Here is a 72,089-nt window from a genome sequence, read left to right as displayed (position 1 = left end):
AGGGTGCACCTTCTACATCAGGGGTGCATCCGCAGCCTGAGCATGCAACACCTTCTCACCCTACCATTCCATCTTCTACCTCTATTCCTCCTGCTGATCCTTCATCAAAGACTCCCTCTAGAAACTCCACTGAGGAGAACTCTACTTCCGATGATTCCACGGATGGCACTGAGTAGTCATAGGATTTGATGCTTCATACTTAATTTCTGTACCTATGAACTACAAAGATTAATCACATCTTCATTTTTCAATAAAAATGACTTTGCTTACTCTATGCTTCAGATTATTGTGCTTGATGCTTTAGATTCACAATTGGTTATTTGAATGATAATCTTTTATTTGAAAACAGAACTGTATGAGATTTAGAACCAGGACCGGGACTACTTAGGGTGCTTTATTTCTATTCATTTGTTTGGATGGCATACAAAACATGGTGAAATGATTAGCTAATTGCCCAAATTCTCAAATTAAGTGGAGATTTGTTACCAAAGTAAGTGTTAGAGCTTCATAACATTTTATTCTGAGTGAAATAACACCTATTCATGTAATAAAATATTTTGTTGATTCTCTTATCTTTCAATAGCTTCAAAGCAACATTTTGCCTTGAGTGTCTTTAATGATCGCGGCTAATTTTAACTGACTCTAAGCTTGAAACCAGTTGAATGAATAGCACTGATTTATGGAACGTCATGGAGGGATCATTTTCGTAGTACTTGAGCCAATCAACCTATTGTTTTGATCAACTTCCACTTATAGCCCATTGAAACTCTTCATGACCATTTGCATCATTCCCTCCGTCCAAGTCATAGCCTTGAAATTTTTATTATCCATTGATCAGGTCTCGGGAATTACTCAGTAGTTTATTCAAAAAAAAAAATTTTTTGGGGAATTTGACGTTAAAAGACCACTTTACCATTTAAGATAAATGGTTGTCTCTAGGTCTGGGACATTAAAAACACCCCCCGTAGCCATTGAGGGTGAAGCAATGGAAGCTTGCTCATTATTAGTTGGAATAGCAGTTAGATTCAGGTTCGGATACGACCAACTGAATTTAGATGCCCTGATATGATTTCAGCTATTGATGCATGAATGCATCTCATGTGCATTTTATTCTTCTCTTATTCAAAAAAAAAAAAAAATCTTTAGTTTTTAGTGGAAAATTCCCGAGACCTAAGAATTCTTTTGATTTTTATCATCCCCTTTGCTGTACCACATCACCATTTGGCCCCATTTCTTCCCAGAAAGATCCCTCTTAGTTCTATCAATCATGCAATTTCAAGATATAATTTCAAGAGTAAGAAGACTTGGTTAATTTTAAATGTTATTCATTGAGATGCTATTCTAATCATGAAGCTATGTCAGGTCGTTTCCTTCCTTAATAGCATTTTTTTTTTATGATTGATGATACCTCTTCGAACTTGATTTGCATCCACTCCAAATTGAGGTACATCCTTGAGGGCAACTTTGAGTGAACATTTTATTGAAGAGAAACATATCCAGTAAAGTTTGCAATCAAAGCTTAGAGAATTGAATGTAATATGCTGATTGATTCAACTTAATATGCCCGAGACAAAAGTTCAAATAATAAACATTCCTTTGATTGTCCGAAGTCCCTATGCTACTGACCATACATTTTTGCTTCACATACGAGATTTACACTATCAATGAATTTGTGAATGTTGAAGTATTCGTGCATGTAATTTGATTGCTAAGGGACTAGCAATGTTTAAGTTGGGGGGTGTGATTGATGTTAAAAAAATGCAAAATTTGTTATGTTTTTATTACCGCCTAATCCATTTGATCGACTTAAAATCTCCAGAATTGCTTGTTGCAGACCAAAAGAAGGAAAAGAGATGAAAGAATGACTCATACTCTCCAAAGGCACGATTGAAAGAGGAAGAAAAAGCTAAGAAATGAAGGTGTTCTAATAAAAGTCAAAGCCATTCGAATGAGTCTTCAAAGATATTCAAATATGGAGCAAATCAGAAGAAAGCTGCTCAATCATTCGAATAGATCATTCTTACATTCGAATATGCAAGATATCGGGTATGTATTCGGATAAGCTTGGCCTAATTCGAATAAGAAGTAACAAAAATCAAGATCTCCAGGTAAGATTGTGCATATTCGAATACTTCCAAAGTCATTCGAATGAGCCGAGCATGAGAAGAAATTCGGATAAGCACATCGTTTGGAAGCAGTGAAGATATATCCGAATAAAGTCCAAGTCATTCGAATATAATTGAAAAAGAAAGGAAATCTATTTGAATGAAGGCTGAGTAATTCGAATAAGAAGCAACTCAAGGAATTCCAGATTCGAATACTTCCCAAGTCATCCGAATGCAATGAAGAAGTCAAGAGAAAAATTAGAAATTCATTCAAATAAAAGTACTATTGCATTCGAATGACTAAGAAAATTGCCGTGTAAGGAACAGTAAAGCGTGAAATTCATTCGAATAGGATTAAAATTCATTTGAATGACCCGAGCAGCCAAAAGAAACTCAGTGCACATTTGAATATCTCTGCTAACATATTCGAATGAGCATCCGAACAAAAATCTGACATGCACAAATAAACGCGGTGGCTCTGAGGTAAATTCAACCAACTTTTTGAACAACTTTTCAACAAGTGGTCCCCACTTCCATGCGCCGTAAGCTTAAAAAGGAACCAATATTCTTTGGAATCAGAGGTTGGTGAGAGCAGAGGATACTAAGAAAAACAACACAAAAAAGACGAAGATCATTGGAAAGTGGAGAGTTTTTTTTTTTCTTTTGTCTGTTTCTCTCATTTTTGTTCTTGTCTGTATTTTTTTGCGAATAGCACTTCAGTTACTCTAGTTGTTCTTGCTAGTTCTGAGCTTTGTATTACAAGTCCATCTTAATTTCTGTTTCAATTTGTAGTTCGTTTCAGTAATGAATACAGCAGTAGTTTATTCAATTCTTATCGTTTGTCTCAATTTATTTTCTTTGCGAATCTCGTATTCATCCGTTGAGATTAGTTTTAGTCATACACTTCCTATGAAGATGTGTGGCTAATTCGATTCTTGGGTTAAGGCAAAGACGGTGCCCAAAGCCACTGATGAATCAATATAGCAGAACTCCATATGTCAAAGCAACCAAAGCAAAAGTAGTTTGGGAAATGTTATTAACCAAAATCTCAGGCTTGGATTGGTTCGTACGCCTAACTTAGAGTTCCCATGCCATGTATGGGGGTTGCTTGACCTGAAAACGTTCTCATACCCAAGCCCCGAGCAATTATTTGTCAAAACGTTATTTATACACTGATTTATGATAGCTGCTTACCATAGAGTCTCCATGCCATGTATGGAGGTTGTTTGAACAAAGAGTTATCATCATCTCAGTAGTACATTTAATGGTTGAAAACCCGAGCTATTTGAGCTGCTAGTTACATCACAGAAAGCTATATGGAAAATCAGTTGGGTTTGGTACCAGATCTGTCTTGACCCAAGACCTCTCCATTTCCAGATTACTGTCATATCACATTTAGTTGGATCTCATTTTATTATTCCATTAATTAAAAGAACTGGTGTGGTTATCTCCTTCCATGAGTAATCTCCCTGTGAGTCGACTCGGTCTTGCCCGGAAAAATTACATATAAATTTTCTGCTACAATCACACTCGTGCACTGGCGAGTCTAAACGCCTTATCCTATTTGTGAACATAATTAGTTGCTAAATCAGCTGAATTAGTGAAAGAAAAATACAAAAAGTGATAAATGCAGGGTGAGCGATGCAGCATCCACCATTAAATAAATTAAGATTATTAGCTTTTAAGAGAATAAATCATGTCATGAAAAAGAAAGGGGTGAAGATTTACCACATAAAATATAGTGGGTAAGAAGTTACCTCTAGAAGTAAAAGGGAAAGAAAACTTACCTGAGATAACACCCTTTATATTGCTAAAATTATTCAAAGGGAAAGAAAACTTACCTGAAATAACACCCGTTATACTGTTAAAATTATTCAAAAAGCCAACATCACAGCTGCAAGCCCCTAACACTAGCTGTGAGATTTTCACTCACTTTCTGCCTTAATTTTTCCTTCCCTGCATTGCTAGCGTCATTCCCAACCCTTTTAACTATGCTTGCCTTTTCCTTATTTATATCCAATTTTTTCCCATCATCAATTTCAACTATAATTTTTAATCTCATTTCTCGGGATGCGCACTAGGAATTAATGCTATGTGACCCACTTGGGACGAGGCTGAGATGGACTTCACCCTAAAGTACTCAAGTGGCGGGGCTGAGAGTGGACACCACCCCGGTTGTTAGCTCAAGTGGCGGGGCTGAGAGTGGACGCCGCCCTAGGTTCCTTTGAGCAATAACATTGATACCGAGGTGTCGTTGATTCCGGGGATAGTGCTGATGTGATACTCTTGGGGCTAGGGTTGTGTTGGGTTTTGGAATGCTTTTAAGTGGGAGCGTAATGCCTAACAATGACAGTGGGGTGATTCCCAGGTTCATATGTCAAGGTTGTCCCTCTTAAGCAAGATTGTGATTGCCAATGAGTTGATGTGGTCATGTCACCTTTAGAGAGATTGCATTTTCCTCGGTTAGGGTTAAGTGCTGTGTGGGATTCTCTTAGGCTGGGGCATGTTAGGATTTTTTCGATTTTATATATGATTTTACATATCTGCATGAAAATGTTTTTGAACTCTCACTTAAATGATTCAGTATCTAATTTGGACTATGTCCTTGGAATATTCAAGCGTTACAGGTGAAAGCAGTGGCACCAAGGAAAAGGATGTCGTCGAGATGTAGCTGTTATGTTTAGTTTTCGTAGGTCTTTGTCTATGATTACGATGTTCAGAGGTTATGTAATATTTTGATATTTTCATGTGAAATATCGATTTGGTTATTGTAAAAGAAATTGTCGGATTAATATCATTGAGGTTTCGATCTTACTTCCGCTGATGTGATTGATAATACCTGTCTTAGTCTATTATTTTTTATGCAGAGAAGGTATAATTGGGATTGTTGGGAAATGATTATGATGAAAGTATATATTTTGAGAGGCTTATGTTATGTGTGTGATGTTGGAAAATATATATATATATATTCCTGAAATCTCGAGGTAGTGCACGTTCTGGGAAGACGAGGCGTTACAGACCCGATCGAGGCAGAAGAGGAAGACGATGTACCCGTACTCTGGGTCGAGAATAACCCTCTTGTGTTCGACGACATTGACTCCGAGGATGAGGAAGAAATTGAGGAGGTTAGGGATGATCTCGAGGGTCCACCGTATGAGTCTGAGGACGAGAAAAACACCTGGATATGGAAGTCGTCTGGACCAAAGTAGATATAGCTAGAAATTGCTCCAACTATCTTCATGACTTATGTAGTGTGCTACCTATAACATTTTGTAGTCGGATGTATAATATTTATAAAAATTAATGAAGGTTAAACTTTGACAATTGGTAAGACTCCGTGAGCTAATCAAGAATGTTATTTTCTTCTAGATGGTGAACACTCAAAGGGAGATAACGGTAGGACCTATGACACCCAATCAACGAGCTGGCAATACGAAGGGAAACACACATGACAACTTGGAAGGTGACTCTAGCCAAGAGAATGGGAGCAGTCGACTTGACCAAATGGAGCGAATAATGGGAAGCATGATAGGATTTATGCAAGGAACTCACTCCTGGGACGGCCATGCAGTCAACATGCTCGACCTTTACCGTAGACATAATCCTCTCGTCTTTCAAGGGAAACTTGGCGCGGACCCTAGAGAAGGGGAATTCTAGATTGAACAAACGGAAAAGCTGCTAGACCACTTACACTGTGGAGAAGAGGAGAAAATCAACTGTGCCACCTTCATGCTTCAAGACGAGGTAGACAGATGGTGGAAGGGAGTTAAGCGAGCAATGACTCCTCAAGCTAGAGCACCATATGTCACTTGGGAGCGATTCAAAGAACTCTTCGGCGAGAAGTACTTTCCTTTAAGTCTGAGAGTGAAGAAGGAGAGAGAATTTATGGAGTTAAGGCAAATGAGGGATATGATCGTACCTAGTATGAAGATGCTTTCAACCGATTGATCAGGTATATGCCCATTTATGAAAGAGATGAAAGGATCAAAGCCCAAAAGTTCTTGGGGGGACTAAATCTAAGGCTTCAGCAGGCCCTGAGCAGCGTAAGTACTCAGTCCTATGCAGAGACAGTACTACAAGCTGTCACAACTGAGGTTAATTTGAACCGGATTGAAGCCATTCAGGTAGAAAGTCAGCAAGCAAGTAATCATAGAGCAGGCAAGAAGCTGGATCTCAAGAGGCCTAAGTTCAAGACTAGTAATCCATGCACAAGATGCTAGAAGCAACACCCCAGAAAGCCGTGCCGGCTAGGAACGAAAGGTTGCTATAACTACAAAGAAGAAGGACATGTCAATCTAAACTGCCCTAAGAAAGGAATCACTTGTTTTAACTGCCAGCAGACATGACATTTTGCAAGGGATTTCCCCAAGTTGCTGCAGATGAGTCAACCTCATGGGTCGTCAGGAAATGTCAGGGTGCAGCAGAGAAGAGTATTTCATCTAACTCGGCAAGATACGACAGAAGACCCAGCCGTAATCGAAGGTACCATGTCTACATCTGGTATTCCTATGCATGTTTTGATAGATTCAGGAGCAAGTCATTCATTCATTTCGCATGCATTGTTGAAGTACTAAGGAAAAAATCGAAAAACTTGAACTGTTGTATGATCGTGGCAACCTCCATAGGGAAGTCTCTAGAAACCTCATCAGGATATAAAAATAAAAAAATTCAAATAGGAGAAGTTGAATTCCTAGTGGATCTAATCCTTCTGGAATTTCAAGATTTTGACGTGATTCTAGGAATGGACTTCCTACCCAAATACAATGCTACATTGGATTGTAAAGCTAAAACAGTCAGTCTCAAGATCGGAGACTCGAATGTCAAGTTTCGAGGGCAAAAGAGGGCAAGTGAAAAGAAGTGGATCTTGGCTCTAAAGGCTGAGAAACTATTACGACAAGGGGTACAGGGATACTTGGCTTGTGTTCAAGGGAAAAGCGAGGAACCATTGAAAATCGATGAAGTACGAATCGTTAGAGAGTTCGGGGATGTGTTTCTCGAAGAATTGCCTGGATTTCCACCCTATAGAGAGATCGAGTTTTCGATAGAAATTGTACTAGGGTCAAGTCCAGTTTCCATACCCCCGTAGAAAATGGCCCCCGCATAATTAAGAGAATTAAAGGCCCAACTTTAAGAGCTGTTAGACAAGGGCTTCATCAGGCCAAGCATGTCACCATGGGGCGCACCAGTGCTCTTTGTTAAGAAAAAATATGGGAGTTTGAGGATGTGTATAGATTATCAGCAGCTGAACAAGATAATTGTCAAGAATAAGTACCCACTCCCTGTTAGTGTAGGTGCTCTAGACCCAATCAGATTGGGCATGTTGTACACTGACAATTGTAATCATGTTATTATTTGAATAAGGAGTTAGTCAAATTCACAAGAAGTTATTCTATTAGTTTCTTGTTATTATTGTAATAACCGAATGAAACTAGATAGAAGTCCATATGATGTATACTGTGATTAATCTGTAAAGATGTGAGATGATGCATCACAGTTTCTAGACATCATTAAACGTCCCAAGTCGTAGCAATGTCAAGAATGGACATTGAAAATTGCGGTAAGACTTGTATGTGCTATGTTTTTGCTATGTGATAGCAATGGGGGTCTCACACCCATAGGCATGGGGATGCCTAGACAAGTACATAGGTGACCAATGTTGGAGAACATGTCACTGGACATGACTCGCCATAAGAATCCATTTTGGTTATATGTTGATGGTATTCTCAAACAAGATGGGTGTAACTAATCCTTGGACCTGAGGTTTTCACGGTCATCTCATAAGAAGACCGGTATGCTTTGACATTGTAACACCCCCTCTCCTAGAACTGCCCGAGAAGAGGTGTTACTGGGGATAATAAAACAAACTGACTGATAACTGAATTCTGATACCAATACTGTATATATCAATTAACTGAATAAAACTCTGAGTCAACAAAAACTGAAATCATAATTGCATCTAAGGGAAATTCCCTAAACTGGAAATTAAAATGAATCTAAACTGATCAAACACTAACTAACAACTAATAACTAATAACTAATAACTAATAACTCCCAGACATCTTTGGTCTTGAGCGGCTCCACGTACACACACTACTGGACACTGCTGCTAGGCCCCACGTCTGGTACTCCCCCACTAGGACCTGGAATGGTGAAGAGTACAAGGTGAGCTACAAAGCTCAGCAAGTAATAAACTAGAAAGAATAATTGAAGCTGAATCGAAGAATATCGATACTGATAAAAATACTTACTGAACTTGTACTGAGAGATATAATAATCACTGGATGGCATTATAAGATGTAATGCACATAAACTGTAAACTAAATGCAGGTATGCAACTTTGGCACGTAGGCCCACATAACTGTAACACATACCTGACTGATCTGAGTCCTGCAAACATAAAAACTGTAAGCACATACTTTGGGCAATATGCCCCTAGCTCCCTGGTCGACATCAGGCGAGCAACTCATAACTGAGATATAATTGTACTGATACTAGTGGGATCCCCGTGGACAAGCCGCCTGGCGCGCATAATGCAATGCTCATATAAATGCTAGCACACGATATGTATTGCTCCACATAAGTCATGCTCAATGCTCATACAATGTGTATGCACATAATCTCACAAAATAATGTTGACCATGTCATAATGAACTGCTAAACATGGTATATGATTTTTACTAGAAATGTTGAGATTCAAATATTCTGAAATTTCTGAGTATAGGCATGGCATATTGGATTTTGTCATATCTTGGCATAAAAATTCAATATCTGAATAATTGAATATTTATATTAAATTTAATACTTGAATCAAGAATTTATTGGAAGCTATTTGGATGCCATTAGATACTATTTGGATGATTGAGAAAGTCTAAGGAAGCAATTTGAATGAAAAACAGCTCATTCGAATGAAAAAAATGGATTTCAGCAAGCTCATTCGAATGGCAGAAAACTCATTCGAATGATAGAGACTCATTCGAATGACAGAAGGCTCATTCGAATGACTGATGATTTTCAAAGGCTATTCGGATCTGATCTGGGACTCATTCGAATGACTCTCAAATTCATTCGAATGAATTTTGGAAAATTTCAACTTTTGAACTGGCAAAATGCGACTCATTCGAATGCAACAGTAACCTTATTCGAATCAATTTGAAGATCATTCGAATGACAAGAAGACTCATTCGAATGACAGACTATACAAAGCAACAACTTACTCACGTCTTCAAGGGCTCATTCGAATGACAACAAGGCTCATTCGAATGACAGTCAAAAAACCTCAAAAATTCATACGAATGATACGATAACACATGACTCATTCGAATGACCAAGAATTCATTCGAATGACTGGAATATTATAAGGGAAAAGCTTACGATAACACTGAAACTTATTCGAATGCTTTGAAATTCATTCGAATGATACAAGACTTATTCGAATGACTGGAATCTTATCAACTATAAAACTTACGATAACAGAGATCGTATCTTGAATCAAAACTTAACTTCACTACACCATTCCAAAAGAAATCTTGGGAGAACAATCCCAATTGATATATTAACAACTTGAGGGATGATTTACTGATCATAACTCATATAAACATTGCAAGGAATATACATGAACTAGCTGGTACTCACTGTACGCATGAAAATACATAAATAAACATGCACTAAACTGATATAACTCACTGTAACGCACATATATGAATATACATGCACTGGAATTGATTCAATTATGGAAATCTGATATCCAACTCAATCAAGACCTGTAAGAAAGGATTACAGGGGAAGGATACTTGCCTTATGATCTTCTTGATCGACTTAATGATCTCACGAGAGCCTCCTATGCAAGACTTGAACTCACTGCTCGTGCCTATATATATATATATATACACTGACTGTAACATAAATCTGAAACTTAAACGAAGAACTGCTGGAACTGATGATCGAATGCTAATATACGATCTCGTAAGAAAAGTTTACAGGGAGAATAACTTGCCTTTCAAACTCTCTGATCGATCCAATGATCTAACAGAAGCCTCCAACGCAAAGCCTTTAATTCACTGTTGAAGCTTCTTCTTCTCTCTGTTGTTCTTCACACGGCGAAGACAACATGGCTAACGACTATTATATATATACATATGCTTAAGAGAAACCCTAATGTCATCTCTCTCTCCTAATATAACTAGGAGTCTTTCAAACCGAATCCTTCTCACGGCTGGGTTAATTAATCCCTTAATCACACTAATTCTGTTTAACAATTAAACTCTAATATCAAATCCTTAAATGACCAACACGTCCTTGCATTTAATCTTCACAATAATTAAATATAATTAAATGCTATTTTCTCAATTAAATCTCTAAATTGCCACATTAAATAATTAAATGGCAAATCCTCTTAATTAATCGCTTCAATAATTAATTAACTAATTCTAAATAAATACTAGGCCCTCTAACGGGTCGTTACAGACATTGTTTCGATGGGCCTAAACAAAGGCTGCACGTGGGCGATCGTTGGGTATATCGTGAGGCTTATGAAGATGGGTGCATAGCCAAGATGGGACTCGTCTATCCCTTGATAGAGGATGATGTATCTAAGGCGCCTTCGGTGGATATTCACTTTAAATCCATGGCCATGGTGAAAGAGATCAATAAGGAGTTATTGATTTACTTTCTAATTAAGTGAAGATATTCAAAAGACCGAAGAAAACTCATGTGATCGTTATCAAGCAACACATCGCCATACTTGAGATCACATAAGATACATTGACGAGAGGATCAAATTACACGGTAACCATACTCGTGAAAGGTTATTTGCGGATTATGAATCCTTCTGAATAATTGGGTAGGCATGATGCCTTACTGGAGGCCAATCTTGTCTTATGTGTTCGTACTGATACATTGCCAACATATTCGGAAGCCTAATGAGTCATACACAATAGGCACGGTCCCTAGCTTAAACTAGGAGAGTAGACGTATGGTTAAGTGGGACACTTCGGTAAGAAGTTATGACGTCGTAGGTTCTCACGGAAAAAGAACAAATAGACGTAATGACGTCGATATGACGAGGAGTTATCATAATGGAAAGAGTTTCCTAAAATGGCAATTGATTAAATTAGGAAAGAGTTTCTAATTTAATAATTTTCTATTTGTTGGAGTGGCAAATAGGAAATAAAATATTTTTGGGCTTAAGTTAATATTTGGACTAAATTAGATTTGGGCCAAATATTAAATTAAATATTATATTTGGACTAAATTGGATTTAGGCCAAATATTAAAATAAATATTATATTTGGACTAAATTAGATTTGGGCCAAATATTAAATATTATATTTGGACCAAATTAGATTTGGGCTAAATATTAAATATTATATTTGGGCTTGAATTAGATTTGGATCAAAATATTTTATTTAAACCTATAAAAGGATTTGGGCCATTTAATTATATTTCTAGTTGGACTAGAATAAGCCCACTCAATATTTTAATTAAATTAGAATTAATGGGCTAGCCCAATCCATTAGGGTTTTAGAAACCCTAGGATATTTCACTATAAATATCCTTTTATAGGTTGCCCATAATTGAAGAGATTTTTGGTGTTGTTTTCCAAGAGTTGAAAAATGTATCGCCGTTCACTCTTCTTCGTTTCTTTTGGCATCAATACGAAATGAGAGCATTCTTTTACCGTCCATACACAAGCCGCGCAAAGGAGAAGGAGCTAGCACTCCTATTCCTCTCTCCTTGCCAACGGACGCGTGCCGCGTATCATGAGTTAGAGGCTGGATGCTTGGACGGCTCGAATCCGCGAATGACTCGATAATCTAAAGGTTAGATTTATTTATTTGTTTGTGAATGATTTAATTTCGACGTTGATCCAATCGCCGGGATCGGGGTAAGTTCAAAAATTTTGAACTATGCTGGTTGCCCCGTAGCGATCTTGCTTTACTTTCACTCCCCATAATAGAGGAGTTGTTTGACCAATTATAAGGAGCTAAAGTCTTCTCGAAGATTGATCTAAGATCAGGGTACTACCAATTAAGGATCAAGGCAGAGGACGTGCCTAAGACAGCTTTTCGTTCTCGATATGGGCACTACGAATTTATGGTGATGTCGTTTGGGTTAACCAATGCCCTAGCAGCTTTGATGGATGCCGTGAACCAACCTTTCAGACCATTTTTTGACCAGTTCGTGATCATGTTTATAGATGACATACTGATATACTCTCCCTCGAAAGAGGAGCACGAGTCACATTTAAGAGTGGTATTGCAAACGTTGCAAAAACATAAGCTATATGCCAAATTCTCGAAATTTGAATTTTGGTTATACCAAGTGGCATTTTTAGGGCATGTTATATAGGCCAAAGGAATATCGGTCGACCCAGCAAAGATAGTGGCTGTGAAAAATTGGAAGCAACCTCAGTCTGTCACAGAAGTCAAGAGTTTCTTGGGATTAGCTGGGTATTATAGAAAATTCGTGGAAGGATTTTCCACGATTGCAATGCCCCTCACCAAGTTAACCTAGAAGGGGGTGAAGTTCGATTGGAACGGGCAGTGCGAAGAAAGTTTTCAGATGCTTAAGGATAAACTCACAACTGCTCAAGTACTGGCTATGCCAAACAGTTTGGGATGTGTGCTGATGCAGCACGGTAAGGTCATTGCCTATGGGTCATGACAGTTTAAGAACCACGAGCGAAATTACCCGACTCATGATTTGGAGTTGGCCGCGGTGGTGTTCGCCTTAAAGATTTGGAGACATTATTTATATAGCGAGAAGTTCAAAATTTTTACTGATCACAAGAGTCTACAATACGTATTCTCACAGAAAGAATTGAACATAAGGCAACAGAGATGGATGGAGCTGTTAAAAGATTATGACTGCACTATCTAATACCATCCAGGTAAAGCTAACGTTGTGGCTGATGCCCTAAGTAGAAAAGAAACCACTTATGTGGCTGGAATGATGGTATTTGAGTAGAAGCTAGTTGAGGCTTTTAGTTTGATGACAATGTGATAGAGCGCATATTTTCATATTATTTAGCCCTCATATTTAGTCTTTTTGCACGTTAGTTGTGTCATTTTATTCATCTTGATTTTATTTTATTTTATTTTATAGGAATTGGGCTTCACACTATTTTATTTTATTTTGGATAGATTAGGGCTTCCTGGGTCATAAGGAATTTTGATGGCAAGAAGGGAAACAAGGAGATTGGAGACAAAGAAGCAAAAGTGTGCTGACAGATTTGACCTTCTGTGCTTCTTTCAAATTTTTGGCCAAGTTATAATCCCATAACGTGAATGATTTCTTCATATATATTGTATAGGACTTCTTAGGATTTCTGGAATGGTATGTTTTTTCCAAATCCGAGTTCATTTGGGCCTCCAAACATCGCTTCAAAGTCGGGACCAGATAGCTGGGTTAAATTAGGAAAGCTACACTGAACACTGATGTTTAAAAGGCCATAACTTGGGCGTCCGATATCCAAATCAAGTGATTAAAAAGCCTAAATTCATCTACTCTTCCTGATCTACAATTTTTATGAAGGGTCCGAAGCCCAGAACGCACGTTATCCTATTAGAAATCGGCTGTGAAGTTGTAGTAACCTAGGGTTTTCTCCTTAAGCTCTATCTAAGCACCTTAGGAGGCCATTAGGTGGAGATATATATATTTTTTTGTCTCATGAACAGTAGCCATTTTCTCTCTATTTTTGTTTTCTTCTCCATGCAGGGTTAAACACTTGTAATCAGTTGCAAATCTGAACTTATTCCATGGTTTGAATCCCGAAAGCTTCTACGAAATCTGGTTTGAATTTCAATTATATTTGTTTTAAGTTTTCTTTACTTCTTTTCCGCTTATTCTAGTGCATGTTCAAGACGGTTGTGTGAACATATACGGGGTGGATTTCTCTTTTCTATATTGTGGTTTTAATGTTATAGTCGGTTGATACAACACACGAAAGAAAGAAGCAGAAACAAATAACTTGGTATGGATGGTTATGGATACTAGGTTCTGGAATCTGTGTGAATGAAGATTAAAATTGGTAGACTGATTGAATGAGGTTTTCTTTGATTTTTATATCAGCTTTGATTTGATCTCTAGACGGTTGTTGGAGATTTATTTATGCAGATTTTGGGTGTTGAAACTCGGCTAGATCTAATCTATAAGAAGGGATGATGAAAACCTGGTTTAAGGGAAAGATTTGTAACTGGTTGCGTTTGGATCCATAGACAGTTTCATTTTTATATTTTTACTCAATCTTCATACTTTCTTTTTCATCAAAAAACCTCCCTCGTTCAGTTCTTATCATGACATATTTGTATTGAGGTTCCTTTGAGAGACGACTTTGGGGTCGCACCCTTGCTGCAGATCCGAAATATATTTTTTTACAATCATCGAGGTTCGACAGTCTCGATCACAGTGGGAGTAGTTTCCCGTGGTAACTCTGCCTACGCAGCTAGTCTCACTTTGAAACCAAAATTAATAGATCAAATACGATAGGCTTATTCAGAAGATTCCCGAATTAAGTTATGGATTGATGAGCACGGATGAGCAAAGAGACTAGAATTTGAGGTAAGAGAAAACATCCTTCGATTTCAAGGAAGGATACCTCGTGTGAGGGAATTACGACAGGTAATTTTGGGAGAAGCCCATCGATCCAGATACTCGATACACCCTAATGCCACTAAGATGTACAAAGATTTGAAGGCTGTGTATTAGTGGCTAGGAATGAAGAAAAGCGTGACGAGGTACGTTAGTCAATGTGAGACGTGCCAAAGAATCAAGATTGAGCATCAAAAATTGGGTAGAAGTTTGCAGCCATTAGAAATCCCGAAATGAAAATGGGAACATATTACGATGGATTTTATGATAGGGTAACCAAGAAGTCCTAAAGGGAACGATGTCATTTGGGTGATTGTTGACAAATTGTCTAAGTCTGCTCACTTTCTGGCTATGAAAGTAGGCCAACCAATCAGCAAGTTAGCCCAGTAGTATCTTAACAAGATTGTCAAATTGCATGGAGTACCTGTAAGTATTGTGTCAGACCGCGACCCAAGGTTCACTTCTAGGTTTTAGGGAAGCCTGCAAAAGTGTTTAAGTACTCAGCTTAGGTTAAGTACAGCCTATCATCCCCAGACAGATGGTCAATCAGAGAGGACCATTCAAACCTTAGAAGACATGTTGCAAGCCTATGCTATTGACTTTCCAGGAAGTTGGGAGAAACATTTACTGTTGGTAGAGTTCACTTACAACAACAGCTACCACAACAGCATTGGAATGGCTCCATATGAAGCTTTATACGGATGAAAATGTAGGTCCCTGATATGCTGGACTGAGGTAGGTGAACGCCAAATCTTGGGACCTGAGATAGTTCAGGAGACGTCAGAAAAGATAAAGCTCATTCGAGAGAGAATCAAGGAAGCTCAGAATCGCTAAAAGTCCTACGCGGATACTAGAAGAAGGAATTTAAAGTTCCAAGTTGGTGACAAAGTGTATCTAAAGATATCTCCACTAAGAATGGTAACTCGAAGCAACAAGAAAAAGGGCAAGTTAAGTCCTAGGTATATAGGTCCGTATGATATAGTAGAAAGAATTGGACCAGTCGCTTATCGACTCGCTCTACCCATGGTCCTATCAAACCTCCATGATGTATTTCATGTATCGCAACTCCGTAAGCATGAGCCAGATCCCTCTCAAGTAATGCTGACCAAAGCTGTCAAGGTTCAAGAAAATCTTTTGTACTTTGAAAAGCCAGTCAAAATTTTGGATCATAGGGATCAAGTTCTGAGGAACAAGTCAATTCTCCTTGTGCAAGTTCTGTGGAGAAACCCGATAAGTGAAGAGATGACTTGGGAGCGAGAAGAAGACATGAAGATTAATTTTCCATACCTATTTGGAGACCCTATAGTCAGAATGAGCGAAGAATGATCAAATTTCGAGGACGAAATTTTTGTAAGGAGGGGAGAATATAATCCCTAAGACATCGTAAATAATAATTGTAATTTTGGTATTTCAGACCCTAGTAAAATTATTAGAATTTTAGTGTTTATCTAATGAAGTTAGGCATGTATAAATTTATATATAAACATAAGTTATTGAAAAAAATACCATAGATTATATAGATATTATGTATTAAATTGGGCCTTTCTTGCAAATAATACTACCCGTATATGTATGTATATAGGTATATGTATATGTATGTATATATGTATATTAAAAAAAAGAATAAAAAAAATCAGAGCAAGCACGATGGCCATGCTCTAGCCACGCTTGCAACAAGCTACCAGAGGTGAGGGAGGCCTTTAATGCTTCAATGGACATCAGGATGGCTTCTAGGACGCATGGCTCCCACGATGGGACAGCTCGCGACGGGTTTTGGTTATAAATAGCCGCGTTCGAGCAGCCCCATTTCATAGAAATTTTTACTTCAAAGATTGGGAGATTGAGGCAGTGTTTGAGAGTTTGGTGAGTGAGATTTTGGTCCATGAGTCGCGGGCAAGAAATCTGGTGAGTACGCCAATGGAGCAGAGGAGAAGGAGAATCGAGGCTTGCCGGAAAAGTCGCGCATCGCTGGAGCCGAGGCTTCAAATGGTAAATCGAGGTATTTTCAATTATTTTTTCAAAATTTTAAAGCCATTTTCGGGTTCGGGGGGTTGGATTTAGGGGGGAGAGAAGGCTTTTTCGAAGCTTGGAGAAGCTGGAGGGTCGCCGGCAACGAGGCAGCCACCGTAGAAGACGAACCAAGTTAGGCGCATGGTTGCACACACCTGTGCCTGGGGAGGCGGCGCATGGCTTGCAAGCGCATGCCAAGTGGAAAAGAAAAGAAAAGAAAAGAAAAGAAGAAAAAATAAAAGAAAATAGGAAAAGTTTTGCAAAAATTTTGAAAAAATTCCAAAAAATCTAGAATTTCGTTTATGCCTTATTTTGGGAAACTTTTTCTGGAAAATACTAAATTAATTATTTATTTAAGTGATTTTGTTATTATGGAAATAAGGAAAAAATAGAAATGTTATTTTGAGAATATTAGTGAAGAAAAATTAGGTCAAATGAGGGTTTAGATATTTATCATGAATTTTTGAGGAAATAAGACTTACAAATAAGGAGAAATTGTGAGAAAAATAGTGAATTGATATTCTGGAATAAATTTAATGTTTTAGGAATCCTTGGGGACCGAGGATTGGGAGATAGCTCGTTTGACACGTTTAATGAGGTCGTCACGCTTATCGAGGCAACTTAATTGAGAAAAGTAAGTATACTGTTACAAGTTTAGTATGGTTATAAATGTTTATATTTAAACCCAATCTTCGGGAATGCTTTCATCATATTGACATGCTCTAATCTGTATCCATCATGTAGACTGCACACATGACATGCTATGAAATGCATATATACACGATAATATCATTGATCACACGCATTATGTCCATAGGGAGTACGAACTAGCACCGCTACTTTACCAAGGGTGCCCCCATACACCCCGGCTTCGAAAAAGGTGGCCATAAAAATGGTAGGTAGCATGAAGGGTGAAGTTGACACCTACGATGAGTAAGACATTGCATACACACATGATAAAACATTTTGTACCCTTACTTAGATGGTTCATCATCTAATTTGGGTTTTTCCCCTGGAATATTCAATGTTCCAGTTAGGACTTGCAGTGATGGTACGGAAGTCGAAGAAGTGTAACAACGTGAGTCGTCGAGGAATGAGCAAGTGTACCATGTTATGTTGTAGCACGAATATTTCAAGTATTATGTACGTTTTAAATTATCTTTAGAAGCTTATGTATCGCAAGAACTTTGTAATAAGTGCTATGTTCGGTTATCTATGTCTGAAATGCTATGATCAGGTTCGATTTCAGCTTCCACTTTATAAGATTATATTTATATCTAGATAATAAATTATTTCACCGAGCACTAGATAGGTAGAAGGGAATTTCGGGAATGATGTAATTTGGAAAAAAAAAATGTGTTCCTAAATTCCCTAAGACATAAAATGCCCTGAGTAGGGTGGGTGTTACAAATGACATCTGCAGCATAAACATGATGTCAAGGCCCCTATAAATCGAGCATCAGGCCATGTTACGTTCACATAAGCACACACACAGGTGAAATGCTCTAAATGCATATAATCACCTAAGGTAGCCTAATTGGCTCTCAGACCAACCGGGTCATGCAAATACTCACACAATCCACACACAAAGTATGTCCCCCCAATGAATGCAACCCAATCCCCATGCAACACATAATATCATGATATGCACACAATCAAGGCGGGAATCTGGCAATACCAACTCTTTTGGCCCGTTGATCTATTTCTTATCATAACAGCTGATAACTGGTGCCCATACATCCAGCCATCGACTACCATGACTCACGGTCGACAGTCAGTGGCTTTGCACCCCATACCCTTAGACACAACGTTAAACTTACATTCCTTAGACTTAACATTTCATAACCTTTCGTTATTACTTTTCATGCACTTGATAACATTAACATCAACATATTATCCTTGTTCTCGTCTCTTATCATGCATAAGAACCTGACTTGACATACTTATTACTAAACATTACTCTTTCCTCATTAAGACTCTTAACATAACCCCATAATTTTGACCATAACCATCTTTTTAAGAACCTATCCCCAACAGGTTCGACATCATTCTCAAAGAAAGTGGAGCGGGACAAAGCCCTGTGACGAATGTAAGCAACGACACTACGGAACCATTTATTTAACTTATTCCATCATTAATAGACCCAATAATAAAGCGCTAGCCATAGGATACCATGCAAATTTACATTATTAATGCGTAGAACCAAGTCATGGTAAGGGAAGGAATAAGATATGAAAAGCAATGAAGACTTGCATAGAAACTTAAGAACATAAGAAGAAGGTTAGGAGCTTTCCTCGAGAGAAGCTTTCTTCCATTTTGTTCCATTCTTCTTATTACTTAGCCCCTTCTTTCTCTTCCCAGGCTTCTCCTCCAATCTTCCTCGCATGGCCGAGCCTTCATCTTTCATTTATAGGCATCTTCATGCCTTGGCAACCAAGATTCCCCCATTTCCCAAGGCCATACCCTTAATTAATTACCTAGGGCCATACCTTCATAATTAACCTTAAAGCCATACCACACCATACCTTAATTAATTAGTTTTACTAACTCACCATACCTAACCACACCTCAACTCACCATACCTCATCATAGCTCACATCACTTCACCATACCTCACTATACCTCATACCTCTAATTAATTTATTAGTTTTACTAACTCACCCCCTATGGCTCCATGCTTAATTTGGATCGAGGAAAGGATTAACCGACTCAAACCATAACCAAAGTATGGGATATTATATATCAAATCTAAACCCTCAAAGTCTAGTTTATTATGCTTCAAACAGATCTCAATTCAAACATTTATATCAAAAGTTATGGACAAAATAGTGCAAGGTGCATAGTGATTCCGTTGTAAAAGTTTTGAAATATAGGGTGTATGTTTCGAAATAAAGTTTTTGTTTTGCATGTTTCAAAATATAGGTTTCTGTTTGGCTATTTTGAAATTTTTAACTTGAAGAGTAAACTAAACTCACACAAAATCGAAAATTTATGAATGATAAACTCCCAAACACCCACGACATTCCTTTAAAGCCCATATGAGACCACCTTGTTCTCTATCTTGAAAACTCGGGTCATTACATGTTTACTTGCTCCATTCTGGGTAAAGGTGAGGCCAGTTGATGGCGAACTAGGCGAAACTTGTGGCGGGGGTTTAGACATGTACAGAGCGGTCCCAACTAAAAGGTCCTGGTGGTGACGCTTTCCTATGGATATTTTGTAATAAAGAATTATATGTTAGCTTGTGTTGCTTGATGAATGCTTAAGAATGTAATAAATGATGTATGTAGTGGTAATAAAGCTCTATTATTAGAAATGGGTGTGCCAATTGTGATGTTTTCATTGAGACTCTAGAAGGAGCCAATCATTCTGACATTTCCCCTTGAATTCCTCGGCTAGGGTTTGCAAGGAAAAGGTAGCCATGAGTTTTTGGTGGTTGTGCTAGCTTCAGGTCCCAAAAAAAAAATAAAAATCTTAATTATAAAATGGGGACGTTACAATTTGGTATCAGAGCAAGGTTGGGACAAGAGTCTCTGTACACATAGGCTGGTCGGGTAAAACTAGATTCTATGTCCTCAATTATCGCAGACTTATAATGATGAGACTTAAGCTTAGAGTTGAGCGTAGTCTTGGAATTGAATTTTTGGGATGTGCAGGAAAGATGAGTTTTCGAAGAGAAAGGCCACCAACTCGCAGACAAGGTCAAGGATTAGTTGCATCTGCGCGCAAGGCCCCAGGGGAGCCTAACAGGGATTAGCGCTAGGAGATGGCAGATGTGCATGGTACTTTGGCGAGAATGATGACAACGATGGAAATACTGGTGGTGAATTAGGTGAGGCAAGAACTAGCAAGTCAGGGGGTCGGGGGAAATCTCATTGGCAATAATAAAAGACGGAATCCTGACCCCGAGGTTCAAGGGAGAGGTGTTGATGCTAGTGCTAATGGCCAGCTACTCAAGAATTGAATGACAAATGACCCTCTTGAGTTTTGTGGTGGTGTCTATGCAAATGCGGTCAAAAATTAGATGATGGCTATGGAGAAGCATCTCCGGATCATTGGATATATGGATATGTAGAAGGTACAATTAGCTACATTCCTCTTGAGAGGAGATGCTGAACGTTGGTGGGAAGTGGCCCGTCAGCAGTTCAAGAATCGAGAACCCCTGTGACCAGAGTTTCAAACAGCCTTCAACAAACGTTTCTTTCTCGATTAGGTACGGGAACAAAAGACAGACAAGTTCATCGAACTGCAAGGGGATAATACAGTAGCTCAGTATGAGGTCGGTTCACCTTTTTAGCTTGGTTCACTCTAGGATTGGTATCCTTAGAGGACATGAACGCGACAAAATTTCAACGAGGCCTTCGAGTGGAAATTAGATATGCTTTGGCTGGAGTAAGGATACAGATTTCTCAACTGTTGTGCAATAGGCCTATGCCATAGAAAGGATCAAAATGAATTCAATACCAGTCAGGCTTCTCGAAAGGGGATAGAGCTCTTTTAAGGACCCAACAGAAGCAAGAAAAGAAAAGGGGAAGCGCGAGCGAATAGAAACGTGGCAAGTTTTCCAGCGTGCAACACTTGCAGGAAGAAACATGGAGGAACCTATCACTTTTGTAGTAATGAATGTTACTTGTTCGGTCAGGTGGGGCATCAGCGACAAGATTGCCCTCAGTGTCGAGGGGCGACGAGCTTGACAAGGGATGCAGGTATAACATGCTTTCAATTTGGGTAGAAAAGGCATCAAAAGGGTAGCTTCCAACAACCTGGGTTTGGTATACAAGGATCGAGGTTTGACTAAAGACCTCCTGCACTTGGACCGTATGGAAGAGTCGACCGACAGATAATGACGCCACTAGCACTGCAGCAGGCAGCTTTTGATAGGCCCTGAGCTCAAGGATGAGTGTTTACCCTCACAGCCCCCAATGTCGAACAAGGGAAAGAAAAAGAAACCATGTAAAAGGATGAATGGTAAGGTATGACATGTATAGACTTCCTCATCTTAGTTAATTTTGGCATTGCTCGTTGTGTGTGTATGAAGGTATGTCGGGCATAGTATATGTAAAGTAGGTGAACATGAATGATAAAGATTAGTTTGTGTCTCAGCTAGACTTGTGGAGAATAAGGCCACATAGCTAGGCCAGGCTCAACTTGTGGCTCAGCTAGATGGAAGAAGCCAAAATTGGTCAAGTAAAAAAGCACTGACTGACAAAGAATAGTTTGTGAGCAAATTGAAGTATTGGATATTACGCGATCAACATTATCATCTAGGATACTGATGATGCTAGATAAGAGAAAATAATCTATAGCACCAAATAAGAAAACATTCAAATCATGAAAAAAAAGATATCTCAGTCTCAACTTCTACAAGCTATAGGAGACCTTACTACTACAGACACAATAATTCAAAGGTATGAAAAAAATATATTTACTTCTTTCATTTTCTTCATTATTATTTTAAAGAATATATTTTCTAACTTGGGTGTTTGGCTTGACTTGAATTTTTGTCAAATAGAGCTTATAAGTTCTTCAAGAGCATCAATTTTTTTTTTTCTATTTGTTTAGAAAATCATGAAGAATTTATAAGCTATCTAGCTTATAACCTTATCCAGCAGCTTATTATTTGGCAAGCTAGTACCTTTTAAATTTTTTTTTTTCTCTTTGGTAGCTCATAAGTTACCTTAGAATAAGTTGATGTTGGTAAATATCTAAATTACCCTTATTAAATGACAGCAAACATCAAATAAAAGATCCAGTTTTCATTTTTCCAATTTAAAACAAAAAACTAAACTAAAAAAAATCTTAAAATGAAAACGTGATATTGACAACAAAATCAATCACATGCTAAACTATTTAATTAGACGTTTTAGGGCCTAAGAGTCAATACCTAAATTTCAAGATTTTGGTTGAAATTTACTCGTACAATAGAACATGCGTGAATACTTATGTAAGTAAATGCCTTTATTGTCCTTCTATTTTAAATTTAGAAATAAGTTACGATCCTCAAACCATTTTTAAAGTTAATTAAAACGCTAGTGCCAACTAAGCATAGCTCAATGAGGAACGCATTGAACAATTCATCCAAGGGTGTCAAGGTTGTACAATGTGAGCCTACTAACAAATTAATTGATCCACTGCCATAACTTTCCTTATGTTCACACTCTATGCCTTGTTCATTTGGTGACATAATGCCCTAAAAATAAAGGGAATTAATAAGTTCTCCCAAATCAAGCAAAGGGGGTCAAAATATACAAAATAAACAAATAAAATAACTCTTACGTATTTTTTTATATTAATCCATTGGTCGCCAAAGGGCTAGCCCAGGTGCAGCAAAAGAACGCCAACAAAAGCGGGCTTGCAAATTAAAAAAGGAGCCTACCCATTATGGCTTTATGGTAGCAATATAAAGGGGACAAGCCCTAGGTTTTCTCCCTTATATCTCACTTTCTTCTATTTTCTCTTCTCTCTTTCTTAATCGACCATCTCATATGACCTTGCTTTATCATTCTCTCTCTTGATTCCTCTTTTACTCCATTCTCTCTACCTTCCTCCATCATTTTCTGTCTCTTCTTTTTCCATTAATTTTCTCTTTATCCTTCATTTCCTTTTATCTTTAATGAAAGTCTACTGGACTCATGACTGTCCTTTTGATGATTCTTGATAAGGTTAAAATAGATCCATTGTAGATACGTTATCTCCCTATGGATCTCACCCTCTTGTTTAGGTATATGTTTCAAATCAAATTATTCATAGCCAGAAGTGAAGGAGATGCATGTCGTGAGAATGTATTCCACGTAGATCCTGAGGCTGGTGGTATTAAAGAGAGAAAGATGAACAACAGTGGGCATGAATGACTAGAAATTAACTTCAAACCAACTGATAAGTATTTATAGCTTTGGAGAAGATGGGACATTGATTATGGGGATTGGAAAGGAGAATCAGACTCTTGGGGAAGTCCTAAGGACTAGAGGATTCTTGATAAGATCCAGGAGAAGGTTTATTTATGCCCACAAATTTTATTTCCTCATCTTTCAATTTTATGAATTAGATTAGCATTTAAGCTTCTATGCTTTTGTTTCTCCAAGTGTTCAATTCTATCCATTAATTTGAGCAAGAACAGTCTAAAAACTTCTAAATCCATGGATGGAATTTAAAACTTCGCAAAAGAAGAAAATTGCAGAAACATTGAGCATAGAAGTTGCAAATGCTAATCCAATTTAAAAAATTTGAGAGGGGGAAATAAAATTTATGAAGATAATTGAACCTTTTTTTATTTTTTTTGGTCCACTAAGTGTAGTTTCAAAACCAATTTTGCGTTTATTGTTCAATATGCTCAATGTTGACATTACGCTCCAACAAGAGACTGGAAGCAATTTGTGTGTTTTTGTGTCATTGTATGGGCATATTAATTATATATGGGGGATGAATAAAATGTAGAGCTTCATTTATTTTATGAATGTTTCTTGGAGGATAATTTACTATGTTGTTGGGCCAGGCAACTCTAGTCTTTTTTTACAGAGCTGGTGAGAAGATTACTTCATCCATGTCGTTATTGCGTTCTCTGTCGATTCGACCATTGTATAAAAAAATAAAAAACTAAGGGAGAAATATTTCAGATTCGCTCGTATGTGAATTAATGGTACAAGTATATATAGAGGGATTTGTGATATTCTTTATAGCATTGGTGACTTCATCTACATCTGAGTGATAATATAAAAGTAAATGTTATGAAGTAATCTTCATGGAAACAGAAATGATCTATCATGATTATCTTGTGTGGAATTTGTTATGATCAAGTCATATCCTTCTACACTCCCCTTCAAATCGGACTATGGAAGTTGCCAGATGCCAAGTTTGGTACGCAAGTGAATTTGTGAAAATGTTTGCAAGCTGAGCAGCAGAAGAGACGATGAGTGATAAGATCCAAGGGCAACCTTTCCCCCCAGCAAAATGGTAGTTGATTTCAATGTACTTCGTGATAGCAGCAAAGACAAGATCCATTGTCATATGAAGAGCAACACTACAGAAAAATTGCTATTTTGTGGCGATTTTAATAGCTTTAGCGGCGGTTATTGACTGCTGTAAAATTTAAAATTGAAATTTGCACAGTATTTCTTTTATTTTTTTGGTAGTTTGAAAACCATTGTTTGGGAACTGTCGCTAAATTTTATTTTTTAGCAGTGATTTTCAAACTGTCGCTGTAATACCCCATGTTTAGATAAGGCTGCCACGTAATTTTAATAAATTTAGAATACCGAAAAATGGATTTTATTGCAATTTTAGGTACCGAATCAACTACAGGGAATGCTTCGGAGTGAAATTGTTTAAGAAAAATAACATGGTCTCGATGAGCGTTCCGAAATAAGATTTATGGTATAAAAAGAAATTGGATCGGGAACAGTTTTCGGTACAGCTAAAATACAGCTATTATTTAGGCTGCAAAATCGAATCGTCATAGGAATCTCCCGAAAAATCAACGGAACCCTAGGGGGGCTCCGATTTTGTGTAAGAATCAACCCTTAAGTAGTTTCGGGATGAAACGACAGCCCGATGAGGTCATTGGGGCGAAATCATCATTATCGAGTAACTTTAAAGTTATTAATTGAGAATTTTTGGTATTGTAATGCAAATTAATTTGAGATTTAAGGGCTTAATTGCAATTAAGGAATTGCATAGATGTAATAGGGATAAAATTTGGTTTAATATGTAAATTTCTTTAAATTAAAGTATAATATATAATTATATATATGTATTTTATATGTATGCGTGGCTGTGTGCGCGTGGTGGCCGAGCCAACTTGGTGGCCAAGTTGCGGAGAAATGGCAGCAAAGATAAGAAAGAGATCGTGCTTTAATGACCGAAATTTGGACTGCAAAATGGAAGATTGTGGCAGCGTGAATTGAGGAAAGAATTTGTCAAAGGTATGGAGTGAGTAATGAAGCAATTAATATGATGTATAAATGGAGTAGCGGCCAAGGTAATAGAGGCTATAAATTGGCAGCCATCTTGGCCGATTGAGAAGCAGCAAGGGAGGGAGATCAGATTGGGAGTTGTGGCCGAGAGCATCAAAGCAAGAGAGAGAGAGAGTTGGAAGGAAGATGGGCCGCGGCCATGGCAGCCGCGGCAGTAAGCTGGGCGACGCGAGCTCCAAGCTGCTATGCAGCACAGGGGTGATCGGGCAGCTCGCGGAGGAGCTTCCAGCAAGGAGCAACGGCGACCTTCGAGCTCGGAGGCGGTTGAAGTTGGCGCGGCCATGGCAGCCATGGCCGCAACCAACTGAAACAGGGCAGCTACCAGCCGCGGCCAACGGCAGCCGCGGGCAGCTCCAGCGGTGTGCGGGTGCGGGGTCAAGGCAACCTTGTGCGGTGGCGCGCGGTGGTGGCGGAGCAGCTGGAGGGGTCGATCATGGCCGTCTGGAGGCGGCCAAGGCAGCAACCGAGTTGCTATTACAGAGGCAGAGGAGCGAGGGCCGCGAGCAGCGGGTCGCGGCAAATTGGGGCAGTCGGAGGTGGTCGTTGGGGCGACCGGTGGCAAGCAACCACGACAGTAGGCGACGACAAGGCTGGCTGCTCGCGGGCGGAGGCAGCTGGTACGCGCATGGCAGCAAGCCACGTGCAGGAAGGAGAAGGAGAAGGAAGAAGAAGAAGAGGAAGAAGAAGAGGAGGAAAAAGAAGAAGAAGAAGAAAGAAGAAAAGAAAAGAAGAAGAAGAAGAAAAAAGAAAGAAAAGAAGGAAGAAGAAAAGGAAGTAGCAGGCATGGCAGGGGCGGGAGGAGGAAGAAGATGAAGTGGAGAAAAAAAGAAAAAAAAAGAAAAAAGAAAAGAAAATGAGGAGAAAAAGAAAGAAAATGAAGAAAAAGAAAAGAAAATTTAGAAAAATGCTGAAAAGTCCTAGAAAAATCCTGAAAAAAATAGGAAATGAAGATGTAATGATATCTCGGAGATTTTGGTGAGAAAAACAGCCCGGGCACGCGTTTCAAGGATATGACACGCATACCGAGGAAACCGGAGATGCTAAGTCAAGGTGAGTAAAATTCTCTAGAAAATTTTAGAAATTCCAAAATATTATTTTATGAATTTTCGTAGAGAAATATTTGAGAAAATAGTTTCGAAATATTTAGTTTGGATTTATTGAGGGAAATTAGGAAGAAATAGGAGGAAAATTAAAGAAATGCCAGAAATTATGGAAAAATGGGTTTTAATATTTATTTAAATAATTATGGTGATTAGGATGCTTTGAGGCTGAAGTTGAAGAGACTTGTGCAAATTTTGAGGTTGACACGCAAATCGAGGCGATGCACAAGGCAAGGCACGGATATCGAGGTAGCCCGATAAGCTTGAAAAGGTAAGTGGTACTTCCTCGAAAATGTTTTCATCATATTGACATGCCCTGATATGTATCCATCATGTAGACTGCATACATGATTATGAAATGCATAATTACACGTTGATATCATCGATCACACGCATATGAGGCCGTAGGGAGTACGAACTGGCACCGCTGCCTTACCAAGGGTGCACCCATACACCCCGGCTTCGAAAGAGGTGGCCGCTAAAATGGTAGGTAGCATGAGGGGTGCAGTTGACACCTATGATGAAAGACATTGCATACACTCATGACATAGCATTATGTACCCTTATTTAGATGGTTCATCATCTAACTTGGGTTCGCCCCTGGAACATTCAACGTTCCAGTCGAGACTTGCAGAGATGATTTCGAGATTGGTGATATGTAGTGACGCGAGACGTCAAGAAGCAAGTAAATGTACCATGTGCAGGTTCGATTTAGCTTCCGCTTTGTATTTATTTCTAGTGTAGATATCTCGCACTAGATAAGGTCTTAGGGAATTTTGGGATAATGTAGGGATAAAAAAAAATATATATATATAGACCAAATTTCCTAAGGCATAACACGCCCTGAAGAAGTGGGCTGTTACAGTCGCTATATTAAACATCCATATATTGTGTACCATAAATGGTAATAAAATAAGATTATTAATTTTTGTGAGGAGCTTTCAAAGCGTTGCTAATTTTAAACTAAAATCTATAATTTAAAATCAAAATTTTAAATCATCACCATATTTATAAAACTATTCAAGGTTTTGTTTTCTAAAAGGTCATCTATGCATCCAGCTCAACACAATTTTTAACCTATTTAAACATCAAAATGTATGATATAAATATCACCAAAAATTTGGTAAGGCAAAAGGTTAAATGCTTGGGATGATAGAGATTAATATCACGTAAAATATATGAAATCCATGTTAATTCGGTCGTGGCGAAGGCAAGGGCCTTGTATTCTACTTTAGCGGTTGAGCAAGCAACTGTAGGTTGTTTCCTCGAACTCCATGAAATCAAGTTGGAGCCAGAAACACACAGCAACCTGTACTTGAAAAATGTGTGGTCTTGCAACCATCCCCATCCATGTTAGAAAATGCAAAAAGAATAAGACTACTTGCAGCTAGAATGCGAAGAACAATATTTAATGTCCCATGAATGTCTTAATATGCATTTATCAAGCTGGAAATTAGATACTATGGATGAATGCATTCTCTGGCATTCAGAGTTCATTGCATATGATAGCGATCTATTGGTGAAGGTAAGACATTGCAATGTTCATATGATATTCAAAAAATAAGCTGGTTCCACAGAAGGATATTCCTCAGTTACTCTACAAAAGAACTCATATAATTGAGAAAGAAAGCACTGAATTTAATAGACTAAACTCGAGGTGATTGTTTGAGACCACAGATAGATTGATGAAGATGAAAAACATAATTAGACTTCGTATTATTGTGAAAGAAAGGAGGTTGTTCCATGTACACAAGAACATCAAGGGAGCCATGCAAAAATGCATTTTTTACATCTCGTTTGACTTGTCCAGTTCCAAACAATCAGTGTGAGAACAATGTGAATAATTGACTTGATGACAAGGCTAAAGGTCTCTAAAAAAATTATTTTTTCTTCTTAATAAAAGTCCTTGGCCACAAGTCTAGCTTTGAGATTATCCAGATTGCAATATGAAGTTAATCACCATCTCATCTAAAGGCCTAAATTGTTAGATAGAGTGTTAATTTTTATCTTTTATTATAATAATATTTTTACTCTTAACATGCCCTTTCACTATGGTCAACCTTTACTACTTAACTACTCTTCACACGTGTATAATTATTTAAATATTGAGTTGGTGATCGAGATTTGAGCTCAGAATTTTTACTTGTTTAGATATGACATGGAAAATGAAGAACAATAGGAGAAATATTTTTTGTTCTCTCATATGTGAATTGATGGTACAACATGTATATGAAGAGGGTTTTTTGATAGACTATCTACATAATTGTAAGGTTTGATAATAAACTTCATCTACTTGGATTTAGGATACACTCATCCTACATGGTGAAAAGGTTTGTGATAAACTTTATCTACATGGAATGATAATTTAAAAATAAGATAGAAATGAGCTGTCATGATTATCTTTTGCGGAAATTGTTGTGACCATGTCATGTGTTTGCTAGCCTTTTAGTTTTGCTTTGTTATTCTATGGATGGAAAGTGTATATGATTTTGAATTTGTTAAAGATGCTTGTGAATGTTTTAAGTTACTTGTGAAGTAATTGTTTTGAAATTTTTCTTAGTTGTGGCTGGGTATTAATATATATATATATATGAATATATTATTTTTTTTATTTCATGATGAATTGAATATAGTGAGAATCTATGATGCACGAAAACGCTTTACGGGTGCTGTTTTGGCTTTTTTGAAACACTTTCTGTACAAAAACATTGAGAAATACTAAAAAAACGTTTTTGAGCCATTTTTACAATTTAAAAAATATTTTGAGATCGTTTTGTAATATTAAGAAAATATCATAAATACATTTCCATCCACAAAGAGGTTATTTTGTCTCCAACTCAAAATTTTTAATTTTTTCCAAAATTTGTTTGAATTATATTTACAAAAAACCTCTTATATTTTTTTATTTATGCATTTGTCTATATTTCTGTTCCATACTTTTTTGAAAAGAAAAAGTCTTTTTTTCATTTCTATTTCATATCATATCTATTTTTCATTTCTATTTTCGTACAACCTGAGTAAGAATACATTTTATCAGGTATATATAGATGTTGCAACAGGTTGTGGGATGCTAATATTATTATTCATAATTAATAGAAAAATTAATATTTTGTCATACAATTTTAAAATTTGACTTTTATAATTTAAATATAAAACTTTCAAAATTGGAATTGAAAATTGTTGTAAAAACCTAGTTAATTTTTCTTGGCAGTTTCATTTACTCCCTTGCTAGATGTGACCATTACAATTTTTTATCTTTAAGTAAGAATTAAATTAACAAAAAAAAATAGAATCCTACAACCGCAAGAGGGGCCGCACCAATCAAACAAAGAGAAAAACAAATCCTCAACAAAAGAAGAAAACCAAAGCCCACAAGGACAAAGGAACTAAACACAAAGAACTAAATCAGACTCAAGCCAGATTTGTAATCACATGCCGACTCGCACTAGGAACCTGATTAGCCTTGAGAAGCGCATTAAGTTTTTTTCTCTCTTGCTTCTTCTAAGACTTGGACTTAACCAAAACGTAGTCAGAGCTCGAGTCGTCTGATCAAGAAGCTTAACCATCACCCTTTGCATCATGTCCCTATGCATAGATGACTGCTCACCAATCATATCATGCTCAGCAACAAGCCCCATATATATTCGTTGGACAATGCAACTCCCCAAGAGTTGGGATTTCCATATCTTTCTCTAACTATAGGACAAAAACAAGCTGCCATCGAATCAGTAGCAGCTCTCAGAGCACTGGGACAAGCTACATTCACCTACTCAGCAATCTTGACCAATGAACAACTGGGCTTAGCCCTCTCTTGAATCTGCTCCCTATCCTTCCCTTCCTTTATCGCTTGCTCCTTAGTTGGTCCCTGACCTAGGATATTGGGATTCAGAGGGCATCGATCAAGGGTATAAACAAACACATTACACTGACTACATCTGGAAGGAACCCATTGATACTCCATCGGACCCTCAAATATTTAGGCTTCCCTAAACATTCAACATGGCCCTGATCCAAAGTAACAGACTTGGGAAAGGTCAAGGAGATGTCCATCTCAATACAAACCTGAGCAAATTGCACTCTAGCGCGGTCCTCAGTTGTGAGATCAACATGTATAGGATGCCCAAGTGCACTTGCTACAGTAGCAATATCCTGTTCAATCCATCATTTGAGAGGAATATTAAATAATTTAACCCATATAGACAAAGAGGAATGGGCTTCCTTGGACAAATCCATACCCACCTCCCAAATTTTTAACAACAATAGACGCCTCACAAAATGCCAAGGCCCACCATCAAAAACTTTTAACATGTTCATCTCATTATCAAATCGAAATAAAAAGCACCCAGATAGTACCTCAACAAGGCCAAAGCGGTACCAGATCCTCCTAGCAATTGCTTGCACCACTTGGATTGGGAGACGCTTTTCCACGAAGTATCCAATTAAAGTATATTGTCAATACTTCAATTCTTCATTAATGACCTCCATAGAAAACATCACTATAGGACCTCTGCTGAGGAATTAAGTACCAATCTTTCAAAAACATCTTATGGACAATGTCACAAAAGCCATGTTATGTCATCGTGCCTAAAGTTTTTTGGGTTAGGTTAGGCTAACACAACCCATATTGAGTCCAGCTAATCTATCAGGTTGGCATTTTTCTATTATTTTTATTTAAAAATGGAAATTAAAAAATTATGACCTTATAGTTTTGAATATGCAAGATCCAAATAATGCACTAAAGTAATGTTTATACTAATAAGTTGTCATTACCAATTTATACTTTCTTTTTTGTAAATGAGACTTGTATTGAACAAAAAAAAAAGGAAACAACAACTATGCTAGGGCATGTTCTGAACAACACGACAAAAAAAAATCTACCAACATGAAAAGTCTACAATAGAAACTAGGGCATACCTCAAGCCTCGCAAAGAAAAACAGGCTTAAACACAAAACACCATGAGACCAACAACTGAAACGAAAGGAGATATTCCTCACAACATTACCAATTTATAGTTAAGGCCAACTAATGACATTGTTCATCCCTTAATAGGAAATGAAAATTAGATTTATACCCACTACCATGCTATTCTTAGGGTGAAGCTACAGAGTAAGCAAGAAGAAACTTATTAGCGCTCTTCCACAGCTTTCTTGATCTCCAAAATGAAGAAACTGGCGGAGATGTTAGTATCTTTGGCACATCAATGATTTCTGGAGGGCCTCTGGCACTTTTTGAGTTTCATATATGTATTTCCATGTCCACGGCCAAGGTCCAGCTTGGGAAGATCACGCACGTCCACAACTTGGATGGATCTTCGCCTCTTGGCTGTCAAATAAATTTTAGATAAATTAAAACCCCAAAACTAATGTTATCAATTGTCGGCTTATTTTTTTTAGAGTAATGATATTTAGTCTGAAATGGGAGGGTGAAATTATGGGTCGAACTGCTGAAATTACCACAAAATGCTCAATGCTTCAACCCACCACTTTCACCTCCAATTTAGGATTTAGATCCCTATCCTTGTTTCAGAAGCATACTAGTTGCAATGTATATGTTGAATCTTGGTTGAGAAAATGTTTTTTTTTTTAACATAAAAACAAAGAAAAGTTAAAAAAAAAAAAATAGAATATAATAGATGAAATCCTACTAGATTTTTTTGGTGCATTACACAAATAAACCCAACTCAAAAATTAAAAAAAAATTATTACAAATTGTACTCAAACCCGAGTATTTTAGACTATTTGTGAAGAGATGATCCTCTAGGGTTTGAAAATATCTTTTAAAATACCAATGGTTTGCCTTTTTCTAAACAGAAGAAAAAGATATTTTTAAACCGCTTGGGGTCTTATTACAAATTGCCCGAATCGCAGATGATGATATATAAATGCAAAATAAATAATGAAAGACATAAACTAAGCAAGTAGGTTGAAGGAGGATAGATGTATATAACCATTTTGTTTATAACCCGCGCGGACCGTCCTCCTTGCAGCTTCAAGTTTTCCACTTTCATCTAAGCACTTGAGCTTCTAATTGAACCAAAAACAGAAATAGAGTTAACAACACAGAGTGCAGATATATAGAAGAATATTATAAACAAGCAGTGATGAAGAAATATTCACATCTTGTCGAGCAGCCTGCAGTGGTTTCTTTTGTATTTCGGCAGCATCTGATTTCTCCTGGAATATCGTATCATTGCCGCCATTTACTGCCATTTTGTTCATTATAATTTCTAGTTTATGTGTTTCCTCTTCCTTTCTGTCCAGAAGGTCTGCAACAAAATCCTTATTAAAATTAAGAATCTCTAAGAAATCGGGCATTCAAATATTAGATGTTGAGTTCAACTTACTTTCAACTTCATCCATGCCATCAAAGAACTTCAGCAAGTGCAGTAAAAAAAAATAGAAAATAAAATTGTCAATCTCTGATCACAGAAAAGAGATAAGAAAAGCCCACAACACACATATAAACATATATATATATATATATAGATAGATAGATAGATAGATAGATAGATAGATATGGACACACATTGGACAGGTCTACTGGAGCAGTTTGAAAAGTAAAGAAAGCTTCTTCTTCTAATGGAGGTACAGGCAGCCCTTCGTCTTCATATGGTGCATTAGATTTATCAGATTCTGGGGCAACTTTTGAATCTGATGAGTAAAATATCAAAATTAGAACTCATGTTCATATATTTCCATCAACAACTGAGTCTCAAACTAGAACAAGAAACGAAAACCCTGCCTGCGATAACCATTTTAATACTATCGAACCACTCATCCATCATATCCTTCCAAAGTCTGCAATCCAGAGAATTTGAATCAGTGTTGTGCCGATTCAAATTGGTAGCAAATGCTAGATGATTAGGAGATTATGAACAAGAACATTCCGATAGCACATGGTTTCAACTAAATTCAACTAAATGGAAGGATGAACAAATCAGTCGGATCTGGCAACAATCATCATCAACAGCATCATCAAAGCTATAGAAATCAGCAATCTTGACTGGAAATAAGAGAAGACCTGATTGAGTTAAACACAATGACTATGTTGGCATGCAATTATTCCATTACCAAGCAATTGAAACGCGGAAGAAATTAAGCAGCCATATCAAAACATTAACACACATCAATACTTCAGCCTAGCTAGAGGTAAGACTGCATACTCTATCATCTGCCCTGCCAGTTCACTAATATTCTTCGCCCCGTGTTCTGTGAGAGCCTTAACAGACTCCCCAATATATGTAGCCTGCAGTATAAAGACTTGTCTGAGTTGCCACACCTGGCAAAGTTTTAAGCACAAGGGGGTGTTTAATTACTTCATGGAAAAGTCTCAGTTTCTTAAAAAATTACTTCATAGAAAGTGAAAAACAATTAGAAAATTTGTTCAAATACAAAACCTTTTTAAAATAAAAAATGGCAATTTGGAAAGCTTGCTGGTTGTCTAAAATTGAACTAAACTTGTAAAACCCTGGAAATAACCTTTTTGAAATTTCTTTATTAATTTTGAGGTTTGAAAGACATGATTTTTAAATTTTTTTGACAAATTATCTCCCTCTTATTCTCTAACACAAGTTATAAAAAAAATTAACAAAGGTAAAATATCTCTCCTCTCCCTTTTTTGAGAATATTTTCTAATATTTTAGATCAGAAATTAATTTTCTGTACTTCTAATGCTCGAACAGTTGCCTCATTTTTTTATGAAAATGAAAACTAAAAATTTTATAAAAAAACAAAAAATCATTTTCCACAACTAAACAACCCCAACATTTCCGATTGCACCAAACACATATGCACTGATGACTAATACATAGAAGAGAGTAGTCATACCTTCAAAATATCCACAGACAAATGCATCAGTTGGAGCTTCCTCAATGATGCAAATAATTCTGAATTAGACTGCAACAAATAATGAATGATTTCAAGTAAACTCAATGATTTGATGAAGAACCGTAAGCATTGAAGCTGGAAATGTCAGAAAATGTGAACTCAATTTACAAAATTTAAAGAGAAGACGGTAAAAGTTATAAGGATATACCTCATCCTGGCTGTTGTCAATGATCTGTTTAATCCTCAAGACTTCGTCTACAGTTAGAAGCTCCTCTTCAATCTCCTTAACCAATAACTCATCTGCGTCATGGTTATCAATTCCCAGTTGGTTCGAGTTCATCTCCAACTGTTCATTTCCACTCCTGTTCATGATCTTGTTCTCGTTAATACCACAGGCACCTCTGTGAAATTCAGTACTCTTGCAGCCTTTTTCCTTTTCGCGTTGGTTCAAGTTCATCTCCAACTGTTCATCTCCACTGCCGTTCATGATCTGGTTCTCATTAATACCACAGGCATCTTTGTGAACTCCAGTACTCTTGCAGCCTCCTTCCTGGTCGCCATGGGCCACCCCGAACTCAACACTATTGCACCCTTTACACTGAACAAATTTGCAAGAAAATAAGGCCTGGGCAATTTGATCCCTCCTTGATATGAACTCCTGGGGCGAATCAGAGGCCGCCACCATGATAGCATACTGGATGACATCGAAGATGTCAAAGTTGGAGCGCCGAAAATAGTTCCTCCATTCATCCAAAGCTCCAGAGTTGCCAGACATGGCTCGAAATTCCAAAAAACCTAAAGGAAAAAAATCAGGTCCTGCCAATATATATCCAGAAACCAGAATTTGGCTACTATCTGATTTACTATGAAAGCTTGAATTTGATTCACAAGATAAGCAAGAAATAAAGCTTGAGAACTTTAGTTCTTACCAGTTTTGGTACTCTTAAGAGCAAATCGGCTACGACAATCCAACACTGAAGATCAGTGTGGTAACTCTTATGCCTTGCAGACGCGAGGGAAACCAAAGATTTTCCCAAAAGATCGATTAAATTTCGTTTGCAGACTTTTTGTGGTGGTGTTTCCAAGAATATCGATTGTCTGAAGTGTAACCTCAATATGAAGGAATTATGGTAACCTCAACCAGGCACGCGAGGGGCACAATGAACTGGGTTCAACTAAAGAGGGGTTCTTAAAAGCCAAACATAGAGATATAATTTACTTCAGGATTAATTGTGTCAATCTGATATAAAAGATCAAAATCAATGAATTAATGATGATATTCTTCTAGTTGTTCAAGATTTTGTTGCCATCTTTAGAGAGATTTTTCTGGGAATTTGTTTTTGTTTTTTTTTTTGTAAGTATGAATTATATAAAACAAGAAACAAGGCCGAAGCGACAACAGTTAAAGCTAGGGCAAAACCTAGACCAAAAAATGTTGAGTAACGCATTGGGGGCATGTCTACATTTAAGAGTCTCAACCATAAAGATTCTCTGTTTACAAGGAGATGAGATTTTCTTTTATTCCCACATATGTCTAACTTTTGTTGATCTTATACATTAATATATATCCCATCTCCTAACACATATATGAAAAATAATGAAACAAATATAATAAATATGCATAAATCATTAAAATAGTTGTGTTTTCCTCTATTGCTATTCTGTTAAAATATATAGTTGTTAGTATTGCATTTTATATAAGAAATTCTCATATATAAAATTATTTACATAATTTGCTAAAACAGTTATTTATACTTAAAACTGTAAACGACCAATGATCAAACTTGTCGACTATTACTTTTGTAAGGTTGTACGATGAAATTTTATTTACGTAAAATGTTGCAAAATGATCTACCAAATACGTTAAAATTGTTATTTGTATGAGAAAAGAGAATATGATCCAACTTGTCGCTTTTACTCAAATAACAACAAACAACAAGATTTTATTTATTATTAAATTGCATACTCTTCCTACATATGTTTTAAGACAAGAAACATGACAAAAAAAGTGGATGAAGTGTCAAATAAGACCCTTTGTTTTGTCTCAGGTCCAATTGACTATTTTATTTAAAAAATTAAAAAAAAATCATTATTTTTGCTAAGATACAACAATGCATTTATTTGATCGGAAACATCGTCATCATGCTGCCTAAACCTGTAAGGAAGAAAATAGTCAGAGGGTGTAGGGAGATCTCTATGCAAACACTCTGATATTTAAGTCAGACAATGAAAATTATGAAAATCGTATTAAAACCACTAGACGTACATTTTCTGGAATGAGTATCTACCTATTTATAGAGGGATATAGAGTAATCTTAAATAGTTTAAGATTAACATTCTTGTAGATAACGTCTATTTTGATGTTTCCTAACTTTACTTGGATTGAGATTCTTACATATAACGTCTATCTCTTATAGATGACATTTATCTTCTCGGTGAAATTTTTGGAAGTCAAGAGTTATCTTGTTTGCATACTATGTGGGACCTCCTTTCACTTTGATGAGGAGAACGCCCTCGGTCCCATAATTACGCCAAGACGGATACCTAGTGGCGGTCAGAAGATACATGGTAGACAAGCATCGCCACGTCAATCGGATAGGCACTTAGTAAAGAAATCTCCGAGGCCTTAGGAACAGGCTAACCCACCGAAGGTCACGGAGGCAACAGCTATCCCGAACTCCTTGGAGACGGATATTATCGCGAAATCCTTATCGGGAAAGTTCCGAAGAAGGCGGAAGGGAGATCCCGAAGATCCCTCCATGATCCCTATCCTGAGAAAAGGTAAGAGAAAAAGGTGGGAGATTCTTCTTATCCTCTTCTGGAGGATATAGTTTAAAAGGGACAATTAATCCTAGATGGAGAAAACTAACTTGATCATCGGAGATCGACCGGGGGAGCAAGTCCCCGTCTCCATTGCAGGTACCTTTGGAGAGGCAAGAAGGGAGCGTGCGGCTACCACTTCAGAAAATCAATCATCAATTGGCGCCCACCGTGGGGCCGACATTCTTCTCTTCTGTCTCTCCAGTGCAGCAGACAATCTTGCCTTTTTTCTCTACCTTGAATGGCAACCAGAAGACAGCCGTCTAGGGCCGTGGGGGGCAACCCCGTTCCAGAGCCGAGTCAGCAGAATCCTCCCCGAAGCCCGCCGGGGAGAGCTCGGAGTCCGGAGGGCCCTCCGCCTCGGCCCGATCGGATAGCACTCCTAGAGGGTCAAGTGCAATGATTGACAGAGTTACTCATGGGTTTTCTAGATCGCCAGCATCAGCAAGCCCAGCATTCTCGGGCGGAAGAAAGGCGCGAGCCCCCAAGAGAAGAGGAGTCCTATCGACGGGATGAGAATCCGCAGAGGCCGGGATAAGATGATGGTCATGGCAAGGCGGCCGAGTCTCTTGACTTGTCGTTTGTGCAGCAGCGGCAGGAAAGAAGATTGCAGCAGTTAGAGGAGGAGATGGCCGCCCTAAAGCTAAAGACCGGAGAGGCTCAGGGACCAAGGATAAATCAGCCCCTTAGCCCAGAGATCATGGCAGCCATACCACCGGAGCGTCTCCGTATCCCGGCCATTAAGCCTTACGCAGGGACCTCTGACCCGATGGATCACCTTGATCTCTTTACCTTGCATATGATGGTACAGGATGCCTCAGACGCGATGTGGTGTAGGGTTTTCTTGGCCACCTTGGAGGGGCATGCACGGGCTTGGTATTCAAATCTGGCTCATCATTCCATCGTAAGTTTTGTGCAACTCCGAGGCAGTTTTCTAGCGCATTTTGCACCTCTCGAAAGACACCGAAGGTCCACCATGGCCTTGGTAAGTATGAAGCAGAACCAAGGAGAGCCCTTGAAGGATTTCGTTTCACGATTTAATATGGAAGCCTTGAGCATAGAGAACTTTGACCACAGCGTAGCTGTGGTGGCATTCCAGAACGCCCTGAGGCCCGGCCCTTTCGCCCAATCATTAGCCAAAACGCCTCCGAGTACGTTCACGGACATATTGGGTCGGGCCACGAAGTACATAAATGCCGAGGAGGTTATGCAGGCTAAGAGGGCGGAGCATGTGGAAAAGAAGGATAAAAAGAAGCATCCCGAGGAAAAGAGGAGTGACGACCAAAGGGAAAAACATCGTCCTCGGTGGGATTCGGGGGGCTTCACTCCTCTGAATGCCCTGAGGGCAGAGATCCTTGCTACTATTGAGGGTAAAGACTACTTGTAAAAGCCTCGACCGATGAAGGCACCATCCGACAAAAGGAACAGAAGTAAATATTGCCGATTTCATTGAGATCATGGTCATGACACTGAGGAATGTCACCAATTAAAGGAGGAGATTCAGGAACTTATCAATCGGGGTTTCCTGAGGAGCTACGTGGCTAAAACAGGTGATTCTCGAGGGAGAAAGGATCGACGGTCGCGATCGAGAAGCCCTCCCAAGAGGGACCGCACGGAGGATCGAAATCGGGCTCAGCGGGAGAGATCACATCTAGGGGAAGACGATCATCCTCAGCCTCCGATATTCCATACACTCGCAGCAGGGGAGGTCCCAGTCATGAAGGATGAAAAGAATAGTGCTGTCCGGCTGAAAAGATCGAGGAGTATGGATCCAATCTCTTTTTCAGATAGCGACCTCCCGGGATACCCGACTCGAAATGACCCACTAGTGATAATAGCTAAACTCGGGAAGTGGGAACTTCGGCGGATCCTCGTGGATCCAGGAAGCTCTTCAGAAATCTTGTATCGGCAAGCCTTCTTAGGCATGGGGTATGAAATGACACAGTTGAGGGCAGCGAGGGTCCCTTTGGTGGGATTTGATGGTGAAGCCGTATACTCAGAAGGGATCATTCAGCTCCCACTGACGGTAGGGAGAGGTTCCTGAACTTCTCGAGTTATGCTAGACATCCTGGTAGCAGACGTGCCTTCGGCTTACAACATGATTCTAGGAAGATCTGGTCTCAATGCCCTTCGAGCCATCCCAAGCACATATCATATGATGATGAAGTTTCCCACAGATAGGGGGACGGGCGAAGTGCGGGGAGATTTGCGCTTAGCCCGTGAATGTTACATGGCCTCTATAGGCATTGCGAAGGGTAAAGAAGCAGGGTCGCAAAAGGATGCTGACCCCCCGAAGGAGGTCAATTTTTTACTAGAAGGACCCGAAGATCCCAAAACAGTAGAGCCGGTGGATGAATTGGAAGAAGTACCTCTGGAAGAAGATTGCCCAAGCCGATGCGTAAGAGTGAGTATGGAGTTAAAGGACCCGCTAAGGAGTCGAATAATATCACTCCTTAGACAATATGCGAATATCTTCGCATGGACAGCCCGGGACATGCCAGGAGTAAATCCAGAGGTAATGACACACAGACTGGGGGTCCGACCAGGTTTTTAGCCTGTCGGCAGAAGAAGCGAAGCTTCACCCCAAATAGAGCTCGAGCAATCGAGGAGGAGATTGTAAAGTTAGCAGAAGCGCGCCACATTCGGGAGGTGGATTATCCAGATTGGTTAGCAAATGTCGTGCTGGTTCCTAAAGGGTAAAGCAAGTGGAGACTTTGTATCGATTTCACCGATCTTAATAAAGCCTGCCCAAAGGATAGTTACCCGCTCCCGAGGATTGACGCCCTAATTGATGGAACTGCTGGATGTTCGCTCATGAGTTTCTTAGATGCTTTTCAGCGATATCACCAGATTCCATTGCACCCGGAAGACCAGGAGAAGACGGCATTTATCACCAACAAGGCAACCTACTGCTACACCATAATGCCTTTCGGTTTAAAGAACGCAGGAGCCACTTACCAACGCTTGGTAAATAAGCTTTTTCACCAACAGCTCGGGAGAAATATGGAGGCATACGTTGACGACATGCTGGTAAAAAGCCTGGTAGCCGAATGTCATCTGGAGGATCTAGAGGAGTGCTTCAAAACCCTTCGTAAGTTCCATATGAAACTTAATCCTGTCAAATGTGCTTTCGGCGTTTCTGCAGGAAAGTTCCTAGGCTACATAGTACACCACCGAGGGATTGAGGCAAACCCTGCGAAGGTCAAAGCTATCATGGATATGCCGGCCCCGAGGAATGTGAAAGAGATACAAAGCCTTAGGCAGGATGACAGCCCTTGGCAGATTCCTTTCTCGTTTGGCAGAAAAAGGCCTTCCTTTCTACAAGGTCTTATCGAAGGTAAACAACTTCGAATGGAATTCTGAATGCCAGCGAGCTTTCGAAAAGCTGAAGGAGCACCTAGCCACGCCCCCGGTTCTTACCAAGCCGAAGCCTGCAGAACCATTTTACATATATCTGGCGGTGGCCAATGAGGCCGTAAGCTCGGTATTGATATGAGAAGAAAATAAGATCCAGAGGCTTGTTTATTATGCGAGTAAACGATTGTCGAGAGCTGAGGTTCGGTATCTCCCTATGGAAAAACTGGCTTTCGCCTTAATAATATCGGCGAGGAAACTCCGACCTTACTTTCAAGCTCATACGATTATAGTGCTTACTAATCAACCTTTGAAGCAGGTTCTTAGCAAACCAGAGCTCTCAGGACGGATGTTGAAGTGGGCAGTGGAGCTCACCGCCTTCGACATTGAGTATAGGCCGCGACCGGCTATTAAGGCGCAGTCGTTAGCAGACTTCATTGCCGAAGGGATAGGAGCTCTCGAAGGCCCCGAAGAAAATCAGAGACCATGGTTGGTGGCGGTAGACGGAAGCTCGACCTCGGGGGGTGGCGGAGCAGGATTAATGATAAAAAGTCCCGAAGGGCAAATATGGCCTTATACTTTACACTTTGAATTCCGAGCGTCTAACAACGAAGCAGAATATGAGGCCTTATTGGCTGGGCTGAGATTGGCTGAGCAATTGGGAGCTCAAAACGTCGAGGTGAGTTCAGATTCTAACTTAGTAGTGCAGCAGGTGAATGGAGAATATGAAGCCCGAGAAAGTCACATGGCGCGATACTTGACCATAGTCAAAGAGCTGATGGCACGTTTCCAACACGTAAAGGTGGAGTACGTCCCTCGGGCTATGAATACAGAGGCATACTTGCTGTCCCGAATTGCTTCTTTCTCTTTCCCTATGAGCTCTCGAGAGATTCGGATCGAATCCCTTCCACAAAAGAGTATCGAAGAAGTCGCGGACCAGTTATGTGTCAATGACGAGCCTAGCTAGATGGACCCCCTGTTGTTATATTTGAGAGAAGAGAGACTCCCCGAAGACGACTCGGAGGCACGGGAGGTCAAACAAAAAGCCCGAAATTTCGTGTTAGTTAATGGGGAACTATACAGAAGGTCTTTTTCACAACCGCTACTCAAATGTATCTGACCTCGCGAAGCAGATTATATCCTACGGGAGATTCATGAAGGAATATGTGGAAACCACATTGGGGCTCAGGCTCTTAGTCAAAAGGCTCTGCGACAGGGGTATTATTGGCCAATGATGGTACGAGATTTCGAGCAGCTAGTCAGGACTTGCGATCGATGCCAGAAAACGTCTAATTTGGTCCATGTACTGGCAGTCGCACTGGCTCATCTCGCTACACCATACCCCTTCGCTCAATGGGGTATAGACATCCTGGGGCCTTTTCCCCCAGCAGCTGGACAAGTCAAATATATCATGGCTGCTATCGATTATTTCACAAAGTGGGTCGAAGCTGAAGCAGTGGCCTCTATTACTTCCCGGCGGGTGAAACAATTTCTATGGAAGAATGTAGTCTGTCGTTTCGGAGTTCCTCGGGTGCTGATCTTAGACAACGGCACTCAATTTTCTGATCGGTCTGTTCGGGAATGGTGCCAGGAGTTGGGAATCAGGCAACAATTCACCTCTATAGCTCATCCACAGGCTAATGGCCAAATTGAGCTTACCAACAGGACTCTGTTGCGCGGTTTAAAAGCAAGAGTAGATAAGGCGAAGGGTAGCTGGGTGGAAGAACTATCGAGCATCCTGTGGTCTTACCGAACCACAGTGAAGGTCTCCATAGGAGAAACTCCTTTCAGTCTATGCTACGGCTCAGAAGCGTTAATCCCAGTTGAAATTGGAGTGCCTACGCTACGAGTAGAGCTGTTCGACCCTGAATCCAATGAGCAAAGTTTGAGGGACAACCTACACCTCCTTGATGAATTTCGTGATCAAGCGAGGATTCGACAAGCTGCTTATAATCAGCTCATAGAGAGATACTACAATCGATGAGTAAGAGCACGAAATTTTCTACCAGGAGATTTGGTATTAAGGCGAGCAGATGTTCAGGGAGCCCGAGAAACAGATAAGTTAACACCAAATTGGGAAGGTCCTTACAAAGTAACAGAGGTTCTCAGCCCGGGGGCATACAAACTACAGACCCTCGAGGGTACACCGGTGAAAAACGCATGGAACGTGCAGAACTTGAGAAAGTTCTATCAGTGATAACTCTTTATTATCTTCATATGATCTGTTAGTAATAATTTTCCATTACATGTCTTGGCATTTTTTCTTTGTTGCTTTGCGTATGCTATCCAGGAATAAATTCATTTTTTCTCCTATGCGTAAAAACTCATCATTTCCAAAGACCTGGAAAGGCACATCAGAACAAAAGGAAGGATTTGACATACCCTCAATGGGGCTAGATCCCTCAACAATAACAAAGGATCAGATGTGATCCTCGGGGGGTCAGAACCCCCGACAAAAACAAAGGATCAGATGTGATCCTCGGGGGGTCCGAACCCCCGACAGAAACAAAGGATCAGATGTGATCCTCAGGGGGTCCGAACCCCCGACAAAAACAAAGGATCAGATGTGATCCTCGGGGGGTCCAAACCCCCGACAAAAGCAAAGGATCAGATGTGATCCTCAGAGGGTCCGAACCCCCGGCAAAGACAAGGGATCAGATATGATCCTCGAAAAGCTTAAGATAAAAGGATTAGATACGACTCAACCCCTCAAGGACGTTATGGGGATCAGGCATGATCCTTGGGGGGCCGGAGCTGAGCCCTTCTGAACAAGCGACAAAGACCAAGTCCTGTGATAAGCAGGGGTGGAAAAAAGGAAGGATCAAGCCTGATCCCAAACGGCCTTTTCTTGTTTTCGACAAAAAGCAAAGGAAACAAGGCAACAAAAAGGCAGTAGCAAAAGAAAATTGTGTGAAAAAATCTAACACTTTTATTATTATGACAGCAGGTTTGAATACAAAAATGTCTACTCTAAAGAGCACAAGGCGGCAGCAACGTCGAAGGGGATGGAGTCTACATCCAGGTTTGGGAAGCACTCTTTGATGAGTTTCCTCATATGCTCGAACCCGCCCCGAAGAACTCCTTCTAGTTCCACGGCATAAGCTTCGGAACTTCGGAAATCCTCGCGACCATTTTGAAAAGCCACTTGGGCATCCTTGAGGGCAGATTGGAGTTGGACATGAGCAGTGCGAAGGTCTTCTTTGCACCGAGAATAAGACTGCAACGCTTTGACTTGTCCCTTCTTGGCTTCCTTCAGCTCTAGAGTAAGTCTTTTTATATCCTCCTGAAGCTGGTGATTAACACCCTTAGTGGCGTCCAGTTCCTCCCCAAGCCGGGAATTGGCCTGATTAGCCTCAAGCATGTTTTTTTGGACTAACTCCAAATCCTCGCGCACTTGAGCTTCGGCTTCGTTGGCAAGTCGGGCATCTTCTTGTGCCAGCTCAATAGACTTAGTTAAAATATGAACACGGTGCTCGAGACTCGACAGTTGGGAGGAAAAAGACTCAAGCCCCCGAAGCCTTTCGACCTCAGACTCTAGGGAAATAATCCGGGCTCGAAGTTCGAATTCTCGTCGAGAGACCAAACCTTGGAACTTTGTAAGGTTCTGAGGAAGTGAAAACAGAATATAGATTAAGACCTACTCGCATAGAAAAAGGGCAAAGTCAAAAGAGAAAGGAGCACAGTCGCACCCTCAGAATCTCGGCGCAGTAGTCGGTTTCATTCGGAGTTCGTAGGGTCCCCGGTAGGATTAAAGCTGTTGAGGGAACATTGGTGGCTTTAGGACCCGGAGGCTCGGAGGGAGTAGCAGCCGGGGAGGTGGCCTCCATCCTACGACGCTTCGTCCGGCGTGCTAATATCTCCTTCGTCGACAACGCCGAAGCCTCCTCCAGCGAAGCCTCCCCCGTCAGCTCTGAACGCCCCGCTGGTGTTAATGGCGTTAAAATTCGTTTAAAAACTGAATTGATAGGGATGCTGGGAGACGTAGCACTGGACTCTGTACCTGCTAAGGTTTGTCTTTTCCGGGCCTCTGCGCGAGCTACAGCAAGCACCTGTGCGATGGTTGCTGAATCATCTTCACGAGAGATCGGCGAGGCCGCAGGCATGGTGGAGGCTTCCCGCCGCGCGTTCGGAGAGTCTCTGGTCTGAGAAGTTAGGAGTTGGGAAGATGGGTCCCCCGAACCCCCAACAACGCCCCTCTTGGAAGCCTCTTGGAATGTCCGAGCATCTTCCTCCACCGCTCTTCGCAACCTAGAAGGTATTGAGTTTTTTTTTATTATTCTTCTTGCTCTTTGGAACTCGCTCGGGAGGTGCAGCCCTCTCCGACACTCTCTGGTTGCTGGGAGAAGTCGAGGGGCCCTTACTCCCAAGGAAGTCCAAAATCATTCCTCTGGTGATAGTAGAATACGATATCTCCCAGACCTCTTCAACTAAGAAAGAGATAACAATGAAAATCAAATACAGACAAAGGAAGAAGAGAGAGTAAGGAAAAAGATGAAAGAAAAAGAGCTCACAGTTCTAGCCGTCCAAACCCGCTTGGGTAAGGCTGGGGTTGGAAAGCCATCTTTCTTCCCAGTTCCGACTGTTCTTCATAAGTCGGCAGGTGAAATCTTCGATGGTCTCGACGCTCGGACGCTTGTGCTTAGTGTTTAGAGTCCACTCGTTGCAGACAGACCAGATTTCTTGAGAAGAGCCGGATGGCCTGGGGCGGACGAAGACGAAACGTTCCTTCCAATCATCAGAATCTTTCGACCCGCCAGATTGCATGAGAGTCGAGGCAGAAATCTCAAGTCTGGAGTACCCCTTGCAGGCGAGGAGAAGACCATCTTTCACGATCCGAGGGGAGATGGAGATCCACCCTCCGGGGTAGCGGTTGGTCGTGAAGAAGTAGTCGAAGAGGTCCCCGGTTGGCTCAATTTTGCCAGAATGACAAATAAGGAGGAACCCCATCAAGTATCACCATCCGAAGGGAGACAGCTGGGCGGGAGCGATGGTGAGATGTTAAAGTAAGGACATCACTCTTCTTCGGGGAGGAAGCCGAAAGCCCCTGTCAAAAGCACACTTATAAATGCAGAGGCGGCCGGCGACGGGATGACACGCTCGTAAATGGCTATTGAAATCTACCTCCCACTCTTCAGGGACATTGTACTTTTCTCTGAACTGTTGGCATTCCGTCTGGCTCATCCATTGGCATGGAATGGAGGCAGCAGGGTGTTTTTCCCACTCAATAAGCTCTGCGCTGGCGGGATTAAACCTCCCAGAACCAATTATCGCCATGGCAAAGAGCTAGAAGAAAGAGAGGCGGAAGAAGTGGAAAATGCTTGCCGGCACAAGAAAAGCTAAAACTGAAGGAAAGTCGTGCGGAAAGAGAAGTAGAGGGGGTGAGGAGTTCCCATTTTAAAAGTTCAAACTGCGGGAATAAGAGACCAAAGGGCGAGCAATAATGAGCATTGATCACCCCGCATTGACAGAGCTCGAAAGACGAAAAGGCCTCGGACAACGCATAGGGAAGGGATACCGCCGTCAAAACCAATCGATTTTCGTGCCCCCCAGACACGCAAAAAAAAAAAAAAAAAAAAAAGAAAGGAAAAGAAGAAGTTAGATGGAAGAGCCTCAGGAGCTTTACTACTCCTCGAGCCCTTCAAGCCGAAGAGCTCAAAGAGTGGGGGGGCAAGTGATGAGGAGAACGCCCTCGGTCCCATAATTACGCCAAGACAGATACCTAGTGGCGGTCAAAAGATACATGGCAGACAAGTATCGCCACGTCAATCGGATAGGCACTTAGTAAAGAAATCTCCGAGGCCTCAGGAACAGGCTAACCCACAGAAGGTCACGGAGGCAACAGCTATCCCGAACTCCTCGGAGACGGATATTATCGCGAAATCCTTATCGGGAAAGTTCCGAAGAAGGCAGAAGGGAGATCTCGAAGATCCCTCCATGATCCCTATCCCGAGAAAAGGTAAGAGAAAAAGGTGGGAGATTATTCTTATCCTCTTCTGAAGGATATAGTTTAAAAGGGACAATTAATCCTAGATGGAGAAAACTAACTTGATCATCGGAGATTGACCGGGGGAGCAAGTCCCTGTCTCCATTGTAGGTACCTTGGGAGAGGCAAGAAGGGAGCGTGCGGCTACTACTTCAGAAAATCAATCATCACACTTGTAGGAAAATTTACACCTTTTAGCCCGAAAAGTTATTTTGGGTTTTTGGGTGTTTTTGGTCTTTTAATGAGTTTTTGCCTATGACATAACAAATATTATGATTGATGTCATTTAATCGCCCCGAATGGAGTTTTGATTTCATTAACGATGTCAACTCCTTCCCTAAACAAACTATGATTTGAAAGTAGACCTAAAATCAAATTCCAAACACGTTGGACATGGGAGTGATATTTTACTCATGTGTTTTGGTTTTGATGATGAAAAACATTGGTTTTATATCCATATCCTAAACCAAGTTATAAAATTTTTTAGTCTCAAATGAAAAATCATTTCTTGATGGAGATTGGAAAAACAAAGTTTTTTGATTCAAAATAATCTCCTAACATGTGTTTCAAAATCAAATTTAAAATATTGTTAGAGAAAATGGAGCAAAATGTTTTAAAAAGCAAATGACAAGCTGTCGACATGTTCTAAGGAACTGTGGACCACTTTTATCCCTATTGTTGACCGGCTTCTATAGCCTGTTGATCGGTCAAAATTAGGCTTTTAGCCTTGAGCAGTTGGCAACCATTGCATCAAGATTGGTTGACTGTTTTTCAAGGACGTCAATCATTTTTTTACTCCAATGTCGATCGTTTTTCAAATTTTTGAACTAACTAGTTTACCGATTCTATAAATCTATCGACCATTTTTGTCGTAGAAATCTCCAACGTTTAGTTAAGGTAGATCATTAAATGTGCCAACTACCCACTAACGGTTAAATTTTCAAATGGCTTGTCTTGCTTTATAAATTTAGACTTGATGGAGCATTTATGGGGTTAGAAAATTAATTGCAAGGTTTAAGTGTTCCAACTGCTCTCAAGTGCTACGTGTTGTAAAATTTTTCTCAAAGGCTTTAATCCTCATTTGTATTTACTCATTCAAGTCTTGTATTTATTTGTTTAAGAGATCTTGTAACTAAGAGATTAATCTCTTAGACTCTCTCTTTTGTAAAATCTTTTGTAATTTCTAGAAAAGTTGCTAGAGGGCCTATATTGTTTGTAAGAGGTTGTAATTCTTAGTCTTGGGAACTAGAGGACCTACTTGTGATCAAGTACAAGACTATAGTGAAGTATTTAAAATCTTTAGTGAGGAGTTAAGGGAGTAGAGGAGGTCATTTGGCTAAACCACTATAAATCTTATGTGTCATTCTATTGCTTTTATTTTTTTATTTTATTTATTGTACAAAGAAATTCTTCAATCACCCTCATTCGCATAAAATTCTAATTTTTCAACAAAAAGATTTTAAGATCAATCAATTTTTTAAAATAAGCCAATACTATAATACCACCTACATACTTGAGACAGAGTTACCAATCTGACCTTAGGCTATACCCTAGCTTCATGACACAAAGTTGCCAAACATGGCTCAAAATTCCAAAAAACGTACATGAAAAAAATTAGGTCTAGTCAATATACATCCAGAAACCAAAATTTGGCTACTATCTGATTTACTATGAAAGCTTGAATTTGATACACAAGATAAGCAAGAAATAAAGCTTGAGAACTTTAGATCTTACCAGTTTTGGTACTCTTAAGAGCCAATCGGTTACAACAATCCAACACTGAAGATCAGTGTGGTAAGTCTTATGCCTTGCAGATGCGAGGGAAACCAAAGATTTTCCCAAAAGATAGATTAAATTTTCTTTGTAGACTTTTTGTGGTGGTGTTTCCAAGAATACCGATTGTCTAAAGTGTAACCTCAATACGAAGGAATTATGGTAACCTCAACTAGGTAAGAGAGGGGCACAAAGAACTGGGTTCAACTAAAGAGGGGTTCTTAAAAGCCAAACATAGGGATATAATTTACTACAGGATTAATTGTATTGATCTGATATAAAAGATCAAAATCAATGAATGATGATATTCTTCTAGTTGTTCAAGATTATGTTGCCATCTTTAGAGAGATTTTTCTGGGAAAAATGTTGAGCAACACGTTGGGGGTAAGTCTACATTTAAGAGTCTCAACCATAAAGATTCTTTGTTTACAAGGTGATAAGATTTTCTTTTATTCCCACATATGTCTAACTTTTATTGATCTTATACATTGATATATATCCCATCTCCTAATTACACATATATGAAAAATAATGAAACAAATATAATAAATATGCCTAAATCATTAAAATAGTTATGTTTTCCTTTTTTGTTATTCTATTAAAATATATAGTTGTTAGTATTGAATTTTATATAAGAAATTCTCATATATAAAATTATTTACATAATTTGCTAAAACGGTTATTTATACTAAAAAATGTAAACGACCAACAGTCAAACTTGTCGACTACTACTTTTGTAAGGATGTATGATGAAATTTCATTTATGTAAAATGTTGTAAAATGATCTATCAAATACGTTAAAATTGTTATTTGTACGAGAAAAGATAATATAGTAAAACTTGTCACTTTTACTCAAATAACGACAAACAAGAAGATTTTATTTATTATTAAATTGCATACTCTTCATACCTTCATAGATATGCTTTAAGACAAGAAACATGACAAAAAAAAAGGGTGAAGTGTCAAATAAGATCCAATTAACTATTATATTTTGAAAAAAAATCAAATAAATTCATCATTGTTGATGAGATACAACAATGCATTTCTTTTACTGGAAACATCATCATCAAAACACCTGAGCCTGTGCATTTGTTTTTTACATTGTTTCTCTACTTCTATTTTATAGACTTTAAAAGCCTCTAACTTTTCGTCCTTATTTTGAAACAAGTAGATATAAGTATGTAAACAAGACAAAGTATTTCGAACCATCCAAACTCATATTAGGACCACAAATATCAGTATGTATGATTTCTAATATGTAAGAACTCCTCTTGACCCCCCCCTTTTTTATCATGTTAGTCTACCTTCATTTTATGTAGTCAACACATGAATCAAAGTTTGTAAAATCAAGAGTTTCAAGAACTTCATCATTGACTAACCTTTTGATTCTCTCAATGGAGATGTGTCCTAATCTCTAATGCCACAACATGGAGGATTTCTAATTCATAACACAACACTTAATACTAGCATTACCATGCAATGCCAAAAAATTATGAGGAACTTCATTATTTAATTGAATTTTGAACAAACCACCATCTAAAATATCGTTTCCAACAATTGTTGAGTTTCACAATAAATTGAAAGCAGTTCCAAAAAAATTAAAGCCATGGAAATCATGTTCCTATAAAAGTTTGGAATGTAAAATGTTTTCCCAAATCCAAAACAAATGCAGTTTGTAAAACCAATCTAAAAGTTCCCATCCCTTCCACATGTGAACGCATTTGATTGCCTGAATAGATGTTTTGTTCGCTATCCGTTGGTTTCCTTTGGTTTAGGAACCCTACATGCTATTGGAAACATGGATTGTAGAACTAGAATCAATCCACCAACTGTCATGAGATACAACAACCATATTAGATTCATAACATACTAAAGACATACATAAGATTACCTTTCTTTCCACCCAAGCCTTGCATTTCAAGGAATCCTTTCTCATGTATCCCTTCTCTTTACAGAAGTAAAACTTGGATTCCTTTTGGTTTTCAAAATGGACATGTATTTTTCTTTCCCTTTCTTTTTGGCTTGCTTCTTATCCTTACTAATAAGTGTCTTTTACACACTTATTTAGGCCTATAAACTTAGCATTTATTCATTTAATGGGTGGTTTGCTACCTAATTTGGTTTAATATTTGGTTATGTAGGTACAAAGCTTATTTTAAATTAACTTGGAGCATAAATGATGATTTTGGTGCCTGATTGAAGTTGAACTAGGTGATGAAGGCATGGTTGGATACCTTTTGGGGGTCAATTTTAATAAATTCATAGAGCTTTGAGAGCAAAAGTGGAAGTTAAAGATTTGGGAGTCCGAGCGACAATAACTCGTAGCCTACCACGGAATGCATACTATGCTAAGGCTGTAGTTAGATGTCCCTGCTATTGCTCACGATCTTGCAGCAACATGCATACTACTGTAGGACTGCGGTTGGAAGTCCCCACTGTTGCTCACGGTCTTGCCATGATAGGGCATGAAGCTTGGGAGGAAAGTGTGTTTCGGGCCCATTTTCTTCCAAATTGAACGGGGATGGATGTCTTCCCGGTGCACAACTCTGAAGACCTAAAGAGCATTATATAAAGACCTATTCTTCATAACTGAAGAATGACCACAAGGTGAAGAGAAGAGATCAAGTTGAAAAAGGAGATAAGGCATTCTGAAGAAACTCAAGAGTTGGGTTGTATTTTTATTTTCTTTCTCATATCCTGGATCATGAGTTTCTACTATTTTATTCATCTATCTATTGAAATAATGTCCAACTAGGCTTTTTGCAACTAGGGTTAATGATGAAACCTCTTTTCTTATTGATTTAATTTGAAGTTACTCGTTTTTGCTGTGTTTTTGTTTTCCAGGTTGATTGTTTGTTATACTCTGTTTTCATTTTAATATTTGATTACCATTAAAATGTGTTTATAATTTATATTGCTTTTGAGAGTTTCAATATAAATTAGCACACGGTAATAAACAACATAAGGTTCTATATATAATAGATAGAGATACTATTATGCCTTGTGAAATCATTATGAGATGATCATTGAGAGTGAATAGAGATGGAAAAATGAGCTTGGCCTGACGGCCTTGCCCGTTGGGGCCCAGCCCGGCACCGGGCTAGGGCCAGCATTTTGCTGGCCCATTTAAGGCCGGGCCGATTTGGCCCGGCCCGCTTGGCCCGCAAATCGGCCACACCCCCCCCCCCAAACAGCCCACTCCCAAACAGCCCGCGCCCCTTGCTCTCGCCCTCTGTCTCGCTCTCGCCCTCGCTCGTCCTCGCTCGCCCTCTATCGCCCGCACCCCTCGCTTTCAGTCTCGCCCCTCGCCATCTCTCGCTCATTGCCTGCTACTGCTCGCCCTTGCTCTCACGCCGCCTGCCTGCTGTTGCCTAGCTAAAGGTAAGTTCAAGTTTTATTCCCCTTCCAAGTGTGATTCTTTTAAATGAATTGTGTTAATTTTGTGTTAATTATTTGTAGTGTGGATTCTTTTAAATTTGATCATAATTTAAAATGAATTGTTTTAATTGTTTACAGTGTGGATTCTTTTGTTAGAATGGATGGTGATGATCAAATTTCGAGAGGAATCCCTAGTAATGTTAATGAGGAATCCATATCACAATCACAATCAAAAAAGCCTAATACTTTAACCTATGATGTGTGGAACCATTTTGTGAAAATTGGTGTTGGTAGTGATGGCAAACCAAGGTGTAAATGCAAGGGGTGTGGTAAAGAATATTCATGTCCATCTAAATCAGGAACCTCTCATTTAAGTCGTCATATTCCTAAATGTATGGTGATTTCTAAGTATAATGATGCGGGAGATATGCTTATTGATTATGAAGGGAAGTTGAAGAGAAAAAAATTTGACCCTAAAGTAAATCGTGAACTTATTGCTCAAATGATTATTTCACATGGTGCTCCCTTTAATATGGTTGAGTGGAAGGGGTTTAGAAATTACCAAAAGTTTCTGAATGAACATTGTAAGTTCATTTGTAGAAATACTGCTAAAGCGGATGTCTTGAGAACATATGAAATAGAGAAAGAGAAGCTAAAACAACAATTGGCTCAAATTCCTGGTAGAGTTTGTTTGATTTCTGATGTTTGGACTGCATGCACTAATCATGGATTTATTTCTCTTACTGTTCATTATGTTGATGGCCCAAATTACTGTTCATTATTTTTTTGATTATTTGATAGGATTTTGAAGCATTTGATTGCCAAGTTTCTAACGATGTTGAAAAATCCCAACTTGATCTTTATTTGGAAGAGCCAAGGATTCTAATATCGGGAGCATTTGATGTCTTGGCATATTGGAGAGAGCGAGCTAATAGAGGGGGAAATTATTGCAAAGATGGCTTGTCATATATTGAGTATTCCGATAACAACCGTAGCATTGGAGTCCGCTTTTAGCATTGGATCTCGTATTTTGAACAAGTATAGAAGTCGTTTGCATGATGAAACAGTTCAAGCTCTCTTGTGCACACGGAGTTGGTTGCATGGTTTTGGAGGTAATTTTTTTTAAACTTTCTAATATCTGGGATTTAACATAACATTAAACATTTCTCTTATATGATAAATAATTAACATATGTAATTTTTTTATTATAGATGATGATGAGGAGGAGGAGTCAAGCATTGATGATATAAGACTTTCTAAACAAGACTCAAATGTTGTTGTTGATGAAGAGGATGAAGATTAGAGGCATAATTTTTAATTATTTTTTTCTTCTTATTTGTAATTTGGCCTCCAGAAATGGCTCTTTGAGCATGTTGTTTTTCTTTATCTGGAATTTGTATGCTCATGTAGTAGTAATTTTAATTGCTTCTCTGGTTAGATAGTTGAATGTTTTGTGATTGGATTACTTTACCAGTTTACTGCCACATACCACTTTCTTTGACACGATGTATAACCTTGCAGCATTTTAGTTGTGGTGGCTGCCATTTTCTTATTTAATTTAATTTTAATTGTTTTAAATATCTGTAAAATTATTTGTCTATTTTGTAACTTCTAATATAATACAATACAACTTTGAGAATGGCAGGTGTAAGGGAATTGGCCTGCAACTAAAGAAGGAAGTAGGTAAACGGAAGTGGGTCACGTAGTCAAAGTGGGCTAAATGGCCAAAAATGGTATCAAACAGAAAAAAAAAAAAAAAATCTGGGCGGGCTGGGCTGGCCCGCGGGCCCATGTAGGGCCGGGCTAGGGCCAGCAATCTGCTGGCTCGTTTTTAAGCGGGCTGATTTGGCCCGGGGGCCGGGCCAGCCCGTTTGCCATCTCTGAGAGTGAATGCATGCTCATATATTCAAGATTGATTAGTGATAGTTAATCTCATATATATGTATTGAATCGAATGACCATCAAGAGAGGCTTTCGGTTGACATCGGATAATTGATTTTCAACTTAGGGTAAGAGGTGGCATAAACTCGAGTGATGAAGGACTAAATCATATAAAGAATGATGGTGAATTCATGAACCCTAGTGCTTTAGATTATATGTTGAGTTTTGAAATAAGAAGAATTGATTTTGTGCATCCATAGTGATGTGGATGAGATGGCTTTAGCATTTTATGAAAGGTGGGAGGAGAATTGATACAAGAAAACTTTCGTAAATTTGGCAAGTTTGACGTGTGCGATTCGATTGATTTTAGAGGCTAATTTCAATGGAATCAGGCTAAGGATTCAAAGTCACTAGCTTTTCTAATGAGGTCCGTGCTTTTTTAGGCAAATTCTTTTGTTTAGGCCTCGAAATTAGCATTTTTGTTATTTTAGGAAATAATTGATTTGAGAATAACTTCCATTAGGGAGTGAATTTTAATATGCCGTTTTGGGGGATTTTCTTTATTTTCATCTAATTTTGATCCTGTAATGAAACTGAAATTTGTCTTTCTTGGTAAGATTCGGGTTTTGGGGTGTTTTCTAATTTCCTAATTGTATTGTGAGTTATAGCCTATAAATACTATGTTTATAGGATGTTTTTGACAGTTGATTTCAGAATTCTAATAAAATTTCTATTGAAATTTTCCTCATAATTCTTTTCAATTTTTCAGTATTCTTTAGAATAAACGAATCATTGATTGAGTCCTATAATCCGACATTCGTGAGTGAATCAATGGGTTATTGGAAGGCTTCCGCTACGTCACATAGTTCGTGAATTCGTTCTAGCTAGTGTAGAACCAACTGTTGATTAATTGTCTTATAATTGTACGTGTGTGATTTGTTAAAGTTAAGTGTGATTAAAGTAGGAGTTAATAGCCAATCCTTGTGGGTTTGACACTCTAGTTATCATTATATTAATTGTTACGATCTGTCCACTAGTAGGATAAAATCGGCAAACAAGTTTTTGGCACCGTTGACGGGGATTGGTTATTTTGATTATTACTTTAATTAAGATTAGTTTTACTAGCTATTCATGTGGCTTCCTTTAGTTTCTAACGTTGAACTATTTTGAATTTTCGTTGTGTTAGGCCTGAGATAGTGCATGCATTGTTCATAAAAGAACTTCATCCATCCCTTCAAAGAACTTCATCAAGTGTAGTTTAAGAAAAAAAAAAGAAAAGAAAATTGTCAATCTCTGATCACAGAAAAAAAAAAAAAAAGAAAAGCCCACAACACACACATATATATATACACACACACCTTGGACAGGTCTTCTGGAGCAGTTTGAAAAGTAAAGAAAGCTTCTTCTTCCAATGAAGGTACAGGCAGCCCTTCCTCTTCATATGGTGCATTAGGTTTATCAGATTTTGGGGCAACTTTTGAATTTGTTGAGTAAAATATCAAAATTAGAACTCATGTTCATGTATATCCATCAACAACTGAGTCTCAAACCAAAACAAGAAATGAAAACCCTACCTGCGATAACCATTTTAATACTATCGAACCACTCATCCATCATATCCTTCAAAAAGTCTGCAATCTAGAGAATTTGAATTAGTGTTGTGCCGATTCAAATTGTTATCAAATGCTAGATGACTAGGAGCTTATGAACAAGAACATTCTGATAGCAACATGGTTTCAACTAAATTCAAGTACATGGAAGGATAAACAAATCAGTCGGATCAGGAAAAAATCATCATCAACAGCATCATCAAAGTTATAGAAATCAACAATCTTGACTGGAAATAAAAGAAGATCTGATTGAGTTAGACGCAATGACTATGTTGGCAGGAAATTATTCCATTACCAAACAATTGAAACACGGAAGAAATTAAGTAGCCATATCAAAACATTAACACACATCTGTACTTCAGCCTAGTTAGAGGTAAGACTGCATACTCTATCATCTGCCCTTCCAGTTCACTAATATTCTTCGCCCTGTGTTCTGTGAGAGCCTTAACAGACTTCCCAATATCTGTAGCCTGCAGTATAAAGACTTGTTTGTGTTGTTGGTCCCTTGGGTAATGGCCACTCAAGAGGGAAGAGGTGAATTGAGTGGTTATATAAAACTTTTCCAATTATTTCAATATTTAAATGATTATTCATTCTATAGCAAATTATATCTATTTTATGTCAAATAATGATGCAGATATGAAAAAGATAAAGAAAAAATAATAGACAAGGCGATGTATAGTGATTCGCTATATCTCAAACACCTACTTCACTCTCCTAAGATCTCAACAACTCTTGGGGTTCCACTAATGCAATCAACGCCAAGATTTTCCCTTAGCTTATCTTGGGAACTACACACAAACACCTAAATTTTCAAAGGATCTAGGAAACCAAAACAAACCACACAAAAATTTAACAATTTACAAAGATCATCCTCACAAAGACACAAATAAATCACAGAAAAACTATTACAAGACAATAATTGAATAAACTAGATATACCCTCAGTTGATGAAGTAAAGAATCAATTTCTTTTCAGTGCTTCAACTTTCAATTGCCTTGGGCTTGATGTTGATTTAGCAATCCAGAACACAAGCTTCTTGATTCCTGAATGAGAGGATAATAGTATCTTGAGCTTCTTGATGATGACTCTTGGAGGGTTGAACGTGAATAATAGAGGCTTCAAAGACTTGCTTGAGGAGATTTTATACTCCTTAGGGCGACCTATTTTCTTTTTAAACTTTTATGCCCGTTAGACTTCGATAGTCGACTAATCAGAACCTTTAATAGAATATTAATTGTTGAACCTTTAGTCGACTAATGAAATTCAATAGTCGACTAATATGAGGTTTAGTTGACTAATGTTGCATGGAAAAAAACATTTATGCAAAGATGCTCTCTACTTAGTCGACTAATGAGCTATGAATAGTGGACTAATGAACTATAAATGCTGAAAATAAGTTTTCTCCATTAAAGAATATTTGCAAAATAATTTAACTAATCAATCATACTTTATTTGAATTAATTCCATAACACAAATCACTAGAAAATAAAATTGAGGGATATGGATTTGAATATAGTTAAAAATTGATCATTTTGTTAATTATCAAAATCTTTTTTTTTTATCAAAATCTTAATATATATAATAATACATGTTGGCTCAACATGTGTTGCCACACTTGGCAAAGTTTTAAGCATAAGGCGGTGTTTAATTGCTTCATGGAAAACAGTCTCAGTTTCTTAAAAAATTACTTCATAGAAATTGAAAAAATTAGAAAATTTGTTAAAATACAAAACCTTTTTAAAATAAAAAAAAATGGCGATTTGCAAAGCTCAGTTGTCTAGAATTGAACTGAACTTGTAAAACCCTGAAAATAAGCTTTTTGAAATTTTCTTTATTAATTTTGACGTTTGAAAGACGTGATTTTTAAAATTTTTTGACAAATTATCTCCCTCTTATTCTCCAACATAAAAATAATTAAAAAAGGTAAAAGATCTCTCCCTTTTTTGAGCATATTTTGTTGGAATTTAGAGACATTGGTAGCTATGAAGTTAACGAACAAAAGCAGAAAAAAAACATGAATGTGAGGCTGTAACCTCATTATTTTATTCATATCATCATGCCTTTAAATAGGCAATACATGTCAACTAAATAACAAGAAAATAGAATTTATTACTGGATTTAAATTTAAAAAAAATAAAATTATCTCAACCCACTAAATCAGTAAACAAAATTTTGACCCAATCAACCTACTAAATCAACAACTTTGAATCAATATTCAACATTCCTCCTTGATTCAAAGTTACAAAACTTCAACTTTTTATGTAGCACTTCTCTCCAAATTTCTTCCCAATTGTGAAGCACTTCTCTTCACTTCTTAATGCACTTCTCATCACAATCAATACTTCCTTCAAATGTTAAAAAAAAAAATAATTCAGTTTCATAGAGCACTTCTCTCCAAAAAATTCTTCTTGGTGCACTTCTCACCAACTAGAAGAGCATTTTCTCTTCAATTGTCGTAGGATTGTTGCCAAGCGGAGGTATCTCCCTTTCACTTTCGACCCATTGCCATAAACTGAGACCTCTCAAATGAGCTTTCATTTTGACAGCCCATACTTGATAATTTTCTCCATAAAAAACTGGTGGTGAAAAAGATGATGTGTTGGTAGAAGCCATAGAAATAAATAAGGCGTTGATGGGTTCTCTCTCACAGGCCCCTTAAGATCATTAAATTCCCTAATACCCCTGTTGGAATTTTAGAGACATTGGTAGCTATGAAGTTAATGAACAAAATTTGAAAAAAAAACATGAATGTGAAAGGCTGTAACCTCATTACTTTATTCATATCATTATGCCTTTAAATAGGCAATACATGTCAACTGAGTAACAAGAAAATAGGATTTATTGCTAGACTTAAATTTTGAAAAAATGAAATTATCTCAACCCACTAAATCAGTAAACATAATTTTGACCCAATCAACCCACTAAATCAGTAACTTTGAATCAATATTCAACATATTTTCTAATATTTTAGATCAGAAATTATTTTTCTGCACTTCTAATGCTCGAACAGTTGCCTCATTTTTTTATGAAAATAGATACTAAAAATTTTATAAAAACTAAAAATCATTTTCCACAACTAAACAAGGCCAACATTTCCGATTGCACCAAACACATATGCACTGATGACTAATACATAGAAGAGAGTAGTCATACCTTCAAAATATCCATAGACAAATGCATCAGTTGAAGCTTCCTTAATGATGCAAATAATTCTGAATTAGACCGCAAAAAATAATGATTTGTAGTAAACTTAATGATTTGATAAAGAACCGTAAGCATAGAAGTTGGAAATGTCACAAAATGTGAGCCCAATTATGGGGATATACCTCATCCTGGCTGTTGTCAAGGATCTGTTAATCCTCAAGACTTTCTCTATAGTTAGAAGCTCCTCTTCAATCTCCTTAGCCAATCGCTCATCTGCGTCATGGTTATCAATTCCTAGTTGGTTCGAGTTTATCTCCAACTATTCATTTCCACTCTTGTTCATGATCTTGTTCTCGTTAATACCACAGGCACCTTTGTGAAATCGAGTACTCTTGCAGCCTTTTTCCTTTTCGCGTTGGTTCAAGTTCATCTCCAACTGTTCATCTCCACTGCCGTTCACAATCTGGTTCTCATTAATACCACAAGCATCTTTGTGAAATCCAGTACTCTTGGAGCCTCCTTCCTGGTTGCCATGGGCCACCCCCAACTCAACACTATTGCACCTTTTTCACTGAACAACTTTGCAAGAAAATAAGACCTGGGCAATTTGATCCCTCCTTGATATGAACTCCTGGGGTGAATCAGAGGCCACCACCATGATAGCATACTCGATGACATCGAACATGTCAAAGTTGGATTGCCGAAAATAGTTCCTCTATTCATCCAAAGCTCCAGAGTTGCCAGACGCGGCTCAAAATTCCAAAAAACCTACACGAAAAAAATCAGGTCCAGCCAATATATATCCAGAAACAAGAATTTGGCTACTATCTGATTTACTATGAAAGCTTGAATTTGATACACAAGATAAGCAAGAAATAAAGCTTAAGAACTTTAGTTCTTACCAATTTTGGTACTCTTAAGAGCCAATCGGTTACGACAATCCAACACTTAAGATCCTTTCAAAAACGAAAGATTTTTCCAAAAGATCGATTAAATTTTGTTTGCAGACTTTTCGTGGTGGTGTTTCCAAGAATATTGATTGTTTGAAGTGTAACCTCAATATGAAGGAATTATGGTAACCTCAACCAAGCACGCGGGGGGCACAAAGAACTGGGTTCAACTAAAGAGGGGTTCTTAAAAGCCAAACATAGAGATATAATTTACTGTAGGATTAATTGTATCAATCTGATATAAAAGATCAAAATCAATGACTGATGATATTCTTCTAGTTGTTCAAGATTATGTTGCCATCTTTAGAGAGATTTTTCTGGGAATTTGTTTTTTTTTTTTTGTAAGTATGAATTATATAAAACAAGAAACAACGTCGAAGCGACAACAGATGAGGCTAGGGAAAAACCTAGACCAAAAAATGTTGAGTAACGCATTGGGGGCATGTCTACATTTAAGAGTCTCAACCATAAAGATTCTCTATTTACAAGGTTGTAACATCCAGCATCGAGTGATGGGAAGGACTGGAACAACTTACCCTAATGAGTCTACACGAACTTCCCAGGGGAGTCACCCATCCTTGGATTTCCCCAAGTCAAGCACGCTTAACCCTGGAGTTCTTTGCCTACATTCAGCCCAAAAGGTATCCAGTTGGTATTGTTTCCTTCCTTATTTATCCTCGATATATACTATTCTCCTTTGGGCTCCCGGGGTATTACAAAGGTGATGAGATTTTCTTTTATTCCCACACATGTCTAACTTTTGTTGATCTTATACATTAATATATATCCCATCTCCTAACACATATGAAAAATAATGAAACAAATATAATAAATATGCATAAATCATTAAAATAGTTGTGTTTTCCTCTATTGCTATTCTATTAAAATATATAGTTGTTAGTATTGCATTTTAGATGAGAAATTCTCATATATAAAATTATTTACATAATTTGCTAAAATGGTTATTTATACTTAAAACTATAAACGACCAACGATCAAACTTGTGGACTACTACTTTTGTAAGGATGTACGACGAAATTTCATTTATGTAAAATGTTGCAAAATGATCTACCAAATACGTTAAAATTGTTATTTGTACGAGAAAAGAGAATATGATCAAACTTGTCGCTTTTACTCAAATAAAGACAAATAAAAAGATTTTATTTATTATTAAATTGCACACTCTTCCTACATATGTTTTAAGAGAAGAAACATGATAAAAAAGGGTCCAATTGACTATTAAATTTTTGTTAAATTTTTGGATGTCAGAGTTATCTAGTTTGCGTGCTGCGTGGGAGATTGGAAAATTTACACCTTTTAGCCCAAAAAGTTATTATGGGCTTTTTTGGTCTTTTAATGAATTTTTGCCTATGACATAACAAATATTATATTGATGTCATTTAATTGCCACGAATGGAGTTTTGATTTCATTAACGATGTCAGCTCCTTCCCTAAACAAATTGTGATTTGAAAAGTTGACCTAAAATCAAATTCCAAACGCATTGGACATGAGAGTGATATTTTACTCGTGTTCTGGTTTTGATGATGAAAAACATTGGTTTTATATCCATATCCTAAACCAAGTTATAAAATGTTTTTGGTCTCAAATGAAAAATCAATTTCAATATTTCTTTAAATGCAAATCATTTCTTGATGGAGATTGGAAAAACAAAGTTTTTTTTATTCAAAAGAATCTCCTAATATGTGTTTCAAAATCAGATTTAAAATATTGTTAGAGAAATGGACCAAAATGTTTTTAAAAGCGAATGACAAGTTGTCAACATGTTCTAAGGAACTGTGGACCACTTTTGTCCCCTATTGTCAACCGGCTTCTATAGCCTATTAATCGGTCAAAATTAGGCTCTTGGCGTTGAGCGGTTGGCAACCACTGCATCAAGACCAGTCGACTATTTTTTAGGGACGTTGATCATTTTTTTGCTCCAATGTCAATTGTTTTCAAATTTTTGAACTAACAAGTCGACCAATTCTGTAAATCTGTCGACCATTTTTATCATAGAAATCTCCAACGGTTAGTTCAAGTAGGTCATTAAATGTGCCAACTACCCACCAACGGTTAAATTTTTAAATGGCTTGTCTTGCTTTATAAATTCAGACTTGATGGAGCATTTATGGGGTTAGAAAATTAATTGCAAGGTTTAAGTGTTCCAACCGCTCTCAAGTGCTAAGTGTTGTAAAATTTTTCTCAAAGGCTTTTATCCTCATTTGTATCTATTTATTCAAGTCTTGTATTTATTTGTTTGAGAGATTTTGTAACTAAGAGATTAATCTTTTAGACTCTCTCTTTTGTAATTTCTAGCAAAATTGTTAGAGGGCCTACATTGTTTGTAAGAAGTTGTAAATCTTAGTCTTGGGGATTAGAAGGCCTACTTGTGATCAAGTAAGAGACTATAGTGAAGTGTTTAAAATCCTTAGTAAGGAATTAAGGGAGTCACTGGGTCATTAATTGCTTAAACCCCACTATAAATCTTATGTGTCATTCTATTGCTTTTATTTTTTTATTTTATTTATTGTACAAAGCAATTCTCCAATCACTCTCATTCGCATTAAATTCTCATTTTTCAGCAAAAAGATTTCAAGATCAATCAATTTTTTAAAATAAGCCAATACTATAATACCACCAACATACTAATTAATAATAATAATACCACCTACATACTATATAAATAATAATTAAGATGCAATTAACTATGTAGGTACATGAACCATGTAAATGTATGATTTCAAAATAAATGTTTAATGTATCACACTTAATCTTTCAATGTATCAAGTTTAATCTTCCAACACCCCTCCTTAAACTTGATTACCTCGAGCGACTCCAATCCAAGCACAAAATCTTGTAAAATGTTCAAACTTCAGTGTATTATTTACTTTCAAAACTAAAACTAATAAAATATTATTTACATTCAATTATGTTATAAGAAAGTTTAAGTAATTTTTTTATATTGTCAATTGAAAATATTTGTTTTCTAAACTTGAATACAAAATTTTAATTAGTGATTTTGCATTTCAAAAAGCAAGAAAAAAAGTTTTTTAATAATTTTTATTATTTATTTATATTAGTAAAGGACCACTAAAATAATTGTTGCCTAGGGCCCCACTTAGTTTAAAGCCAGTCCTAGTCCTTCGAAGGAGCTACCATGAGGAGTAAGAGAATGAGGTGGAGTAGCAACATCTTGCCTTGCTTTTTGGCTATATTCCTTTTCTTATAAAGGAAAAACGACATATTCTTCACATTGAGGGACTTTTCAATCCCACGAGTTTCCTTTGTCAAACTCTACATCTCTACTTATGATAATTTTTCCATTGGGGGGATCGGAGAACTTGTATCGTTTGGAGCTTGAATCATAGCCAACAAAGGTAACTTATTACTTTCTTCATCAAGCTTTGATCTCTTCTCATCTATAACATGAATATAAGCAATGTTGTGGGACCCCCCCACCCGAATCCCCCAGCCAGGCCTAAGAACTCGAGCGAGTGGCCTTAAAGAAAAAAAAAAAAAAAAAGAAACCAAAGGAAAGCGACAAATCTGCCATGCATGCACACTTGGATTCATATATACCTGATAATAAATCTTACAACAGAAGCAAAAATCATAACCTAAGCATGCATCTCAAAACACAACTGGCCCACAAGGATATAGGGTTTACAAATATACAAGCCAACCAAAAACGAAAAAGACACAACAACCCTGTCATACAACTCTGCCCTATGGTAAGGTCAACATGGACTGCCCTGTACACCCTTTACTCAGGTAGGTCCAACACCATTAGACTCACCCTCATCTCTGCCCTTGTCCTTACTTGGAATGAAGAGAAGAGAGAGTGAGTCATAAGACTCGGCAAGCATATATGAAGGAAAGGCTGACAAGAATAAGGAAAGTAAAGAATAACTCGCACCTAAGTGCAAAACTCATGCAAAGCATGGAAACCAATCATATGCAGAATAATAGGTACCAATCGCATAACAAAGATATGCACATACTGGATCTTGGGGGCCAAATAAAAATCACTAGCACCCAAGTTGATATCACAAACTTGTTGCTGCCTTGAAGGCAAGCTGTACCTGTAACTCAAGCTGAAGCTCGCTCGGGTAGGAGTGACCACCACCCGTGCTCGAGCTAAAATTCCCTCGATCGGCACGCAAGAGCACTCATAAATTCGATTCAAATTACCCGACATTGTAAAGCTGTAATACTAGAACTGGGGCCAAGAACCATGCAAATGCACATATAGAATGCAGTGGCATAATAAGCATAAACAATGATACATAGCCCCCATAAAACCATGCATCCTTGCTCGCCCATATAGGAAATCATATACATTATAGTGCTCGTGTCTAAATATAATACAAAGGCATAATGAGCATAAACGATGATACATTGCCCTCATAAAATCATGCATCAAGCTCTACTTGCCCTTATGGGAAGTCACATATAATGCAATATGCTCGTGGTCGAGCACACAAGTCTCATGTAACCCCCAAATGCATAATCCCTACCCTTGCATGCATTTGAGATGACAAAATATGGAAAATCACATAAAGCACATGCACTGTTTCCTCGGCCACAATATCAACATCTCTGCAAACATATGAAATAACATGGTACGAGAAATTACAGAAACCCAAATCCAACATCCACAATTGGAACCCACCCTCACGGTAATCTATCTTCATTCCACAAGAAATTGGAGAAGGAACTAACTCTCCATGTCTACTAGAATAAGACCCAACCGAGCCCCTCCAACCAGAAAATGCCAACATGCAAAATGCCCAAAACTTGGCTCCTTCTAAAAATAATCAAATTGACTAAAGATTAACAAGAACAGAGGAAGCAGAAGCTCGCATACTGAAAGAGGAAGGGAACAACTTGTACCGGGAGGAGAAAAGGAGAAAGACTTGTAATAGCAAGAATAAAAGAAGAGAACATGCCCGTATCGAGAATAAAGCCAAGGCTTAGCTAAACCTCCTTCTTCTTCCTCTTCTTCTTCTTGTCTGTACTTCTACCTCTCATCCGAACTCTCTATAAATAATCCTCTCTTCTCTCAACACTTGATATATATATATATATATATAAGGGGCAAGGGAAAGTGGGGAAAAATGCGTGGCAAGATGGGAGGAAAAGTTCCCCGACATGTCTCTTAAAAAATTGAGGTTTAGGTCAAGAAAATGGCATGGGAATTGGTGACAGTGAGATCCAAATACAATAAGAAAACATCCCCATATAATGGCTTGATGATTGTGAGAGCCATCCAAAAATGGTAAGGAACATCCAGAGGCAAGAAACAAAATTGAGCCAAGGGTATGTGAGTAATATCCAGATATAGAAGGGGTCATTCGGATTCTAGAGACAAAGAATTAAGAAGGATATCCGGATGTTAAGACATATATCCGAATATGAGTGGCATTAAATGAAAAAGAAAATCTGGACAGTTTTGATATCGCTTCATAATATGCACACAACTCTCTCGTACGAGCTCTGATTGAGATGATTCAAGATTCTATGGAACGACAAGAAAACGATATACAACTTTTATGTTTTGAGTTTTGAGATATTCAAGCTGCATTAAGGTCTAAATCAGGCTTCAAGGAGAAACCAAATTCCTGAAACATAGGGCATTTGAATGCCTTTGTTCATATCCGAATGCCACAAGCCACATCCGAATGTCTCCCCCCCCCCCCCACATCCAAATGTCATTCACAAAAACTCAAAGAGGACATCCAAATATGCTAGCCTTTCATTCGAATGCAAGACTCAAAGCCAAAGGCACATCTGGATATCTAATATGCCATCTGAATATAAGACACAAGGGCCATGAGGCACATCCGAATACTTCATATGCCATCCAAATAAGGCCCAAAACTCACACATCCGAATGCTTAGGCGCTCACTTGAATACCCTAGCCTATATTCAGATATCTATGCTGCAATTCTCGCATACATTCGGACACAACACCAAAATCTAGCTTAATCACTTAGCTCACACATTTAATCATTATTGGTGTTGGAGTTTCTACACTAAGAAGAATAGTGGCCATATTTATGACAATTATAACATTGAATATTGGATTTGTTATACCTTCTTCCACCATCTCTCTTGGAGCCATAATTTCCATGCCCTCTTGATTGATTGTTTGATCCTTCATTGTAGGAATTTAGTCTTCCTTCATTTCTACCATGACCTCGACCAAAATTTCCTTCACGACGACAACCATGTACACAACTTTGACCTCTTCCTTGAGATTATCCTTCAACTTTCTCTTAATTTCTCAAAGAGACCTTGATTTGAGAACTTGGGCCAGTAGTTCTCCCTTCTTCTTTAACTTTCTTCATATGCTTGCAAAGACCCCATAAAGTGATCGAGGGTTATGGAATCCAAGTCTTTTGACTCTTAGATGGTAGTACTAACAAATACCATCTTTGAATCAAACGATCTAAGAATCTATTCTATAACACGAACATCTTCAATCTTCTAACCATGCTGCTTCATTTGATTGACAATGGAGGACACTCTAGTGAAGTTGTCGAAAATAGATTCGGACTCTTTCATGTGAAGAGACTCAAACTCACTATGAAGAGTTTGAAGACAAACCTTCTTTACTTTGTCAATTCCTTTAAAAATATTCTCAAGAATCTCCTAAGCTTCCTTAGCCTTTGTTCCAAAAGCAACTTTCTCAAACATGGCTTCATCTAAGTCCATGTGAGTAATTGAAAGGGTATGTTGATCTAACTTGCAAGGTATTCTTCTAATTTTGACTCAAGGCTCCTTCATTCTCTGGTTCACCATGGCCTATCTCAATAACCTCCCATGCTTCTTGTAAGCCAAGTAATGCCCTAATGTGAATGCACCAATTATGCCCATAGTTCTCATTCGTAAGTTTGGGAACAATGGGGAGGAAATAACTATTCATCTTTAAAAATGGCTCTAATACCACTTTGTTGATGATGTGGTTAGCAATTAAGACCCGGCCCAAGGCCGACCTGGCCCAAGGTCAACTCGACCAAACAAGAACAGTGGCGCTGAAATAGTAGCAAACAGTATTTTAATACTTCATATGTTTTAGGATTTTACTTGATTTAGGATTCTACTTCGTGTTTGATTAGAATTCATTTCGATTAGGATTCTAGTTGAATTTTACTTGGGATTTAATTATTTCTATTAGGATTCTAATTGGATTTTACTTAGGATTTATTTCTATTAGGATTCTAGTTGAATTTTATTTACAAATATTAGATAAATTTGGATTAGCCAAACACTATAAATATGTCTAGAACCTAAAGTTTGTAATCAAGTTTTCTCAATAAAAATTTCAACAACCTATTTGGGTTTTCTTAGTAAAACAGTTTTGTGTTTGCATCTTCTTGAAAGCCAAGCTTCAGCCATTGAAGTTTGTTCTTTCAAGGGTTTATTTTGGTATTTTTTTGTTTCACACATGCGCTACACACTGCGTCAGTTGAGGATAAACAAACTTCGAGAGAAAAAACTAGAGAGGTAGTACACAAGAGATTTCTCCAAATGAAACTTTATTTCTTGGCTTGGATTGCCCAAATGACTCAAGCACAAAGCCTTTTATAGGTGCAAGAGACTCCTAATACATTGTATAAATTCAAAACAAATTCAAAACAAAAAATAAAAATAACCCAGTTGGAACCCATTGAGTTTATCGCTCGTCTACATACTGAATAATAAGATGCAATTAACTATATGGGTACATGAACCATGTAAATGCATGATCTAAAAAAAAGTGTTTAATGTATCACACTTAATCTTCAAATAAATCAAGTTTAATCTTCCAACACTTAAATCTTCCAAACATTTGTACAATAAAAGGGTAAATGATTGAACATGTTAGTTTTACTCTTATAATAAGGAAAAACAAAAGAATTTTATTTATTATGAAATCGCATACTCATCATACTTATGCTTTTAAAAAGGAAACATGATCTTTTAAGAAATATTACTTTTTTCTAAAGAATGAGGGAGGGGAAGATATATGAGTAAGTCTAAATTGAGATTATTTGCTATATATACAAAATCTACCAAGAACACTTTAATGCATATTACAATCATGCCAATAAATACAAGAAGGAATTATGCCACCATTAACTAGGCAACTGATGAGCATAAAGAATTGGGTTTAGTTTTATAAAGTCAAACTCAAAGTAGAATTTACTACAAATTGTTGGTTCCTAATGATGGCAAATATATCTGAAGATGGGGGTGAATTGGGATTTGTATAATTTTTGATAATTTAAAAACTTTGATTGAATGAAAAACACTATGTTTTGAAATATAAAATGTATGTTTCGAAATCTACTCTGTTTTGCTTGATTCGAAATCTTTTACCTTGTAGTTTAAAATAACGATATTTGGAAAAGATGATTTATGTATTTAAGAGTATACCAAAGATGTTTGTATATCAAAGATATGTTTTCTATGTATATGTATAAACTTGTTCTCAAGAAAACTATTTTAGTCCTTGATAACAAAACTTATGCAAGCATGTGCAATAGGCAATAATGATACATGAAAGCTAAAGAACACTTGCACACAAGATATATATATAGTGGTTCGGAACCCAACCTAGTCCACAACCTTCAAGCTTACCACTTGAAGGATTTTTCAATCCCAATCACTTTTTACTAGTGATCACCACAACAAGGGTTTTACCATGGTTCACCCCGAAACCTTATAAAGTGAGTTTTTACGGGCTCAACTCAAACCTAGCACCAAGTGAGTTTTAAGGCTAAACTTAAACCTTTTGACACAATGAGTTTTAGGCTCAACTCAAACCTTTACACCACAATGAGTTTTAAGCTAAATTCAAACCTTTACAACATTTACAAGATAATAAACGTTTTATCTTTTACAACCCAATGCGCAATAAATGCCTTACCAAATGGTTGTACAAACCTCTTAACTTGAGGTGAGGAGAGCTGGAGAGATGAGACTCGTTGTTTACACTTGCTTCTCCTTTCACACTTGCAATGCACAAGAATAGGATTTGTAGAATATCTTCTTTGAGAACTTGAATAAAGGTTTTGATCATCACTTGTGCTTGTGTATGTGTCTCTAGTGTGTGCTCACTTATTGTATCATGTTGCCTCTCTATCAATCTGTTATTGTCTTCAAATACTTGCTGTTTATACCAAAAAATAGAAATCTGGCCCTTTTATAGCTGTTAGAGACAAGACAGAAAAGTAGGTTTCGAAACACACTTAATAGGTTTCGAGACATCACAGAAATATACTAAGGTTTTGAAACATACAACCTTTCCAGTTATACTTACAATTAGAGACATCATTGAGTGGGAGACATAATCTATTCCCACTTTGAAAAAGCACTCACATTCAAATTCAAATTTGAATCTCATAGCATGGAGAATGCATTAAACAAATGATTTTGAAAGAAACAAAATTACAAAACAAATGCATCTCGATTTTCAAATGATCTGCTGACAGAATGTTAGAGGTTTCAAAACATACTATCATAGGTTTCAAAACATACCTCTCTGGAAATGAGGTTTCGAAACATACCATCATAGGTTTCGAAACACACCTCTCTAAAAATGAGGTTTCGAAACATGATATATAGTTTTCAAAACATAGTTCAAAGCCTGAAACAGATGCTAATACATAGATGTTTCAAAATAGCATATGCACTTGAAAACATTGGAAACTTTTTCAAAAGGGTTTCGAAACATACATAGGAACATGACAGATATTCAGAAACATTTGTATGAAAGCACAATCCACAGCATGTATACATCACAGCTTATTTACTTATTCAAAAGTAAATGTCCATATTTTCTTTTATTTATATTTTACCTCCATTTACTTTAATACATAAATGTAAACAATAAAGTACCCCCTATTTGGATTCAAAAAAAATATCTAGAAAATCAAAATCCAAATCAATAAGAAACTAGATTTTGGGTTTTAGTACAAACTTAAGATTTTGCGATTTTACCCACCTCCAAAATATATACTTTTTATTTAATGAAAAATTCATTAAAAATCGTTTTAGCACTAATGGATGTTAGATATCAAATTATCTAAAGATAGTTTTCCAAAATGAAAACATTTTCATATATGTCTCCTTATAAGGTGCTAACCTTCCAGACTTAGTCAAAAACAGGGTTTTGAAATCTTGATACTTGAAATGCTTTTGGTTTTCATTTTCACAAAGAAATACATGATATTGAAATTAATGTATGTTGAAAACCATAGTCTTGACTCATGACTTAGGGACTAAACCAATAAATGTTTTTCATCATTAAAACTAATGTACAAAAAGTACAACACAAAACTATACAACTTGATATAAATGATCAAATAAATCAATTGATAATGATATTGTTCTTCTTTTTTTTTTTAAATTGATGTTACCATAATTTCATAAAAGATTTAGTTCAGAGTAAATGGCTAACAATCAAACCTATCGACTACTACATCTGTAAGGATGTATATGATGAAAAATCTCATTTATATAATAATGTCATGAAATTATCTACCAATTACATTAAGAAACTTGTTACTTTTACTCCTATAAAGACAAACAACAAGATCTGAGTGTTTATGAAACAACATATTTGTCATACATATGCTTTAAGATAGGAAACATGATGACCAAAGAGAAATGACATTTTCAACGAGTGAGGGAAGTGAGAATGCAAAACTATATCAATTGGATATAAGATATCAAAATCAACGAATAATGATATTGATGAGGAGAATACCCCTGCGTCCGTAATTACTTTAATGCCCCGGGCATGCAACCATTGACAGCAGTGCCACGTGTCCGCTAAAGAGGAACTTTGCCGACGTTATCTTGTTTGGGTCTAGGGGGACACGTGGTAGAAGTGTATCACCATGCCAATTGGCATGTTGCTGGGCAAGGATTCTCCGGGTTCTTCGGATCAACCATCCCGCCGAGGATCATAGAAACAGGAGCTATCTCGAACTCTTTAGAGGCGGTTACGATTATGGAATCCTTATCAATAAGATTCCGAGAAGAGCGGGATAGAGATTTCGAGGATCTCTCTAGGATCCTTATCTCCGCATAAGGATAAAAGAAAAGGAGCGAGGGGAAGTAAGGGATCTGACTTTTGATTTCTAAAGCATAGGGAATAATTCTGAGTTTTTTAGTCTAATAATCTGACTTGATCATTGGAGATAAATCGGGGGAGCGAGTCCCCGCCTCCACTGCAAGTGTTTTGGAAAAGGTGGAAGAGGATGATCGGTTACCACATCATCAATTGGCGCCCACCATGGGGCCGAAGCATCTTCTTTTCTATCTCTCTAGAATAACTTGTTGTGACGATTCTAGCAAATCTTCTTTATTTCGATGGCAACGAGGAGGCAACAATCTCGAGATGCTGGGGGTAACCCCGCTCTAGAGCGGAGCCAACAAAACCCTCCAAGAAGTCCGCCAGGGAGAGACAGTAGTCCAGAGGGTCCTCCTCCCCTGCCGGATCGAAGCGTGCTCTTGGAAAATCAAGTCCAACAATTGATAGAGTTGCTCACTGGCTTCTTGGATCGCCAGCATCAGCAAGCTCAACATTCTCGGGCAGAGGAAAGGCAAGAACCCCCGAGAGAGGAAGAGTCCTATCCACGGGAGGTGGATCCTTGGAGGCTTGGATAAGATGACGGACGCGGCGAGGCTGTCGAATCTTCTAACATGTCGTATGCTTAGCAATGATAAGAGAGGAGATTACGTCAGTTGGAATAGGAGATTGCAGCCCTGAAGCTGAAGTTAGGGGAGACTCAGGGGATAATGGTGAATCAACCCCTCAGTCCAAAGATCATGGCTGCCATACTGCCAGAGCGTCTTCTTATTTTGGCCATTAAGCCCTATGCGGGGACTACCGACCTAATGGATCACCTCGATCTTTTTACCTCTCATACGATGGTGTAGGATGCCTCTAATGAAATGTGGCGTAGAGTCTTCTTGGCAACCTTGGAGGGGCACGCGCATGCCTGGTATTCAAACCTGGCCCATCACTCCATAGCAAGTTTTGCGCAGCTTCGGGGTTGTTTTCTGGAGCACGTCGCACCTCTCCGAAGGCATCAAAGGTCCACTATGGCCCTCGTTAGTCTGAAATAGAACCAGTTAGAATCTTTGAAAGACTTTGTTTCGTGCTTCAATATGGAAGCTTTGAGCATTGAGAACTTTGATCACAGTGTAGCTATGGTGGCATTCCAGAATGCCCTAAAGCCTAGTCCTTTTGCCCAGTCGCTAGCTAAAACGCCCCCGATCACATTCATGGACATCTTAGGTCATGCTACGAAGTACATAAATGCCAAAGAAGTTATGCAAGCAAAGAAGGTAGAGCACAAAGAGAAGAAAGAGAAAAAGGAACACCCCGAAGGGAGGAAGCACGAGGACCGGAAGGAAAAGCATCGTCCTCGGTGGGACTCAAGTGGTTTTACCCCTCTGAATGCCTTAAGAGCGGAGATCCTTGCCACTATTGAGGGTAAGGATTATCTGAAGAAGCCTCGGTCGATGAAAGCACCGTCTGATAAAAGGAACCGGAATAAGTACTGTCATTTCCATAGGGATCATGGCCATGATA

The 72,089-nt window shown here is 38.1% G+C and overlaps 2 protein-coding genes across 2 annotated transcripts; both read left to right on the top strand.

The window, feature by feature from the left end:
• The first annotated feature begins 38,047 nt into the window (after positions 1-38,047).
• On the top strand, positions 38,048-38,806 carry LOC127788214 (uncharacterized). Its single transcript, XM_052316326.1, has one exon. The coding sequence runs from the start codon at positions 38,048-38,050 to the stop codon at positions 38,804-38,806; it is 759 nt and encodes a 252-aa protein (XP_052172286.1).
• A 3,034-nt stretch (positions 38,807-41,840) lies between these two features.
• Positions 41,841-42,757, top strand: LOC127788213 (uncharacterized). The gene is made up of 2 exons (XM_052316325.1): positions 41,841-41,991; positions 42,087-42,757. Exons 1-2 carry the CDS (start codon positions 41,841-41,843, stop codon positions 42,755-42,757), a joined length of 822 nt encoding a protein of 273 aa, XP_052172285.1.
• The last annotated feature ends 29,332 nt before the right edge of the window (positions 42,758-72,089 follow it).

This window comes from Diospyros lotus, chromosome 13, assembly GCF_014633365.1.
Source record: "Diospyros lotus cultivar Yz01 chromosome 13, ASM1463336v1, whole genome shotgun sequence".
NCBI lineage: Eukaryota > Viridiplantae > Streptophyta > Magnoliopsida > Ericales > Ebenaceae > Diospyros > Diospyros lotus.
Note: the sequence above shows the minus strand (reverse complement) of the source record. Positions and strands in the feature narration are given on the sequence as shown.

What these genes read in the sequence shown, in the direction of transcription:
- LOC127788213 (XM_052316325.1), top strand. Translation starts at nt 41,841, where the DNA reads ATGGGGAACTATACAGAAGGTCTTTTTCACAACCGCTACTCAAATGTA. An exon ending in CAAAAGGCTCTGCGACAGGG is followed by an intron (nt 41,992 to 42,086) that starts GTATTATTGGCC and finishes ATGTACTGGCAG; the next exon opens with TCGCACTGGCTCATCTCGCT.
- LOC127788214 (XM_052316326.1), top strand. Translation starts at nt 38,048, where the DNA reads ATGGCCGCCCTAAAGCTAAAGACCGGAGAGGCTCAGGGACCAAGGATA.